The sequence below is a fragment of the Bufo bufo genome, chromosome 1 (genome assembly GCF_905171765.1).
Source record: "Bufo bufo chromosome 1, aBufBuf1.1, whole genome shotgun sequence".
Taxonomy (NCBI): domain Eukaryota; kingdom Metazoa; phylum Chordata; class Amphibia; order Anura; family Bufonidae; genus Bufo; species Bufo bufo.
In genome coordinates, this window is record NC_053389.1 from 328,647,281 (window position 1) to 328,719,369 (window position 72,089).

Consider the following 72,089-nt stretch of genomic DNA (forward strand, 5'->3'; position numbering starts at 1 on the left):
ATGCCTAAAGAGTGATGGACATACACTCACCTAAAGAATTATTAGGAACACCATACTAATACGGTGTTGGACCCCCTTTTGCCTTCAGAACTGCCTTAATTCTACGTGGCATTGATTCAACAAGGTGCTGATAGCATTCTTTAGAAATGTTGGCCCTTATTGATAGGATAGCATCTTGCAGTTGATGGAGATTTGAGGGATGCACATCCAGGGCACAAAGCTCCCGTTCCACCTCATCCCGAAGATGCTCTATTGGGTTGAGATCTGGTGACTGTGGGGGCCATTTTAGTACAGTGAACTCATTGTCATGTTCAACAAAACCAATTTGAAATGATTCGAGCTTTGTGACATGGTGCATTATCCTGCTGGAAGTAGCCATCAGAGGATGGATACATGCTCTCATTCTGTTTACGCCAAATTCGGACTCTACCATTTGAATGTCTCAACAGAAATCAAGACTTATCAGACCATGCTACATTTTTCCAGTCTTCAACAGTCCAATTTTGGTGAACTCGTGCAAATTGTAACCTCTTTTTCCTATTTGTAGTGGAGATGAGTGGTACCCGGTGGGGTCTTCTGCTGTTGTAGCCCATCTGCCTCAAGGTTGTGCGTGTTGTGGCTTCACAAATGCTTTGCTGCATACCTTGGTTGTAACAAGTGGTTATTTCAGTCAACATTGCTCTTCTATCAGCTTGAATCAGTCGGCCCATTCTCCTCTGACCTCTAGCATCCACAAGGCATTTTTGCCCACAGGACTGCCGCATACTGGATGTTTTTCCCTTTTCACACCATTCTTTGTAAACCCTAGAAATGGTTGTGCGTGAAAATCCCAGTAACTGAGCAGATTGTGAAATACTCAGACCGGGCCGCCTGGCACCAACAACCATGCCATGCTCAAAATTGCTTAAATCACCTTTCTTTCCCGTTCTGACATTCAGTTTGGAGTTCAGGAAATTGTCTTGACCAGGACCACACCCCTAAATGCATTGAAGCAACTGCCATGTGATTGGTTGACTAGATAATTGCATTAATGAGAAATAGAACAGGTGTTCCTAATAATTCTTTAGGTGAGTGTATATCATAACAGGTCAGGAAACTTTGGAACACAAAAAACTGAAGCCACAATTAGGCTGCACTTCTGTTGCATTGACATGAGGCCTAACATTGAAACCTGGTGCCGTTGTGCCTGAGCTGCCATGGCGGAGGTCCCAGCGGTCCAACAAAGGCTGCGCGTTACCTGGACTAGGTTCCACAGCTGGGGATTGTTCTACATTTAGAATAGGTAGCAAGCACACCCTCTTTGGCACCATCATGGACTGGACCCCCTTGAGTGCTATAAATATGTTCCCCTAATATTTAAGAATATTAGCTTAGGCAATTTATTGTTTGTGTAACCACTTAAGTTCTTAACCTGGTCTTTTCTCAGCAATGGAAGGGAGGGGGTCAGCTTGAACTGCGGCCTTGGACTTCTGATGCAGGACTACTAGGCGGGACCACAAGCACAGCCCAAAGACTGCCTTGCTTTCACCAAGGGGGTGTCAAGTACCTCAGACCTGAGGGTACTACAAATTATTTATTGCTATACATTGTTATTTACTGTTTGTTTCCTGGCCACCGCTACAAGCAAGGAAAGGTTTGCAGGAACAGGGTTAAACTACCCTGCTCTTCCCCTCTTGGTAGGAGTGGATTGATCCTGCTCCCTGCCAAGAGGGAGAGATCCTGTCTAGAGACAGTGGGGAGAGGAAGCAAGTTGCTGAACTTCTGCTCCTGTTACAGATTCTGCAGGGAAAAAGACCCAAATTGTCCTCAAGTAAACCCTTTGAGATTCCAGACACCACAGCGAACTGCTACATCTGCAGTTACAGACAATGCTGTAAGGCGAATGACTACAGCCAAGCCACTCAGCACCAAACAACAATTAGGCCAGTATCACCTAAGTGCTGAATTGCCACCAACGAACCTGCCTCCAAATCATTACCAGTGCCAGAGAGGTAGTGCACTTGAAGCCTTCTGGTACTTTATGTATTTAAAGTTCGTACGTGATAATTTGCATAGTGACGGTCATTATGGATGTGGCGATAATAATGTGAAATATATTAAGAAAAAGTGTTTTTTTATTGGACTTATTTTATATACTTTTCATACTATAATAATTTTTTTTAAATCATTTTATAGTCTGACAAGGTGACAATAATGGGCGATATTTTCATTGCTATTAAAATACATTGCACTATTCCTATAGTTTAATGCATTTTAATGTCAGTGCTATACTGACATTCACCAGCAGGCTGTGTCAGAGGTGCAGCCCGCAGGAAACAGAAGGCTTGGCGTCTACACTATGCTCCTGTGCTCTGTGTATGTAACAGATTAGTAGTTTCCCTCTACAAGTTATCATATACTAGGAGTAGTAGTTATGTCCTTCTCACTCCCTATAATGTCCTCTGGTCGCCCATAATAACATTCTAGAGATGCTGGGACTTATAGTTCTCTCTTATAGCCCTCTCCATGTAATGACCACTGATGCTCCATACTAACAGTCTGGACATGATGAAAGTTGTAGTTCTCTCCTCATACCTTTTCTCTATATAATGTCCACTGAACACCCATAATAACAATTTGGACATTCTGGGAGTTGTAGTCCTCTCCTTATAGCTCCTCCTTGTAATGTCCTTTGATTTCACATAACAATCTAGACATGCTGGGAGTTTTAGTTCTCTCCTCTTATACCTCCTCCTGCAATGTCCACTGAGCACCCATAATAACAGTATGGACATGCTGGGAGTTGTAGTCCTCTCTTACACCTCCTCCTGTAATGTCCTTATGATAGCTTCACATGGCAGATTTTCAATGCTTAAAAAAACAGATTTTTTTCCCTGATGTGTTTCTTAATGCAGTTTTTCGTGTGGTTTCGGTAAGGATTTTCATTCCTGAACAGTTTTCAATAGAAATTCTGGAATTCACACAAGAATAGACAGAACAATTCATGTTTTCCACTGCATGGTTTTTAAAACTGCAAGCAGAATAAAACGCGCCATGTAGTTTAACATACAGATTCCCCATTAAAATCTGCACCTAAAATAAATATGAACCTAGCCTTACATGCTTGAATCATAACCATCTGCATGGAGTTTGTATGTTCTCCCCGTGTTTGTGTGGGTTTTCTCCCACACTCCAAAGACATACTGATAGGGACCATAGATTGTGAGCCCCATTGGGGACAACTTAATGGTCATGTCTGTAAAGCGCTGCGGAATATGTAAGCGCTATATAAGTAAGTATGATAAATATATAAATGACTATCGCCAGGGAGGAAGATCTGATTTTTGACAGATGGAAAAGGTTTGCATCAAAACAGGCATTTTCTCTCACCAACTGTTGCTACAAACTCTTGACTGGGTTATCTCTTATCTCTTATATATATATAAAAATGAGTTTCTGTCTGTCTGGACATTCTTTATGTGCGACCAAACGACTGGACTGATCTTCACCAAATTTGGCACACAGGAACATCAGGTGTCCGGGAAGGTTTTAGACTGGGTCTCGGCTCTCTAGGACGTACCGTTCCTGAGATATTCCCCAAAAAATAATCCTCCCCCCCCCATATACAAGCCTGCAAGTCTTTCTCTTCAAATCCCAACTGCCATAAACACAGTTTTACTCCAGGTTTCCATAAAAACCCAGCCATTTTTCTTTACTGCTTAAAGGGGTGGGTACTGTGGAGGTCACTGCTTTTAAAGGGGCAGGCACAGTAAAGGTCACAGTTTTTAAAGGGGCAAGCACAGTGGACGTCACGTGTATTAAAGGGGCGGGCACACTGGAGGTCACTGTTATTAAATGGGCGGGCACTGTGGAGGTCACTATTATTAAAGAAGTGAGCTCTATGAAGGTCCCTGTTAAAGGGGCGGTCACTGTTAAAGGGGCGGCCACTGTGAAAGTCACTGTTAAAGGGGCGGTCACTTTGAAAGTCACTGTTAAAGGGGTGGTCACTGTAAAAAGTCACTGTTAAAGGGTCTGTCACTTTGAAAGTCACTGTTAAAGGGGTGGTCACTGTGAAAGTCACTATTAAAGGGGCAGTCACCAAAAGTCACTGTTAAAGGGGCGGTGACTGTGAAGGTCACTGTTAAAGGGGGCATCACTATGAAAGTCACTGTTAAACGGGTGGTCACTGTAAAAGTCACTATTATAGTTGCGGTTACTGTGAAAGTCACTGTTAAAGGGGCGGTCACTGTTAAAGGGGCGGCCACTGTGAAAGTCACTGTTAAAGGGGTGGCCACTGTGAAAGTCACTGTTAAAGGGTAGGTCACTGTTAAAGGGGCGGCCACTGTGAAAGTCACTGTTAAAGGGGCGGTCACTGTGAAAGTCACTGTTAAAGGGGCGGTCACTGTGAAAGTCACTGTTAAAAGGGCGGTCACTGTAAAAGTCAATGTTAAAGGGGCGGTCACTGTAAAAGTCACTGTTAAAGGGGCGGTCACTGTGAAAGTCACTTTTAACCCCTTAAGGACTCAGCCCTATTTCACCTTAAGGACTTGGCCATTTTTTGCCAATCTGACCAGTGTCACTTTAAGTGCTGATAACTTTAAAACGCTTTTACTTACCCAGGCCGTTCTGAGATAGTTTTTTCATCACATATTGTAATTCATGACACTGCTAAAATTGGGTCAAAAAAGTTAATTTTTTTGCATAAAATTTTTGGGAAAAATTAGCAAATTTCAAAGTTTCAGTTTCTCTACTTCTGTAATACATAGTAATACCCCAAAAAATTGTGATGACTTTACATTCCCCATATGTCTACTTTATGTTTGTATCATTTTGGGAATGATATTTTATTTTTTGTGGACGTTACATAGCTTAGAAGTTTAGAAGCAAATTTTTAAATTTTTCAGAAATTTTCCAAATCCCACTTTTTATGGACCAGTTCAGGTCTGAAGTCACTTTGTGAGGCTCACGTAATAGAAACCACCCAAAAATGACCTCATTTTAGAAACTACACCCCTCAAGGTATTCAAAACTGGTTTTACAAACTTTGTTAACCCTTTAGGTCTTCCACAAGACTTCATGGCAAATGGACATAAAATTTAAGAATTTTGATTTTTTGAAAAATTTTGCAATATAATCCATTTTTTCCAGGAACAAAGCAAGGGTTAACTGCCAAACAAAACTCAATATGGGTTGCCCTGATTCTGTAGTTTGCAGAAACACCGCATATGTGGTCGTAAACTACTGTTTGGCCAAACGGGAGGACATAGAAGGAGGGGAACGCCATATGGTTTTTAAAGGCAGATTTTGCAGGACAGTTTTGTTTATACCATGTCCCATTTCAAGCCCCCCGTTGCACCCCTAGAATAGAAATTTCAAAAAAGTGACTCCATCTAAGAAAGTACACCCCTCAAGGTATTCAAAACTGGGTTTACAAACTTTGTTAACCCTTTAGGTGTTCCACAAGAGTTAATGGCAGATGGAGAAACAATTTTGAAATTAAAAAATTTTTGAAAACTTTCCATTTTAACCCATTTTTTCCAGTAATAAAGTAAGGGTTAACTGTCAAACAAAACTCAATATGGGTTGCCCTGATTGTGTAGTTTGCAAAAAACACCCCATATGGGGTCCTAAACTACTGTTTGGCCAAACGGGAGGACATAGAAGGAGGGGAACGCCATATGGGTTTTGGAAGGCAGATTTTGTAGGACTCGTTTTGTTTATACCATGTCCCATTTCAAGACCCCCGTTGCACCCCTAGAATAGAAATTCCAAAAAAGTTACTCCATCTAAGAAAGTACACCCCTCAAGGTATTCAAAACTGGGTTTACAAACTTTGTTAACCCTTTAGGTGTTCCACAAGAGTTAATGGCAGAAGGAGAAACAATTTTGGAATTTCTATTTTTTGGAAAATTTTCAATTTTAACCCTTACTTTATTACTGAAAAAAATGGGTTAACAGCCAAACAAAACTCAATATGGGTTGCCCTGATTCTGTAGTTTGCAGAAACACCCCATATGTGGTCCTAAACTACTGTTTGGCTAAACGGCAGGACATAGAAGAAGGGGATCGCCATATGGTTTTTGGAAGGCAGATTTTGCTGGACTGGTTTATTTACACCATGTACCCTTTCAAGCCCCCTGATGCACCCCTAGAGTAGAAACTCCATAAAAGTGACCCCATCTAGAAAACTACGGGATAAGGTGGTTGTTGTTTTGGGACTATTTTAGGGGTAAATATGATTTTTGGTTGCTCTATATTACACTTTTTTCAGGCAAGGTAACAAAAAATTTAAATTCTAAAATTGTTTCTACATTTGCTATTTAGTTTTGTGAAACACCTAAAGGGTTAAAAAAGTTTGTAAAGTAACTTTTGAATACCTTGAGGGGTGTAGTTTCTTAGATGGGGTCACTTTTTTGGAGTTTCTAGTCTAGGCTACATCAGGGGGACTTCTAATGGGACATGGTGTAAATAAACCAGTCCATCAAAATCTGCCGTCCAGAAACCATATGGAGTTCCCTTCGTTCTATGCCCTGCCGTGTGGCTATATAGCCATTTACGACCACATATGGGGTGTTTCTGCAAACTACAGAATCAGGGCAATAAATATTTAGTTTTGTTTGGCTGTTAACCGTTGCTTTATTACCGGAAAAAAAAGGATTCAAAGGGAAATTTTGCCAAAAAATGGGTGTTTTGGCACCCTTTTTATTTTATATTTTTAACGCTGTTTATCCGAGGGGTTTGGTCAAATGTTATTTTTATAGAGCAGATTCTTACGGACGCGGCGATATCTAATATGTCTACATTTTAAAGTTTATTTAGATTTTACACTATATTATCATTTTAGGAACCAAAATAAATTATTTTAGTATCTCCATATCCTGGGAGCTACTTTTTTTTTTTTTTTTTGGGCGACTATCTCATTTTTTGCGGGATGAGATGGCGGTTTTATTGGCACTAATTGGGGGTGCATATGACATTTTGATCGCTCGCTATTACACTTTATGTGATGTTAGGTGACAAAATTTTTTTATTTTTTAAACGCTGTTAATCTGGGAGGGTTGGATTAAATGTTATTTTTATAGGGAAAATTTTTACGAACGCGGCGTTGCCCAATATGTATGTCTCTCAGACTTTGGAGACACTAAGCAGGCATCCTCAAACTGCGGCTCTCCAGATGTTGTAAAACTACAATTCCCACCATGCTTTGCTGATGGCTGTAGGTTGTCTGGGCATGCTGGGAGTTATAGTTTTACAACATCTGGAGGGCCGCAGTTTGAGGATGCCTGCACTAAAGCTAATATTTTTAGGGAAAAAAATAATTGTTTCCGTGTCTCCAAAGTCTGAGAGCCATAGTTTTTTATGTTCTCTAGGGGACTGTTGGGGATTATAAAAATTGAGTACTCCATGGAAGTGTGATACTCCCTGAAGCAATCGATAACGCAGAGGCCCGGATGATCGGGGCACGTGTCGCACTTAGTGGTGGTGTCCTTCCGTATCCCCCTCCTGCGACACACTCTGCACTTTTTTGGGGTTCTTCCCTTCTTTCCAGTATGGGGGACCACACCTGGAAAATGTTGGCCAGGGACGATCCGGGCGCCTCCAATTCCCAAAGTACTCCGGCCTGCTCTTTCCCGATCCGAAAAGATCAGGTCCTTGAGGACTGCCTCATAGAATTGGCGGAATGTCCCTGTGCTGCCAGTGCTTCGGGATAGTACAAAAGTAGACAGCAACTTTTTTGTACCATGCCCGGATTTTGCGCATGGCATTATATGGCTTGAGGACTTGATCAGAGAGATCAACTCCTCCCATATACCGATTGTAGTCGACGATACAATCGGGCTTGAGGACCGTTGCCGCGGTACCTCGCACAGAGACGGGGATGGTGCTGTTACCGTGGATTGTGGACAGTATAAGGACATCCCTCTTGTCCTTATACCTGACCAGCAACAGGTTTCCACTGGTAAGGGCACGGGTCTCACCCCTGGGGATAGGTACCTGGAGGGGGTAGGCAGGGAGGCCGCGTGGATTTTTCAGCACGGTCCCACAAGCGAACGTGGATCTGGCGGCAAGGGACCTGAACAAGGGAATGCTAGTATAAAAGTTATCCACGTACAAGTGGTAACCCTTATCCAGCAGTGGGTACATAAGGTCCCACACGAGTTTCCCGCTAACACCCAGAGTGGGGGGACATTCTGGGGGTTAAATACGGGAAACTCGCCCCTCATACACACGAAATTTGTAAGTGTACCCTGAGGTACTCTCAAAAATTTTGTACAGTCTCACGCCATACCTCGCCCGCTTAGTAGTAATGTATTGGCGGAAACTGAGTCTCCCCTTGAACGTAACGAGAGACTCATCAACCGCGACCTCCCTTCCAGGTACGTAGGCCTGCGCAAATTTGGCCCCGAAGTGATCGATGACCGGCCGTATCTTATACAGACGGTCATGGGCAGAATCATCTCGGGGGGGACATGCTGCATTATCTGAATAATGCAGACATTTCCGGATGGCCTCAAACCGGGGACGTGTCATGGCCATACTGTAGAGTGAGGTCTGGTAGAGGACGTCCCCACTCTAGTATTGCCTGACACTGGGTTTTTGCACTAGACCCATGTGCAGCACGAGGCCCCAAAATGTCCTCATCTCGGCTGCACTGACTGGCGTCCAGCCACCGGGTCTAGCCAAAAAGGAGCCCGGGTGCTGAGCAACGAACTGTTGGGCGTACAGGTTCGTCTGCTCCACCATCAGATTCACAAATGGGTTACTGAAAAAAAAAAGTCCATTTCAGTAAACCCCACTGTGGGAATCTGGATTCCTGGATTGCCAACAAAATCCGGAATCTCGGGCTCAAAATCCACTGGTTGACACCAGCTAAGTTCACCGGCAGGGGGCTCCGGTGGGCTTATTTGGTGGGCCGGGAAACCAGTACGAGCCCCAGGGCAGCTCTTACTAGGGTGGGCCACAGGGTCCATAGCATGTGGGGCCCTTGGCTCCGCCTGGCGGCGTCTCCGCCGCCTTGGGGGCTCATCGTCATCAGATGATGATGAGGAGGAGAATGCGGATGACAAGAGGAACATGGGGTCATCCTCATCCTCACTGGGGCTCTCGGAGTCGGAGGCAATCTGGGCGTATGCCTCCTCCACCGAGAACATCCGGCGGGCCATAAGTATCTGTGTGTGGTGTGTATGTGCATGTAAACCTTTATTGTATGTGAGTGTGTGTGGGGGCACGGGTGTTCGCGTACTAGAAAGTTTTAAAAAAAATGGAAAGTGAAAAGTGTTAGAAAAAGTGTTAGTGTTAGAAAAAATAAAATAAGTTCAAACTTGCTGATCAGCAGGGGGGGGGTCTAGGGTCTCAAAGCTGAAACAAAAAAAAAGTTTAGATAAAAGTGATTTTTTATTTTTTTTCCTAACTTTTTCCTTCTATCCCTTCCTAACGGTGCCTCTCCCTCACTGACCCTAACCTACCTGGAGGGCGATGGGTGCCGATGGGGGGGATCTCAGGAGCCTGGTGAGGACGGTGCTGCAGGGTGCAGGTGCTGAACAGGAAGAGGAGGGGAGAGAGGAGCGCTGGAAGTTTGAATCTCGCACCTCTCTCCCTGCACCAATCAGCACCCTGGACAGCAGGCATCAGCACCATGGCCAGCACTGCCTCTCCAAATGTTCGTACTGTGATTGGTGGTGTGTAATCACACCACCGATCACAGTCTTTTTCCGGTTCATCGGGTCACCGGAGACCCAAATGGACCGGAAACGCAGCAAACCGCAGTTCTGAATTGACCTGCGGTTTTCTGCGATCGCCGATCGCGTTGTGACAGGATGCCGGCTGAATGATTTCAGCTGGCATCCTGTTCGGATTAACCCCCGCCGCGCCGCAATCGCGATTTAAACTTAGGACGTACCGGTACGCCCTGAGTCCTTAAGGGGTTAAAGGAGCGGTCACTGTGAAAGTCACTTTTAAAGGGGCGGGCACTGTGGAGGTCTCTGTTAAAGGGGTGGTCAATGTTAAAGGGACAGGTACTGTAGAGGTCACTGGTATGGGGGAAACTGTCTATCTTTTTACGACACATGGAAACATAAAATGAAATAGATGAAATATACCCATGCGAAGCCGGGTCCTTCTGCTAGTCTCTTATATATATTAAAATGAGTTTCTGTCTGTCTAGACGTTCTTTATGCGCGACCAAACGACTTGACCGATCTTCACCAAATTTGGCACACAGGTACATCAGTTGTCCGGGAAGGTTTTAGACTGGGTCTCAGCTCTTTAGGACGTACCGTTCCGGAGATATTCCCAAAAAATGAGCCCCCCAATACAAGCCTGCAAGTCTTTCTCTTACTCTTTTATAAAAATACAAAACTACAATTTGCAGAAATAAAACAATACATATAAAAACAATACCCTCACTGGCCCGACCACATTCATACTCACATTCATACCACACTAACATACTAAACTTAATGACTAATTAACTATATGCCTATATACACCATGCAAACAAAACTAAACTTGTCATAAATGGAAAATAACAGAACATAAAAGAACATAAAGGAATATAAACAAAAAAAATATGAACAGAAAATAAAGGTAAATAAAATAAAAGGCGACCACTGTCAAGCAAAACAAACAAATAGGCGACTTTGCCACTTTTATATATATATATATATATATATATATATATATATAAAATTATTATTATTATAAAATAATTTTCCTGTCACCTTTTTATAGAAAAAAACACCAAAACTTAACCTATTCTAACACTACCACACTACCTTACCCATCACCCATCACCCAGGGCTGACCTCCGCCTCATGTCGCTATCATGTCCGCATAGTCCAAGGCCAGCCCTTCCACCACCACCCACATCTAGCCCTTCGCGCCATGTCCGCATAGTCCAGGGCTAGATGCAGGCCTCCCCACTCAAAGAACACATAAACCCCTCCCCCCTCACCCACCCAACCTAACTAATCCCAACTGTCTCTCTTCTAACAATACATAACAACCTACATGACTACATAACTATACACCCTCCCGAAGGCCCAAGTTCGGTCTTTGCAAGCCTTTTTTCAAAACCTCAACTTACTACAAAACAAAATTCTAGTGTGAAAGCAATTTTCAGCCCACCACCAGGGACAGTATGACTAGACTATGGTACGTCAAAAGCAAAGCCACTCCAGAGGAGAGAGGCCCTACTGGTACCCAGTCTCTCAAACTCAAGAGAATGCACCTTCACCAGGCCACCCAAGATGTTCCTACAAACCTCGTCCACCGGGAGAACTTTCTGCTGCGTAGAAACTAAACACCATGCATTCCATGTGTAGAACCTAACCACTATGCTAACTAAAAAAACTTGTGCACGGGTCCCTCCTTCCCAGGTCTCTGAACACTCCATAGACCCACTCCGCATAGGAGAGGCTGGCTAGCCTAGGCCAGCCAATGGAAGCTCCCACCCGTTCATACACCTCTGTATTTAAAAGGACAATGAAGCAGGAAGTGCTCCATACTTTCCAGCATGGAGCTGCACTCCTCCTGGGGACGACCCCTTTCATCAGAGTTCCTGTACTTCAGGTTGTCCCTTACACACAGCCTCCCGTGAAAGCAGCGCCAAGCCAAGTCCCAAAACTTCAAGGGGATCCTTGCAGAATTTAGCAACTGTAATCCCTTGTCTAGATCCCGGCTTGGGCAATTCTTGAGGGCCAGGGGCTTCTGAAAGTGGGACAACAAGACCCTCTCGTCAAGGGATCTCCTTGACCCCCAAACCCCACCTGCGAATCACCTTCAGAATCAGGGTGACATAAGCTGGAAGATATCCTTCAGGCGTACGCAAGTCCATCACTTGCCGTCCTGTCTCCCATTCCTGGAAGAAAGGCCGAAACCACTCCCTGCAGGAGACTATCCACGGAGGAGCCCTCTCCATCCAGAGGTTTGCCAAATTTATCTTAACAAAGGTGTTCACAAGAAACACCACGGGGTTGACCATAGATAACCCCCCCCCCCCCCCCCCTAGTCTCCTTGTGTGATAAGTCACCTCTCTCTTGATCAGGTTCAGCCTATTCCCGAATAAAAGCTGGAAGAACAGGCTATAAACCCGAGACCAGAGAGGCTCTGGCAAGATACACACACTACCCAAATAGATAAGCAAAGGGAGAAGGTAAGTCTTGATCAGATTCACCCTTTCCCTGAGGGTCAAGGACCAACCCTTCCACTGGCCAACCTTCTGAGCGGCGATCTTGAGCATGTCATCCAAATTTTGGGTGGGATAATCCCCATGGCCGAAATGGATGCCTAGGACTTTGGCTGACGACTGGGGCCCTGGAAGGGTGTCCGGGAGATCGAAAACTGGATCACCCCCTCCCAGCCAGAGACTCTCACACTTATCCCGATTGATCATGGACCCGGATGCCTCCGAGTAGCGGTCCACCTCAGACATCACATACTCCGCCTCCCCTCTCGAGGACACGAAAACAGTGACATCGTCAGCGTACGCTACTGCCCCCAGAGTGGCTTCCGGTGCTGCCGGATCCATCCCGACTCCCGCCAACGGACCACGACTGTTCCTCTTAAGAAAGGGTTCGATCGCGAACACGTATAGAAGCGGGCTCAAAGGACAACCCTGACAAACGCCAGACCCAACCTCAAAAGAACAGCCAGACCAACCGTTCACAAGCGGGAAACTCTCTGCCCCCGCATACAAGGTCTTTAACCAATCAACAAACCCCCCGGCAGGCCATACTTCAGAAGGCTCGACCAGTGGTAAGCGTGCTTCACCTGATCAAATGCCTTTGCCTGATCTAAGGATAGCATGTACACCTTCCAGTGACTTGCTCTACTCTGTTCCACTTCCTCTCGGACACTGAGCACAGCACGAAAAGTACTGCGGCCTGGAACTGAGCAATGCTGGGCCACCGAAAGGAGTTGTGGCGCAAACTTCACCAACCTGTTGAACAGTATCTTGGCCAGAATCTTTCTGTCCGTATTGAGAAGTGCTATGGGCCGCCAGTTCTCAATACGACTCGGATCTTTACCCTTTGACAGAAGGATCAGGGCTGACCTCCTTATTGACTTCGGCAGTGCCCGAGGATAGACATTCATTAAAAACCTCAGTCAAGAAGGGACTTAAGAGTCCTTAAAGGTCTTATAAAACTCGGATGTTAAGCCATCCAGGCCTGGCGACTTCTTCAGAGCTAACCCTTCCACCGCCAGGATTACTTCCTCCTTTCTGATCTCCTCCACCAAAACAACAAAAGAGAGGTGAGCTCCTAACTCAGGGGTGATTTCAGCCAGGAAAGCCAACATCCTGTCCCGATCCAGATCCCTCTTTCCCAAGAGGCCCGAGTAGAAGGATCTGACGATTTCCAGGATCCCTGATCTGGACCTGTTCAGGGATCCTGTACTATCAACCAGTCCTGTCACCAACTTACTACTCACTGACATCTTGCAGTTTTTGTAAGGGTCGGGCGAGCGGTACTTCTCGAAGTCCCTCTCAAAAACCAAAGATGTGTGCCTATCATACTGGCACCTCTTGAGTAAAGATTTCACTCTGGAGATATCCTCGCAGCTACCTCCAGTCGAGACTAGATGCTCGAGTTTCCTCCTCAGGCCCTGGTACAGGTGGTACCTGTCCAGGGACCTGAGGCTCGAGAGCTGGCGGAAGAACTTTGCCGCCAGATCTTTGAATATCTCCCACCACTCTGACTTAGTATCACAAAGATCCAGCAAAGCTACCTGACTCTGAAGGAAGTCCTCAAAGGATTGTCTCACCTCTGCTTCCTCCAGGACTCCCGAATTCAGCTTCCAGTAACCACTTCCCATTTGGGGGGATTCTGAAATATCCAAAGAAAGCATAATCAGACAGTGATCGGAGAATTCCACCTCCACAACCCTTAAGGGTGAGAAAATAGCCTCCTCCTTTAAATAAAACCTGTCTATTCTAGACCTAGTCTGACTTCCTCTATAATAAGTGAAACCCCCGTGGCCTGGGGTATGCCTAATGTGGACATCCAACAGACGAGCCTCACTAGCTATACTATTTAAAAAGATGCTATCATAAGCCAGCCGGTCTCTGGCGCATACCCTATCCTGGGACCTCGTGATTGTGTTGAAGTCCCCTCCAAAGACCACCTGCCGACTTGTAAAAAGAAAAGGCTTGATCCTCATAAAGAAACTTTTCCTGTCCCTTTTGGACTGGGGCCCATAGATGTTTATTAGGCGCAGTTCCTGTCCCTTCATGAGGACATCCAGGATCAAACACCTCCCCATTTCCAACTCAATTACTCATCGGCATTCTACCGGTGCGGTAAAAAGGACCGCCACTCCGCTATACGGCTCAGCCGCAAGAGACCAGTAGGAGGGCCCTGATCTCCACTCCCTCCTGGCTTTATGAATCGCTGCCAAATCTGGCAGTCTGGTCTCTTGCAAAAACAAAATGTCAGCTCAGCCTCAATTCGGCTGAGAAAATCAAAGGCCGCAAAACAAGCCACATTCGACTTAATGCTGGCGACATTAATGGTCGCCAGTATCAGCAGAGTGGGTACCGCCATTCAGAGTGATTGAATTAGACGGCCTTCTTCCCACTCTTTTCAACCCTCCTACCCCTCCTAGGGTTGTCTTCTAGGGCATCACGACCTCTCTTGAGGGAGACAGTGGTGTCCATCTCATTTGCCACCACTCTCTCCCTCTGCGCACCACCCCTGGCTTTCTCAGTCTCAGGGCCCGGTTTTCCCACCCCTCCTGAGGACCCCGAATTCCCACCAGAGGGGGGCGCGGGGCCTGCTGAAGGCCCTCCCTCCTTCGCCCACCTTCAACCTTCTCCTCAGAAGAGGAGGCGGAGGTCTCATTCAAGGTGAGAAACCGGTTGGAGAGCTCCAGAGGGGAGCCGGTTATGCCTTCCCTGGTTACTTTGGTCAGGCCAGGTCTTTTCTTAGTACGATATTTTCGTCAAATTTTTTTGGACTCTGTCCCACTCTCCTCAGCACATTCCAGTCTTTCAATCTCCTCATTCAGCTCCCTGTCCCCTAGGGTCTCCGATGCAGGATTACGCCTCTGCCGGGACGGACCATCTCTGTTCTTCACCAACCCCTGAACTCTGCTGTCTTTTCCAGCACCCGCCTCATCCAAAGGGACCTCCCGGCCCACTCCTGCGTGAGCTCGGGCCGCATTGACCTCAGAGAGAGGACAGTGACTGAAAGGGTGACTGAGCTCACCACACAGGTTACACCTAATCTCCCCACAAGATGTGGCTAGATGACCAGTCCCCCCACACAGCGTGCACTTCTGCACTTGGCAGCTGGCGCTTAAGTGTGAGGGGCTGCCGAACTTGTGACAGAGCTTAGGCTGCCCCCTGTAGAAAACCAAAATCCTGTCACGGCCGATAAAGGCAGATGATGGTATGTAGGAATCCGTACTCCCCAGACGCTTAAGTTTAATGCTAAACGTCCAAGCGCCCAAACAAATGCCAAACTCATCCAGGTTCTTAGATGGAACCCCCTGGATCTCTCCATATCTGCCTAGCCAGGTCATGATGTCAATTGAAACCCATCCCAAGCAGGAGCTCCGCCACCCTCTTTCTTGTAGGGCAGGCTACATCGCTACTCCACTTGAGACAGACCACATTCTGTCTGACTCCAGGGCCGGCTGTGGGTGAAGACCAGGCGGTCTCGCCCCCGCTCTGCTCTCGGAAGGCCCTCATGCCATGTCTGTTTATCCAGAATGACAGATCAACCTTCTTCCCCTCTACAGTGATGAAGCTCTCCCCCTTTTTGAGGGCCTCCAGCAGTCGCCGCTGCAAGTCACCATCTCCAGATTGTGAGAGCGAGGAAGCCAACGAGGACAGCCCCTCCCCCCTACAGCTGCAACCACACTGGCATAACTTCTGCCAGGTACTACGGACGCAGGAGGGGCACCCGAGCCGCCCCCCCCCACACTACCTACAGGAGGAGCTTCCCCAGACCCCCCTGAGGGGCCCCAGACGCTTTTACAGCAACCTGCCGCCCCCCCGTCCGCCCCCACGGGATCTGGAACAACAACCCTAACACCAACAACTTTATTACTATCACCAACAACTTTATTACTATAACCCTGGGTAATCGCCTCTGAAGCGGCCACCGCCATACCATCCTCCCCCACACACACTGCTGGACCAGTGGGGACAGTAAGGACAGTAGGGACTTCAGCCTCAACAGCCTTTGTGGCTGCTTCATCGGCTTCATTGGCTCTTTTGTCCTGATGTGGTAAATGTATTTGGGCCTTTGCTACTATCCTCCTCACCTCCCCCTCTCCTGAGGAGGACAGAGGGGATGCAGCAGAGTCCACTGCCCTCAACACTTTATATTGCATTACAGTTTTTGCCTTGATCTTTCCAGCCCTTTTGGCTGCCTTCACAACCCTCCTATTGTCTTTACCAACAGGGCTTTCCTTCCTTGACACTCCAGGTTGGCATTCTGTGGCACCACTGCTCCCAGCCAACCCCGCCGCTTCGGTCTCACACACTGTGGCACCACCGCTCTGCCCACCCCCGCCCCCAGACACGCCCCCAGACAATCCTACAAGCGTGTCTACAGACCCTCCCACCACTCTGGCCCCGCCCCCCCACCGCCGTCACACTAACACAGGCGGGAGGGACAGCGGGAGACACAGGCGCAGCAGAGCTAATAGGGGCAGAGGAGGCAGGAACCCCAACATGGCTCTTTGCAATAGGGACAGCAACAGCCTCCCCACATTGCCGCACCATGCACTTATCCAGCACTTCCTTAGCAGCAGCGGTGGTGGGCGGGGCTTCCCGGTGTTTCGGCATGCCCCCCTGCTTTCTATTGGAGCCATTAAGCTGTCACTCATCAGCACCTCCTTCTTGCCGTCCCCGCCACCACATGCAGGGACTGCGTCCTGCGTCATTTTTCTATGCTCAATCTCCCCATTCCCACGCTCCGGTCCCACTACAGAGACTGGGCTAGGGGGGCTAATGGGGGCTGTGCTCTGAACCGACTTTGCAGCCGGCCCAGAGCGCATTTGCTGGGACACATATATAAGTTTTTTCTCGCCAATAGTTTTTTTCTTCTTCCTTGTCTTCTTTCTCTTTGGATTTTCTTCTTCCTCAGGTAATTCGTCGCCAAACCACAGGCCGTCTTCGCTTATCCTGGGGGACTCCAACTGCCGGATCTGCGCTATCAGTTGCCCCCCCACTCCACTGCTCTCAGCCTCAAAGTCGTCATCTGAGCTGGTGGGGGGCAGACAGACCTGCTCCGCCGCGATCCCCTGGTAAACGAAACAGGGATGGAAACAGGTACGTCCTCTGCTTCCTCCCTTTCTTCCTCATCCGAGGTATCCTCAGCCTCCGTCTCCTCACCATTCACAGCTTTTTTATGCGGTTGCTGCTTTTCCATTTCTTTGAAACGGGCCTCATTCTATAGCTTTTCCTTAAAAGGGCCGCTATTTACAAGAATGGTCGCCCTTCTGTCTTCCAACCCTTTTATCTCCTTTTTCAGCTTCTTTATATTTGCCGAAATCTGTGGTCTGCCCCTTTTAGACGCTCTATCCGCCTTGAGTCTTTCCACCCTTAGGTCTTCATGCATTTTTCTCAAGGTCTTGCTGGTTTCCTCGTACTCCTGGAGGTACGCCCTTATTCTGGAGCTCTAGATGTGAACTGACTCCTGGGGCCGCATGTTACCCCAGCCGACCACCGCCAGGCCTGGCTTCCCTCCAGGTCCTTTCTGAGGACCCCTGAGACTTGCCATCAATCTTTACAATCGTCACAGCAGCCCTGCGGCTACTGTGGTACTCTTCACTCCTTGGAGTTGTAGGGGCAACATTAACACTGCCCCCACTAGATTTTCCTGACCCCAAGGAGGATGCCGAGGCCAGTAGCTCGCCTCCCCTACCTCCCGCCGGCCTTCCCTGGGAAGCAGGATTCTGGGCCTTGCCTGAGCTCATGGCCCAGGACGCTACCAGCTCCTTAGGGAGAGGCAGAGCCTGGCCTGAGGAAAGATCTTATTCTCCCCGCAGGTCTGGTGATGTCTTCAGGGTAAAAGATGGAAAAATCCCTGGAACTCAGCACTGGATACACGAGCACGCTCTCCACACAACCTCTCTCCGCCGCTGCTGGGACCGTTCTTGAGCTATTCCCAAAAAATTACCCACATTAGCCAATACAAGCCTGCAAGTCTTTCTCTTCAAATCCCAACTGCAGTAAACAGTTTTACTCCAGGTTTCCATAACAATCCAGCCATTTTTCTTTACTGCTTAAAGGGGCGGGCACATAGGAGGTCACTGTTATTAAAGGGGAGGTCACTGGGAAAGTCACTGTTAAAGGGGCAGTCACTGTTAAAGGGGCGGTTACTATGAAAGTCACTGTTAAAGGGGCAGTCACTGTGAAAGTCACTGTTAAATGGGCGGTCACTGTTAAAGGAGCGGCCACTGTGAAAGTCACTGTTAAAGGGGCGGTCACTGTGAAAGTCACTGTTAAAGGGGCAGTCACTGTTTAACAGTGACTTTCACAGTGACTTTCACAGTAATCGCCTCTTTAAGGGGCGGCCACTGTGAAAGTCACAGTTAAAGGGGTGGCCACTGTGACTGTCACAGTTAAAGGGGCGGTCACTGTGAAAGTCACTGTTAAAGGGGTGGTCACTGTGAAAGTCACTGTTAAAGGGGCGGGCACTGTTAAAGGGGCGGGCACTGTGGAGGTCTCTGTTAAAGGGGCGAGCACAGTGGAAGTCACTGTTAAAGGGGCAGTCACTGTTAAAGGGGCTGTTACTGTGAAAGTCACTGTTAAAGGGGCGGTTAGTGTGAAAGTCACTGTTAAAGGGGCGGTCACTGTGAAAGTCAATGTTAAAGGGGCAGTCACTGTGAAAGTCACTGTTAAAGGGGCGGCCACAGTGAAAGTCACTGTTAAAGGGGCGGTCACTGTGAAAGTCACTGTTAAAGGGGCAGTCACTGTTAAAGAGGCGATTACTGTAAAAGTCACTGTGAAAGTCAATGTTAAAGGGGCGGCCACTGTTAAAGAGGCGGTCACTGTGAAAGTCACAGTTAAAGGGGAGGTCACTGTGAAAGTCACTGTTAAAGGGGCAGTCACTGTGAAAGTCATTGTTAAAGGGGCGATCACTGTGAAAGTCACTGTTAAAGGGGTGGGCACTGTGGAGGTCTCTGTTAAAGGAGCGGGCACCGTGGAAGTCACTGTTAAAGTGGCAGGAACTGTGAAGGTCACTGTTAAAGGGATGGCCACTATGAATGTCACTGTTAAAGGGGTGGTCAATGCTAAAGGGGCAATCACTGTTAAAGGGGTGGGCACTGTGGCGGTCAATGTTAAAGGGGCGGCCACTGTGGATGTCAATGTTAAAGGAGCGGGCACTGTGGAGGTCATTGTTAAAGGGGCGGGTACTGTAGAGGTCACTGTTATGGGGGAAACTGTTGATATCTTTTTACGACACACGGAAACATAAAATGAAATAGATGAAATATACCTGTGCGAAGCCGGGTCCTTCTGCTAGTATATATATGAAAATGAGTTTCTGTCTGTCTCTGTTCTTTATGCGCGACCAAACGGCTGGACCGATCTTCACCAAATTTGGCACACAGGTACATCAAGTGTCCGGGAAGGTTTTATACCATACCGTTCCTGAGATATTACCAAAAAATGACCTGCATTAGCCAATACAAGCCTGCAAGTCTTTCTCTTTATATCCCAACTACCATACACACAGTCACATGTCCCTTATCAGCCAATAGAAGCTCGCAGGCCCTTAGTCTCCACATACACACAGTTTTACTCCAGGTTTCCATAACAACCCAGCTATTTTTCCTCACTGCTGTAGGTCAGCTTTAGGCTAGGGCTACACGACAACATGTGTCGTGTGACAATAAGTCTCACGAAACATCGGGTACAGCTACACTGCGACATGCTGCAACTGTGACGCAACAGTCAAAGAAAAATCCATCTTGGATGGATTTTTTGCGACTGTCGTGTCGCAGTCACAGCATGGATTACCATTTTAAAAATTGGTATGAGACATTGGTGTGACAAAATGTTGCGCGACACATGTCGTCGTGAAGCCCTAGCCTTAAAGGGACAGGGCGCTGTGGACGTCACTGTTAAGGGGGCAGGGGCCACTATTAAAGAGGCAGCTGCTGTGGAGGTCACTGTTAAGGTGTCAGGGGCCACTATTAAAAGAGCAGCTGCTGTGGAGGTCAGTGTTAAAAGGGCCGGGCACTGCGGAGTTCACTGTTAAGGGGGCAGGGTACTGTGAGGTTACTGTTAAGGTAGTTCGGTACTTTGGAGGTTATTGTTAAGGGAACGGGGTACTGTGGCAGTCACTGTTAAAGGGACGGTTGCTGTGGAGGTCTCTGTTAAGGCGGCAGGGAACAGTGTTAGTCACAAATAAGCGGACGGTCCCCTATGGAGGTCAGTGTTAGGGGCGGGGTGCTGTATAGGCCACTGTTAAGGGGGCGGGCACCTGAAGAGGTCAATGTCAAGGGAGTGGGGTGCTGTGAAACTGTTAAAGGGGCGGGCTGTTGTGAAGGTCAAAGTTAAGGAGATGGGCTGCTGTGGAGGTCCCATTTTAAGGTGGCGGGGCACTGTGGGGGGTTAGTGTTAAGGGGTGAGAGGCTTTGGAGTTCACTGTTAGGGGGTGGGGTACTGTAAAAGTCACTGTTATGGGGGATACTGTCGATATCTTTTAACTACACACACAAACATTAAATTAAATAGATGAAATATACCTGTGCAAAGCCGGGTCCTTCTGCTAGTATTTGTATATATTGAATGGAAGGGGCAGTTATCTTGGTAGGTTTAGTATTCTGTAGTCTATTACAGTTCCACATGATGGTAACCAAATCTATTTTATACTATTACTAACTAGGAGATTTCTTCCAACCAAATTTGTGTGTGACAAAAGTTATGTAGCCCCTTCCTCCTAATCTTCTTGTCTTACATGCACTAGCATGAGAAGGGAAAGGGGGGGTAGTAGACATGGCTGCAGCCTGATAGAACAATGCATTGCTTTTATATTGTATTTTTCATGGTTTGCAATTGTGATATCTGTTGAAACAAGAGCAAATAAAGACACATAAGGAAATTATGTTATGTTTTGTTGGTGATTTGTATTCTGGCTTTAGTTCCCCTTTAATATAATCCACAAATATCTAAATCTATTTACAATTTACATTAAACATTTAAAGCACAAAAAACAAATATGATGCAGAATAAAATGAAAACGCAAAGACTTTGAAATTCTGCTAAGCAAAATTTCATAAACTGCAAATTATATATATATATATATATATATATATATACACATATATATATATATATATATATATATATATATATATATACACACATACATACATATAAAGAAGTGCTTCCATTGTATATACCTACACAAAATCTACTGCAGTATTATTTTAATCTTTTATATTAGGGGCCTATAAGCAAACTTCTTATTAATTTATATTAAAGTGTACCTCAAGTTTAACTGTAAAATAGTCAGTGTTAAGCTAAATTTCAGCTTTTGTCTAGCGTAACTAACCCTCAACAACCGTGATGCTCCCTAGGTAAGCTACAGCTAAGCCTACAGAGAGTTATGGAAATTTCCTGAGGGAGTACTTCCCATGCAGATACTCAAAGAAAATGAAAACATGTCCCAGTGCTTTTTCTCTTTATTTCCTTTGCTTTGATTCTATCTTGTCTTATATTGCAATTAAAACTGGGAAATAAAGAAATCTTTCAGTGTTTCAGGATTTTAGCTATGCCTCCTCCTCACTGTCTTGTCGGATCAGAAGAACGGATAACAAAATAGTGATGTGGAACCAGCCTTAGCTTCACTCCTCCAGCCAGTCATCACAGGAAAAAATTTATAAATACCTGATTATTAACAAAGCATGCTAATTTGATAGAGGTTAATCACTGTGGTAAGTAAAAAATGGGTGCTGTTCTGTTACATAGTCAGAAAACTGTCCTAGAATGTAACTTCAGATGGGCACACACAGAGGTGGTCTATAATACATCAGTCCTGCTCAGGCTGACTGGATGTGAACCTAGTGCTCAGGAAGCTAGACAGGATTTTTGAGACCACATCAGCGGTTGATTGTGAAACAGCCAAGGATAGATTTTGTGCTGTTCTACAAGTGACTGGTGATGCTGCAGCCATGGTCCATGCCACCAAATGTTAATGTTTTTATTATGTTTGTGTTTTCCTGGAGAACCCTTGTGTTCTCTGAAGGATTTCAGCAAGGCTGTTTCAATTTCATGCAGAAAATGGAGTAGACAGATAAACGGTGGAGGCAACTATATTTCTTGTTTACTCTTCGATTTAGTTCTCAAGCTGGATTTAGACGGGCCAACTGAATGGCTGATTGTAGGGAAAGATGCGTTCCTTCCCAACAGCTGCTCGTTCAGTGAAGGAGACCACTGCGATCTACTTCACTGTATGAGGACAAGGGATCGCTATTGCGATCGCTCGTCTTCATACAGAATCATTGTTTCTAGGCAGCAGATCACTGTTTAGACAACACAATCTGCTGCCCAGAAGCCATGATTGGTGGTGCCTGCATGAACGTCAGGATCAACCGATGAACAAGCGTTTCAATCGTTTATCAGGTGATCGTGGCACATTTACATGGCCAGATTGTCGGGATCGGTTGTTCCTGATAATCTGCCCGATTCTCAGGCCATGTAAATGCACTTTTATTCTGAAGTGTGTTGTAAAACTTATCTGTATTCTGAAAATTAATTATTTTAAATGAATCACAAATGCAGCATCTGTGTGCCTTCTGCCTTTCTTTTGGCTCTAATTTCTTCAATGGGGAAGTCTTCCAAACAATTGAACCAAAGTAGTGCATGTTGCAATTTTCTATGCGAGGACCAATATGAATAGACCTTAAGTGTTATTTTAAGCATTTCCAAGCAGAGCTGCATAGATCACAGTCTTTAAAGGGATTTTTCAAGATTTTTGATATCCTCAGGAAAGGTCATCAATATCAGATTGACGGGGATCTAACACTCCCCTCAGCTGTTTGAGGAGGCGGCACTCTGGTGAGTGCCGTAGCCTCCTCGCCGCTTACCAATCACAGCACCGTCCATTGAATATTGGCTGTGCTTGGTATTGCAGCTTAGTCCCATTTACTTGAAAGCGACTGAACCGCACCTAGGTCACGTAACCAATGAAAATGACGTCACTGGCTTAGGAATAGGCCACAGTGCTCCAGCTGATCAGGAGTTGGACCCCCTCTAATCTGATTTTGATATTGATGACCTATGCTTTAACCCCCTTTAATAAGCATACAAGTATAAATCTAGGGTTTTACAATCCACTCACTTGTCAGAGTTATATATGGTACATGGCATTCAAAAAAAAGGTAAATTATTTTGTGCTTTTCACAGTATTGCTAGATTCTACTATCCTTAAAGGGCATCTGTCAGCAGATTTGTACCTGAAACTGGCTGACCTGTTACATGTGTGCTTGGCAGCTGAAGGCATTTGTTGGTCAACTGTGCCTGTGTCGCTGAGAAAAATTCTGTTAAATTTTTTTAAATATATGCAAATTAGCCTCTAGAAGTACAGGAGGCATTGCCGTTACTACTAGAGGCTCAGCTCTCTCTGCAACTGCCATGCCTTCTGCTCTTTGACAAGACCAGGTGTTATGATATTTACACTGCTTGGCCCTGTTTATCAAAGTGCAGAGGGCGCAGAGGTGCCGGTCAGCTGAGCCTCTAGGTGTAACAGCAACACCCTATTGCTCCTAGAGGCTCATTTGCATATACCAAACTTCATTTTTCTCAGCAATGTGGGAACTTATGAACATGGGACCAACAAAGATACCTTCAGGTGCCAGGCGCACATGAAATGGGTCATCCAGTTTCATAAACAAATCTGCTGACAGATGCCATTTAACTAATTTGTGTTAACAACATAGAGATTGCAGACTAAAACATAAAAAATGTATAAATAAACATAAAAAGGAATTGTGACTCAAAATGAGCAATATGTATTTTTTTACAAGGACTACGTTGAATTATGATGATGTGTTTCATACTATGCTCATCTGTCTTTTTGCTTAGTAGTGTTTTCGTTTTTTGCTTTACTATACTGAATTTGTGCTTTTCAACAGTATTACAGCAATAGGAACTGAAAACATTTTGATTAAGTACCCATTATGGGTATTCTGTAGGCTCACTAAGCAGTAAAAAACAGCAATAGTGCTATTATATCAGATCATATTGAACATGATGTCATCATATACAGTAGTGCAATATATGAGTGGCCTTTGGGTGGTGGCTTGCTTTGAAATCAAGGCTTTGAAGCTTCAGGCTACACTTTCCTCTATGAAATGAATTTTGGCATAGTATAATAAAAGATATCTATATTGCTACATATCTATTAAATGATTCTCAGAGCTTACTAGCAGTATGAGTAATAAACTGATTGTATCCATATTTCTCCAGGCACAATAACAATAAAGCTATGCAGAGCAGCTGTGTAATTTTACACCAATTCTCTCTCATAAACCTGCTTGATATTTAATGTTGGGGGGATACATAATGTTTTTGAAATGATTTTGTTTGACTTTTTATCTATGTAACTTAGAATTGCATAGCAAGCAAAAGTAAGAAAAGTCCTAGAATTCCTTTGTCTACCAAGTTGGCATCATATCCGGAAACCACATTCTTCCAAGGTGCTTTGAAACTTCAAAATGAATTTGCTCCAGGCTGTACTTGTTGTCTGGGATAAGTACTTCCTCCATAATAGACAGCTGTGTCAGTCTCCTTCCACACATCTTTACAAATTCAACAAATGCACTGCAAGACACTTCACACTCTCCAAGGCCAATGGCAGTCAAGTTCTTGCAACGGTCAGCTATTCGAATTAGCTCATCATCCAAAGGCTGAAGTCCATTTGCACAAACCACCAGCTCAATCAATCGAGGACAGTTCATGCCTATACGACCTAGCATTGCCTTGCTCACGGCCCTGCCAAAGTACAGATGAGTAACGGGCGTCTCCTCTCGGAAAAACGCATCAAATTCCTCTTCATACAGGAAAAAGTACATGACGATATTGACTTTTGGAGAATGCTTGATAAGGGCATCCCAGCTTTGTTTCTTTATGGTGTGAAATTGTGTTTGTCCTGGATTTTCACTGACTACATCAATGCGAAGATGTTCAAGGCGAACATGTTTTTCAGTGGAAAGGGCCAAGAGTAATTCATCGCTCAAAAGATGGTAATTCAGAGCAAGTTCTCGAAGTCCGTGACACTGATCAGCCACACACAATATGCCTAATATGAATAAAAGAAGAATTAGTGTTTTAGACCAGCATTGCTCAATACTTCTGACCAACTACCCTCCATGTAAATAAAACACCTCAAAAGTACTCCCAGGGATATGATCTTATACTGTTGTGTTGTATATGCAGGGCACAGCATGGGGACAATGTAGGTACCCTCGGGATACACATGTCAGGGGTTAAGAACATTGTAGACATTTTTACAGCTCCTAATCTAGGCATTGGTAGATCATCTAGTGCTTGATGTCTTTTTGTCTTTGTGTTCTGTTCCCTAATCCTACCACACACACACACAAGCACTGATATTTTTCTTACAGGGATTGTCTCACTTCAGCAAATGGCATTTATCATGTAGACACTTACTAATGTATTGCCTCCTTTGCTGGCTTGATTCATTTTTACATCACATTTTGCAGATGACACTAAACTGTGTAAAGTAATTAACATAGAAGAGGACAGTATACTACTACAGAGCGATCTGGATAGATTGGAGGCTTGGGCAGATAAGTGGCAGATGAGGTTTAGCACTGACAATTGTAAGGTTATGCACATGGGAAGGAATAATGCAAGTCACCCGTACATACTAAATGGTAAAATATTGGGAAACACTGACACGGAAAAGGACCTAGGAATTTTAGTTAACAGCAAACTAAGCTGTAGAAACCAGTGTCAGGCAGCTGCTGTTAAGGCCAATAATATAATGGGTTGCATCAAAAGTGGCATAAATGCCCGTAATGAGAACATAGTCCTGCTACTTTGCAAATCACTAGTCAGAACACACATGGAGTACTGTGTACAGTTCTGGGCTCCTGTGAACAAGGCAGACATAGCAGAGCTGGAGAGGGTTCAGAGTAGGGCAACTAAAGTAATAACTGGAATGGATGGACTACAGTACCCAGAAGATTATCAAAATTAGGGTTATTCATTTGAGAAAAAAAGACGACTGAGGGGAGATCTAATAACTATGCATAAATACCCACATTTTTCGCCCTATAAGACGCACCTAGGTTTTAGAGGGTGAAAATAGGAAAAAATATATTTTGAACAAAAGGTGTGTTAACATTTTTAATAAAGTAGCAGAACAATATTTTAACACTGTAAACATTAACAGTAATAACCAACAGCATTGACAACCATCATTTCTGACTTAAATGTCCACGTACACTACTCCTCTATTCATTAGGGAACCCAAAAAACTCCTCATCACTACTGTCCAAGTTAATCACGCTCTGTGCCTCAGTATCACTGGTGTCGCTGCCTTCAGATTCGTCGTACAGCATATTGTCCTCAGTGCCATCCAAGGCTTTGCTGATGCCACACTTTTTGAACGATCTGACGACGTGCCTGTCATGATATTTTCACCCACTCACAGACTTGAGTGATGGTGGGCCTATTTATCCGTCCAGTGGGAGTCAGGTCATGGTTCCCAGCTGCCATCCACTGTTCCATTCCTCCCGCATGAACACTTTCAGAGAGGCCGTTGTTCCGTTGACGTGTGATCCACTTTTTCATGTCCACATCTAGCTGTGGCCACTTTGCAGCACACCCATGAAAAGTGTGTTTACTTTTATCTGCTTTTTCCAACTGATCCTCTTGTTTCCTCTATTCAAGAATCATCTTTTCAGATGGTGGCAGCCCAAAATGTCTCTCCGCTGCCCTGTTTCCATGCTCTTTGGTGTATTTTATCACCTCCAGTTTAAAATGAATTTTATAAGAAAGCCTTTTCTGCTTTGACATCGTTCAGAAATGTACAGTATGCAGCAGGAGAACACAGTAATTTTCTGCAACAGAATTCGCTAATGGAAGAACTGTCAGCACTACAATTATGGGGCTACTGTAGCTAAGAACATCAGTGGATGACAAAACTTTTCAGAGACCTAAAAGTCCTTCTAAGGACTAATGTGTGTGACAGCAGCAATATCTTTTTTTTTGCGCAAACTGCGCTAAATAGCAAAAACTTTACAGACCCAAAAATCCTTCTAAGGACTATTTTGTGTGGCAGCAATATCTATTTTTAGCGCATCCTGCGCTAAATAGCGTACAATAGTTAGGTCGCTGCAGACAGTGACATTAGCTGCGCCACATCTCCAGTGTAAAGTGTGCGCATCTAAAAAAAAATCTGTGACATCCAGTGTACTTTTTCCATAGACGGTGTCTGCTGCGGACAGTGACATTAGCTGCTCCACATCTCCAGTGTAAAGTGTGCGCATCCCAAAAATATCTGTGACATCCAGTATACTTTTTCCGTAGACAGTGTCTGCTGTGGACAGTGACATTAGCTGCGCCATATCTTCAGTGTAAAGTGTGCGCATCCAAAAAATATCAGTGACATACAGTGTATTTTTTCAATAGACAGTGTGCGCTTCTGACAGTGACATTACCAGGGCCACATCTGCAGTGTAACGTGTGCGTTGAAAAAATTTATCTGTGACATACAGTGTACTTTTTACGTAGACGCTTTGGACAGTGACATTACCGGTGGTACCTCTCCTGTATAATGTTTCCTCATCCCAAATACCTGTGACATTCCCTGTAATTTTTTATAAGCCGCTGGTGACAGCATTGACATCTGCGGGATATCTTCTGTGTGATGTTTCTACATCCCAAATACCTTTTTAAATATTTTTGCACATACACTTGCAAATCCTACACTACTGTACGTGTGACATACTTTTAAGCATATATAAGATTTAATATGAAGAAGGCAAGCAGTAAGGTACGGGTAAGTGGCCGTGATGCTGATGGTGCACGCAGAAGCTGTGGCCATGGGCGCGTTGAAACTGTGCCTGCTGCCAGACCACAAGAAAAACAATCATCCAAGATATCTAGCTTCATGTCCCAGTTTGCAGGGTGGCACAGGACACCACTTGAAGTCAGACCAGTGCGACCAGGTGGTCGGTTGGATTGCAGCAGATAATGCTTTCAGTCGGTTAAGCACCACCCTGTCTTCCACCAAGTCCAGTTATGATACTCCTTCCTCCCACCATGGAGAGTCTAGCCAAACAAGTGATCCCACACTATTCCGAGGACCTCTTTTCATCGCCATTCCTTGATTTGGCCCTCTCGTTCGTCAAGCACGCTTGAAGAGGGACAGATCTTGTGCCCTGATTCCCAAACTCTTGAGCATAAACAGTCACAAGAAGATGACGGTGGGGAACGGCAAATACTGTTTAATGAGGTGGATGATGATGAGACACAGTTGCTAATAAGTCCACGGCAATTCGTGTCTCAAGAGGTTGATAAAGAGCATGAGACACAGTTGTCTATCACTGAGGTTGTGGTTAGGTCAACAAGTCAGGAGGATGAGCAGAGTGAGGAGGTGGTGGACGATGAAGTCACTGACCCAACCTGAGAAGGTGGAAAGCCGAGCAAGGACAGCAGTACAGAGGGGGAGGGATCTGCAGCACTGCAACAGGCAGCAAGAGGCAGTGGTGTGGCAAAAGGGAGAAGGCGTGCCACACCAAATAGGCCCGCAACTATTCCACGGAGCACCCCCTTGCGGAAATCTCCCTTGCCAAGGGGTAGGTGTTCCACCGTATGGCCCTTTTTTGAGGAAAGTGCGGACGAAAAAAGAATAGTAGTTTACAACCTGTGCCGTACCAAAAAGAACTTGGGCGTGAACACTAACAATCTCACCACCAGCCTGATCTGCCACATGGCATCCAAGCACCATAATAAGTGGGCCGAATGCCTGGGTCCACAATCTGTGTCTGCGAGTCACACCACTGCCTCCTCTTTCCCTATGTTACGTGCTGGCCAATCCCCTGTCGAAGGTTCATGCCCGGGTGCCTCCCGCTCTGCACCTGGACCTTCGTAAGCACCATCAGCGACCACATCAACTTCCGTGTCCCAGTGCAGCGTCCAAATGTCCTTACCCCAGCCCTTTGAACGCAAACGCAAATACACAGCCACCCACCCAGAGGCAATAGCACTAAATGACTAAATGCACAGCTTTCCAAATTACTGGCCCTGGAAATGTTGCCATTTAAGCTTGTGGACACTGAGGCCTTCCGCAGCCTGATGTCAGCGGCATTACACAGTCCCCAGCCGCCACTATTTTTCAAGGTGTGCCGTGCCCGCCTTACACCAACATGTGTCCCGTAACATCACACATGCCCTGACCAACGCAGTTACTGGGAAGGTCCACTTAACCACAGACACATGGACAAGTGCATTTGGCCAGGGCAGCACATTGGGTGAATGTGGTGGAGGCCGGAAGCGAGTCGTACCCTGGGATGGCACAGGTGCTACCGACGGGCCCTGCGTTAGTGGCTCCAACCTCCACTTCCACCTCTGAATTATCTGCGTGCAGCATCAGTCGGTAGCTGGAAGCTGTGTAGCACTGCAGTGAGGAAGCGGCAACAGGCCGTGCTGAAGCTGATATGCTTAGGGGACAAACAGCACACCGCCGCAGAGCTGTGGAAGGGGATAAGAGACCAGACTGAGCTGTGGCTCTAGCTACTCAACCTACAACCAAGCATGGTTGTGTCTGATAATGGCTGTAACTTGGTGACGGCTTTAGAGCTCGGCAAGCTGACACAAATCCCATGCCTAGCCCATGTCTTAAACTTAGTGGTTTAAAACCTACCCCAATTTGCCTGAGCTACTGGTGAAGGCGCACCACGTGTGTGCACATTTCCGCAAGTCATTGACAGCTTCAGCCGGTCTGTCAACGCTGCAGCAGCACTTGAAATTTCCAGCTCACCAGCTGTTGTGCGACGTCAGCACGGGCTGGAACTCAACGTTCTACATGTTGGCCAGGCTTTGTAAGCAGCAGAGGGCAGTATTGGAATACCAGCTACAACATGGTCGTCACCTTTCCAGTCAGCTTCCGCTATTCACAAGCGAGGAGTGGGCATGGATGTCTGACCTCTGTGAGGTTTTAAGAAATTTTGAGGAATCAACATAGATGGTGAGTGGCGATAACGCTATTATCAATGTAACCATCCCACTTCTGTGTCTACTCAAAGGATTGCTGCTCACAATTAAGGACGACGCTTTGCATGTGGAAGAGGTGGACATGGGGGAAGACATTACACAGGGTGATAGCCAGACCACCCTCAGTTTGTCTTCTCAGCGCAAATTGGACGATGAAGAGGAGGAGCAGGAGACGGTTGCCTCCGCTACAGAGGGTAGTACCCATGGAAGTTTAATTCCATCTGTTCTGCATGGGAGGGCAGAAGAAGATGAGGAGATTGAGAGTGATTCTCCTGATGATGACAGCAAAGTCTTGCCTGTTGGTACTCTGGCACACATGGCTGACTTCATGTAACCCGCGCGTTATACGCATTTTAGACAACACGGATTACTGGTTGTTCACCCTTCTCAACCCCCCCATCTCTCATTCCTCAGGTGGAGAGAACGAGAAAAGCGGTGCAATACCAGAAGGTCTTGAAAAATTGCTCCAAAAATTTCCATCTGACAACGCTGGCGGCAGAGTCCGTAGTTTCTTGGGCAACCGAGGAGGGGAGACAAGGGGAACACACAGCAGTTCCAACAGAGGCAGGGCAACACTCTCCAAAGCCTGGGACAGTTTCATGACACCCCGCCAGCACCCTCACCCTGATGCACGGCCTACTTTTACAAGGAGGGAAAAATTTTGGAAGATGGTGAAGGAGTACATAGCAGACCGTGTCAGCGTCCTCAATGATCCCTCAGTGCCTTACAACTACTGGGTGTCCAAGCTGGACACGTGGCAAGAACTGGCGCTCTACGCCTTGGAGGTGCTGGCCTGCCCTGCCACCAGCGTTTTGTCTGAGCATTTAGTGCTGCTGGTGGCATTATAACAGATAAGTGTATCCACCTGTTAACTGAAAATGCTGACAGTTTGACTCTTATAAAAATGAACAAGGCCTGGATTGCCCCTGACTTCTCGACTCTACCAGAGGAAAGCGGCTGAACATAAAGGCTCTTTATTTGTGTTGTTTATAATGTACTGAATGCACTGTATTCCCATGCACCCCTTCCACCTCAAAAAAGGGTATATGGTTGAATATTCCTTTTCTCATCCTCCTCCTCTTCCATCATATCAACATGCTTATTCATCACATATAATGCCCTTGCATATATGCCCTCGCATCTAATGTTGCATATAATTTTTTGTAGGGTCAGGTCACATGCATGCTCTCACATATATTTTTTTAGAGGGTCAGCTCACCAGCAGGCCCTCAACTACAATCTTTTACATGGTCAGCTCACCTGCAGGCCCACGCATATAATGTTTTACAGGGTCAGCTCACCTGCAGGCCCTGGCATATAATTTTTTAGAAGGTCAGCTCACCAGCAGGCCCTCATCTACAATCTTTTACAGGATCAGCTCACCTGCAGGCCCACGCATATAATTTTTTAGAGGATCAGCTCACCAGCAGGTCCTCACCTACAAGTCCAGTCTCACTATCAAACAATCTGGTCAACACAATCCTCACTGCTGGAGGTCGTCTAACTAGTTATCACGGAGGAGTCTCGTTCGTTATCGGAATTAACTAGACAAATCGCTCCACCAACTAAGAACGTCCATGCACCACCACCCACAGAATCGAGAAAGAGCTTTCAATATGGCAATCCTTTCTGTGTCCAGGCCGGGCGAGGTTTCCGGGGTTGAGTCAAATTAAGCTGCAGGCTCCACTCCTGGTAGTGCCCTTCCGTCAATTCCTTTAAGTTTCAGCTTTTCAACCATACTCCCCCCGAAACCCAAAGACTTTGGTTTCCTGGAAGCTGCTCGGTGAGTCATGGGAAAAACGCAGTCGGATTGCCGGTCGGCATCGTTTATGGTCGGAACTACGACGGTAACTGATCGTCTTCGGTAACTGTTTTTGATAAACATTCTTGGCAAATGCTTTTGCTTTGGTTCGTCTTGCGCCGGTCCACCTCTAGCTGTGCAATACGGATGCCCCTGGCCGTCCCTCTTAATCATGGCCCCAGTTCCAAAAACCAACAAAATAGAACCGGAGTCCTATTCCATTATTCCTAGCTGAAGTATTCAGGTGACCTGGCCTGCTTTGAACACTGTAAATTTTTTCAATGGTCAGCTAAGCAGCTGGCCCTCAACCATAATGTTTTAGAGCAGGGGTGTCAAACTCAAATTCATCGGGGGCCGCATCAGTTACTTGGCTTGGCCCTTGAAGATCTCGGACGCCACTTCCACACTCTGGCCGGGGGCTCGGTGGAGCTGATGAGGTGTTTTATCCTAATGAGAAAGATTTCATAATAAGTATTTGGAGAAGGTGCAGAGGGATAGCAGAGCAGAGAGAGGCTGGTGCTGCTACTAGGGGGTCATACCATGGGGGAGTAATAAAGCCCACCATAATGCCCCCCCCCCCCCAGTAGTAATAATTCTCCTTATAATGTGACAGTGCAAAAAATACCCCCTTGTAATGCCCCCATTTGAGCTAATGTCCTCATAGTGCCCCCATAATGTGCCAGTATAAAATGCTCCAGTAGATGCCCTCAGTGTCCCCCATAATTTGCAAGTATAAAATGAGATGACCCCATAGTACTCCTCTCCCCCCTTCCCCATAGTACCCACGTGTCCCAGTATAAAATTGTACTGTACAGAGAGCCCATATAAAATACCCCTTCTTTGTGGCCCCCAATCATGTGCCAGTATTAACAGCCCCCCCTGTGCCAGTAATAATAGCCCCCTATGCCAGTAATAGAAGCCCCCCTGTGCCAGTAATAGCAGCCCCCAGTAATAACAGCCCCCAGTAATAACAGCCCCTCTGTGTCAGTAATAACAGCCCCCAGTAATAACAGCCCCTCTGTGCCAGCAATAACAGCCCCCAGTAATAAGAGCCCCTCTGTGCCAGTAATAACAGCCCCCAGTAATAAGAGCCCCTCTGTGCCAGTAATAACAGCCCCCAGTAATAAGAGCCCCTCTGTGTCAGTAATAACAGCCCCCAGTAATAACAGCCCCCAGTAATAACAGCTCATCTGTGTCAGTAATAACAGCCCCCAGTAATAAGAGCCCCTCTGTGTCAGTTATAACAGCCCCCAGTAATAACAGCCCCTCTGTGCCAGTAATAACAGCCCCCAGTAATAAGAGCCCCTCTGTGTCAGTAATAACAGCCCCCAGTAATAACAGCCCCTCTGTGCCAGTAATAACAGCCCCCAGTAATAAGAGCCCCTCTGTGTCAGTAATAACAGCCCCTCTGTGCCAGTAATAACAGCCCCCGCCAGTAATAACAGCCCCCTTTGCCAGTAATAACAAACAGCCCCCCCTTTGCCAGTAATAACAGCCCCCCCTTTGCCAGTAATAACAGCCCCCCCTTTGCCAGTAATAACAGCCCCCCCTTTGCCAGTAATAACAGCCCCCTTTGCCAGTAATAACAGCCCCCCCCCTTTGCCAGTAATAACAGCCCCCCCTTTGCCAGTAATAACAGCCCCCCCTTTGCCAGTAATAACAAACAGCCCCCTTTGCCAGTAATAACAAACAGCCCCCCCTTTGCCAGTAATAACAAACAGCCCCCCCTTTGCCAGTAATAACAGCCCCCCCTTTGCCAGTAATAACAGCCCCCGCCAGTAAAAGTATCGTACATAATAAAAAAAAATTAAATAAAACCACATACTTACCTCCTTGGCAGCGATGCGATGCAGGCCTCTTCTGGCCTGTGTCCCACGCTGTATGGCTCAGGCAACGCGATGACGTCATCGCGCCGCCTGTGCCGGCCTCCGATAGGCTGCAGGCACTAGGCCGGCAGCCTATCAGAGGAAGGGAAAGGGACACGCCTCTCCCTCCCCTACCGCAGCACAGGCAGGCATCTGAATCGCTGTCCTGAGGACGGCGATACAGATGACTGGAGATGAGCGCTTCCACAATGGAAGCGCTCATCTCCCTGTGCTCCGCCGCCGCCGCCAGCTCGCTCGCCTGCCGCATATCGGCGGAGGCTGCGCGGGCCACATGACGAGGTCTGGCGGGCCGGATTCGGCCCGCGGGCCTTGTGTTTGACACCCGTGTTTTAGAGGGTCAGCTCAGCAGCAGGCCCTCAACCATAATTTTTTCGATGGTCAGCTCAGCAGCAGAGCCTCACCAATAATGTAAAGCACCAGTAAAGAGCCGAGCAGAGCCTCACCAGTAAAGCACCCGAGCATCCCGATGTGTTCGGCCAGATGGTATTAGCAATCACTCCTCCCAGTGCTCAATCAACACTAGTAACTGGTTCTGGGACGATTATTTTAACTTGAAACCATTGTAACTCGAGTCCATAACTCTATGGAAATTGAAGGGCTCCTCCGTTAGTGGAGGAGACCGCTGTTATGACATGCAGTGATCTCTTCCATAGTACTGGGAGGAGTGATTGCTAATACCATCGCTCGTCCCTATACTGAATCATTGTTTGCAGGTCATTAAACAGCACAATCTGCTTCTGGCAAACGGTAATTTTTAAGTATGAAGAAAGATTCCGATTGCCCGATGAACGAGCATTTGCACATTCATCCGGTAATCGGCAGCAGTATTACACAGCCAGATCATCTCTAACCAGCGTTCCTATGAACACTCGTTAGCCATCATCGGCCAGTGTAATGCAGCCCTAATAATTGTTTTTAAAGCTCCAAAATGTAATTACAAGATGAGAGAAAATTAATTTTAGTCAAATAAGCAGATATACAGAAACAGATAAAGCAAGTCACTACTTTTAACAGGATTAGAAGCTGGAGGCTGTAAATTATTTCTATGATGAGGACTGGAGATTCTTCATGGTCCCGTACAATACACAGTGTACTAGAAATATAAAATGGAGCCTCCCTTCCCTGACACCAAAGGAGCAGCCCACCTTACACAGACAGGGGGTAGTACATGACATGTAATGCCACACAATACTGAAAGAGGGGCTACTAGACAGCCAGTACAGGTGTTTTACCAGAGAAATGCCCATGTTGAATGGCTGAATCTAAGTTTGAGAGGGAGAACATTCATATTTTAAAGAATCGTTTCTCAACATAATAATGATGATGACATTTCGTTCATGGTGACCTTTTTCAAGTCTCATTAGTGTACATGTATGGGGCTGTCTCAGCACTTCCCCATACATGTATACCTACTGATGAGACTTGAAAAAGGTCACTATGACCGAAACGTCGTCATCATCATCATACTGAGAAATGATTCTTAAAATTATGAATGTTCTCCCTTTTTTTCATTCTTTTTGCAGAGACAATGGAAATTATGTTGAAATATCTTGCCAAAAATAAAAAAAGGATATAATTTTGATCCACATTTGCGTGTGCACTGAATTTATATCATATTGGTTCTAAGTTTGAGGCATTGTCTAGTTTCAACTAGAATGTACGTCTAAAACATGATGAGAGCAGGTACAATGAGAACTGCAGAAAGCTACCAGCCGAGATGGAATGAGGATAAGAAATTATATGAAAGTGATTTAAGCTACAATGACAAAAATTATGTAGGACCCAGCTTTGGTAATTAATATTCACGAGTAGTATAGGCTACTTTATCTTACCAGCAGGTGATACATGAGGACAGCTGCTCATTTTCAATAACTTCAAGGTGTCACTGTTGTTTGCAACTAAAACTTTCAACGAAGGGTCATCCACAGGAGTATCATCAATCTTTATTGAAGACAACGACTTTGAGTTGACAAAGACTACAGTGAGTGCAGATACGAAGTGAGACTGAAACAGAGAAGACATCATTTCTAACTAGAGAGCATACATATCTTATAACAAGGGGTTTATCTGCGGGTTTTACAAAACTCCTGCTGCTAACACTCTGAACTATCTGCTGTAATCTGTAAGGGACCTAGCAAATGTTCCGTTTTCACACTGTGGCCACCTACTTAATCAGTTCTTCATCCGGGTGCTCAGTAACATGCCTAATTGACTTTGTACTAGTTGGAAATATCCAAGCTTGACATCTCTTACAATGTGCTTCTTTGCAATAACCATTACACCATAGTTGCTTATCCATGAATCTGCAGTATGATGCCAAGGGCTCTCTTGGAGAAGTTGTTTGTCTAAGATTGTTAATCATTATGGGAACTAGTGGAGAATTAGATCACAGACACTCAGTCCTCAGTCATAGCAGAAGCTTATTAAAGGGGTAGTTCTTTCATTTAAAATACCGCTAAAGTGTATTAATTTCAGCAGGACATTTCTAGATTGCAAACACTGCCCCAGGATGCCACATCTCTGACTATATAGTAACAGAAGCAGTGGTTTACCTAAAACAGCCTGGGCCCCACAGCAACTTTTTCACAACCTCTTCCTCCCACGCAATCCCCACTCCTGTGGTTAGTCAAGATCACTCTGTCAGATCAGGCCCGGCAGCCACTCCATCTATATCCTACATGTATATACTGTATTTCATGTTATTGTATATAGTGTATAATACTGTTGATGGGGCCCTGGCAATAAAATATTTTAGTTCTCCTCCTGGGTGGGCCCCTTCTGAGTTTGGGCCGGCCCCATAGCAGCTGATTCCCTGCTTCCACTATAGCTACGTCCATGAGCAGCAGATAGTTGGCTGCCTTTGTGTAAAATAATGCAAGTACATACTTGCCAACATGTAGGCTTATATCTGTCCAGCCCATTTTCGGGTCAGGACAGCCTGAATTTTCTGGAACTGTCTCTGGAAATTAGGGCTAGTCCCTACAAATTTAGGACAGTTGGCAACTAAGCTAGTTGAGAAGAGGAGCAGAGCAAGTGCGTGGAGAGTAAAGGTGCCCATACACCTTCAATAGCTGTCAGCCAAACAAGCTGTCTCTCCACCCCTTACACATACATGGTTCATTCAATCTTGTATGTGTTTTCAATAAGCAGAGAGGAGAAAGCTGCTGTCAGGCACTTCTGGTAGCAGATTATTTTCCAGAACAAAAGGATTTGGAGCTCCCCATTCACAATAGATTGTTGTATGGTTCAGCCAAAAATGGTGACTTTATCTGACCATAGTCTAATGTGTATGGGGCCCTTTAGACTTATTGTATTATAAGGTTAGTGCTGTCACGGGGCACTATGGGTGGCAATGTATTTTGGCCAATGTTGCTGACTCTTTTAAGGGGGTGCTTTATTAGGGTGGTTGTGTGCTAATTTTGTAAAAAGAATGCAATATGAACCTCGAAAAATGTGCTTTGCTCACATGTTGATTATTCTTTCTCATCTTCAGATGTTAGACGTAGATGTTTCTACGCAAATGTCCTTCACAAAGCTGTTGCTGTGGTAACCATGCTCTCACTATTATTATCTTTGAATACACAGAACTGTTATCCGCACTTAAACTGAAACCAGTGTGCATCCTGTTATTTTTACCTTGGAAACATTCATGAAACTGGGCTTAGCTGTGGATATTAACCCAAGAGTTTTAATGGAACAGTTCACGAGCTGAGAGAGAATGTCACAAGCGGCTTCTGCTGATTCTGTGCAGCTATCAACCTGAAAAATACAGAAAATACTCAATAGAATACATTGTGGTTATAGTTCTCTTAACCCTTTCAGCCCTGGATGATTATTCCATTCCTGCGTTTTTGTTTTTCACTCCTTGCTTTCCCGGAGACATAGCCTTTTTATTTTTCCATTCACATACAATAGCTGTATGAGGGCTTGTTTTTGTGGGACAAGCTGTACTTTCTAATTGCACCATTTAATATTGCATACAATGTAGTGGGAAGCTGCAAAAAACTTTAAAAGAGGTGGAATTGGAAAAAAACAACAACACACATTTCTGCCACAGTTTTATGGGTTTCTTTTTACAGCGTTCCCTGTGTGTAAGACTGACCTGTTCCGTTTATTCTCTGTGTCAGTACAATTGCAAAGATACCACATTTATATAGTTTTTGTTTTGTTTTAATACTGAAAAAAAAAAAAATTGAAAAAAATGTATGGGCACTCATTTTTTGTGAGGTGATCAGTAATTTTTATTTATACCATTTTGGAATATGTATGACTTTTGATCACTTTTTATTCATTAATGCATTTTGGGATGTGGTGATGCCTGTGATCTTTATTTGTTTATTGTTTATTTAATTTTATTTTTATTATGGGGAAAGGGGGTGATTTGTATTTTTATATATATATTTTCTATTTTTTAAAAACCTTTTAAATTTTTTTTCGATCCCCTAGGGGACCTGGACATGCAATCTTCAGATTGCTTCTGCCTTACATTGCAATGAATTATCATAAGAACTACAGGTGTAACAGTATGGGTTTTCTCAGAGATACATAGGCTATTGCAGACATCGAACTGCTCCCTTGATTTCCACTCAGGGGAGCCTGTAGGCCCTGGAAGCACAGAGCGCCCAGAGAAAGCCGCCTCAGATGCAGTGGTCACAAATGACCATGGCATCTAAATGTAATCAACGTTTTCACCATTTGCACACAATTGCAGCTATGGCGACCACTGCATTTTTTAAAGCCAGAATTTTGCTGTGCAGAGCTTGAAAAATTCCCCTTTAAGTACCTACCTACCTCCAACTACTGTACATTAGTCCTCTTTCCATCTGGACAACACAACCTACCTGTACTTATTCACTGGACATACGTACATTGCATAATGAAATATTATTGAGTTCACTGTATAAAACAATATGCAGTAAACCAGAATTTTACCATTTACCTCTACTTGTATGTAGGGAATTACATACCAGTATTAAGTATATAGGATTCAATCAATCAACACAGAACATTTGACCTATTTAGATGTTAAAAGCTAAATTGGACATGTAGGCAGGTACAGCAGGTACATAGAGAAATCGCAGTATCTTGGCATACAATGAAGAGGCAGCAGTACTCATCCTAGTGTCATAGTCCCTTCAAACAGCTGATATGAGTCACAATATAACATCAATATCAGACATTTTCTTTCACTGACAAATATGGTTGAATAAATTTAGGTTTCTATTATTACATTCACAATACCTTGAAACTGACATACTGAAGATGGTTCGCATGTTTTTTAATGATTTGCTGGATAAGATCAGGGTGAGTAGACTTCAAGTATGACGTAGCCGGCTGGTTTAGTTCAAATTCAAATTTTCTCCATAGCTCAGGGATATGGAAAACTTCATTCCACCGACGACAAACAGAGGATGCACGGGCCCTGTCAACCAGTGGGAGGTACTGAAATATATGCAAGACTACATGGTGCGGCAGACTTCCCCAGTCCAGCATGCAGGACTGCATTTGAGATTTCTGAAGTTTAGGTGACAGAGTATATTTTTTTTGTTTCTTTATTCTTTTTGGTCCTTCAACAACTTGGCTGTCAATAGTAACAGTCAGTCTACCTCGTTTCATTCTGGCGAGAAGAAAAACATAATAAAAGTGAGAATTATGTAACATAATAGATTTGTAACATGCTTGTATGGCTTCACTTGACTTTTTACTCCAGTACATCAGCCATTGTTTTCTGCTGTCACCAGTAGAAAAAAGATCAAACCAATCAACAATACTCCAAGCCGTGTATATGTTCATGCATGTTTAAGACATATAGAGTTATAGCTTCTGTTTTCCTTTTCCTGTCTGTCAGTTCAAACTTCTCCATACCTCTCTGCTCATTAAATTGTAAGCTTATCTAACCTATTATACTGGTACCCACTTGTCTGACTGACCTAAATATATATATATATATATATATATATATATATATATATATAGTGCATTCGGGTAGTCCCTTTCTTAAGTTGTGCCCTTGTGCTAAAAAACCCCCTCCAATCTGCACTTAATCCTACTGAGAAAGTGAAAACAGACGATCAAGACGTGATCTTGTGGAGGCACAGATCTGGAGACGGGAACAAAAGAAATTCTGCTTCTTAAATGGAAGAGGACTTTTTCTACAGCTGGCCACCCCTCCAAACTAAGTAATCTGGGGAAGAGGATCTTGGTAAGAGAGGAAAGAATGGGTTTGCAGCATGGGCACTGGGCGCACACATTCGTGTGTATGAGCCCTAACTGAGAGGCTCAGACCTTTCTTATAGGTCTCACCCAGGTTCTCCTAATGTGCCAGTTCAAATTGATGGGGCACATTTACTAACGGACTTGCGACACTTTTAAACATAAAAGGTGTTTCAAGTTTCCTTTTATGTCCGGCCACACAACACAATTTTGACACAAGGCCAGTTTTGCCCCTTGTATGCCAGTTGGGCGTGTTGAGGGCTGTGTCGGGGCCGTGACTCCAGTTCCGGCAAATTTACTTACATTTGCATCTCGAAACAGGCGCAAATGTTAGCTATAAAATTACGATAGCCAAAGGCTGGTGCAGTTTTTACTCCAGACGCATGGACTGCCACAGATGCATCTAATTTATGACGAGGTGCATGCCTCATCTTAAATTAGGCATATCTAGCGACATCGCAGAGGGCCCCCAACTCAATCCAGGCCCTTCTACCAGGTTGCCTTACATAGATGAGGTTACAAATCTAGGTGAAATATAATATATGTGTATGTGTGCGACCTATCTACCATCCACTGCACACATTTCCTAGTACAATTGGTACTTACTTACTCATGGCTATCTGCCTATTCTCTCTATTTGAAATCAGGTCACTTGCTCACCTTCCCCACTGAGCATTAAGGGGGTCATTTATTATTAGATATATGCCAATTTTTGGCGTATATCTGTCGCAGATTGAGTTGCAATGGGGATTTTCCCTGCTCACGCCAGGTCTAAAAAGAGGGGTGTGATATGGGTAGGGTACGGAAAAGGGGGCAGGCTCATTTATCATTTTCTACGCCTTTTTTAAGCATAGAAATTATCTAAATCTACACCACCAAGGGAGCTGGTGTACATTTAGGCTGGCGGTGGATACCGCATCCTCTATATAACTTAGGCGCATCATGCACCAGTGCAAGGGGCATTAAGACCGGCATCTAAAATGCTGGTCTTAATAAATTACCCCTTAAGTATTTACTTATCTCCAACCACTGTATGCTGGTCCTTCTATCTCCAGTTGGACAACATAATGTACCTACATTTCTCCACTAGACGTCCGGTGCCTACATAATCTACCACCTCTCCACATCAGACCTACCTAGCCCCTTATTGGTCATGAGGCCATCCTAATCTCCTCACTGGACTGCAGCTACTTTTCACTAGACACTTCTCCTACCTATTCTTCCCATTGGACACCGGTTGGCAACATATGTTCTTGCATGGAAGTTCAGGTATTTTACCATCCTCCTCCACAATGGACACTAGAAAACTACCCACTCACGACAGCCTTTGACTTGTTTTAAATTAAACTCATTTCCCTAAAACAAAATCATCTTTCAGAACTTTAAGGCCAAGTCCAAGATAACAATATGTTCATCTAAAATACGCTATAAGTAAGACCATATGCACCATAAAGAAAACCCAAGAATCTCTTTTGGAGTTCGGGTTAGTCTTCTCTTCAAAACAAATGGCCAGGATGAAAAGGACTCCCCTTCTCTGCAGGCCACAGAATGTTAGCAAAAAAGTGGATTCAATGGTCACAGCCAAGGAAAGGGTGAACAAGAATTGTTTCTGAACAAAACACCTGGAGGGTAGTCCCATTTTAATTACTAGTATGGTGGTTCACACTTCTACATACATCTTTGGGAGAGGGAGTAAATTTCATGCAATGTACATGACAGATTCTCTTGAATCTATGCTGTTGTATTTATTGGGGGCATTTTTTTAAATTTATTATTGCATTGTACTGATTTTGAGATAAAAATAAATAAATATTTTTTTAAATTGGTCTTTATTACAAATATGGAGCAGTTTTTTTGTACAGGGCTGAGATGCTGTAATATAGGGATCTGAATTTTCTCTCTGCACTGTCAGCCAGCTAATCTGATGGGCTCCTTATCTCTGCTTTCTGACATTATAAGCACTCATTATAGCTCAGTTCTTATCTTACTGATGGCTTAAAAAAGTGTTTATGACCTCTTAGTAAATCAGAGATAAGGGCTATTAGATGACTGGCACAAAGTTAAAGTGAAAAGTACTGTTCACACATCTAGACAAACAGTTAACCCTTTGTGACAGACTTGCTCAATAAAGACCAATAAAAAAAAAAAGATTTTTGCCTAAAATGAGTAAAATGCAATCATAAAAAATTTGCCTCCAAAGGTGTCCATAGCCTTTAAGTACTGGGACCATTATTATAATTTTTTTTTTCATTTTCATTTTTTCCTGCCCATGTTCCAATCGCCATAACATTTTACATTTTCTATTCATACAGCCATATGAGGGCTTATTTTTTGTGGGATATGTTGTATTTTTTAATGGCACCATTTAATTTACCATGTCTGGTATTGGAAATAAAATCTTTGTGGGGTTAAACTCAAAAACCCCCACAATCCCAACAAGGTTTTTTTTTTTGGCATTCAATGTGCACTAAAAATGACGTGACATCCTTATTCTGTATATAGGTTTACTTTAAAAAAATAAATAAATAAATAAAAAAATTTCTTTGCATTGCCATTTTCTGACAGTCAACTTTATATTTCTGTTCAAAGAGCTGTATGATGACTTGCTTTTTGTGGGATGAACTGTGTTTTTGTACCATTTTTTGGGGTGCATACAACTTTTAATCACTGTTATTTCCTTTTTTAGTGGGAATAAGGTGACCAAAAAATCTGACATTTTTGGATGCAGCGATATCTGATTTTTTTTTGTTTATATATCTTTATATGTAAAATTGGGAAAGGGGCTGATTTAAACTTAAAATATTTATCTTAACTTTTTTAACAATAAATTTAACATCACTCTACCTAACCTCATAGATGTAAATCACTGTAGTACGGAACGCTATAGGGATTAGATAAAACTAATACTTTATTAAATTTGCTAAAAATGTGTGAGGAAAGGAAACCTACTTACTATATAAAAAATTCTAAGTGACCAAATCTATCCATGGATCCTAAGGCGGATCGAGGTATCACATGGAAAGCCACGATCAGCGGTACCGCTCAGGTGTGGATAAGGTCACCAAGAAATCCACTTCTGGTCCACTACTTATGGTTGCAACACCACGCCTACCGGCTGTAGTAATCTGACACAACCAAAAGTGTGTACCGTGGCACGGACGAGGTGCTCTGCTCAATCACCCAGTTTAGATGGCCCTGGACTAAATTAACAAACTAATCCATTGATAAACATCTACTCATTGGACCCGACCAGGATCAAGAACCACCTGTTCAGAGATATGAACAAGATATCTGAATGTCGGGCCTGTGAGCACGAATCAAGGGACACTAACTACCTGGGTGTGAGCAAAAGGCTTGAGTGCACCTGTTCACATACTACAGAGGGCTGGATTGACGCAGACCACTACTGTTGTGTGAACGCAAATCAAGCGCAATTCAAAAAACATGGGTTTGCCCCCACTGATCGCTCGACGTGTTTCGCCATGTTTGGCTCGTCAGGAGCATAAAATGTGGGTAGAAGGATAAACAAACAAGTGATCTGCTGACCTCCATGACAGAGGCTGCAGCTATCAGCACTGAATGGCCAGTCAGTGAAACCAGTACAAAAGTAGATATGGTCACTCATATCTACAGCAGAATGTTTCAGATTTTGGAAGTCACTTGTGGCTAACTGTGCAAAGCTATACTATTTAGGCTTGACCTGCTGCAATATAATTTTGATGTGTTCACTTTAGTACAAGGGTGCCCAACCTGCGGCCCTCCAGCTGTTGCAAAACTACAATTCCCAGCATGCCTGCACAGCCTACAGCTATTAGAGCATCCTGGGAGTTGTAGTTTTGCAACAGCTGGAGGGCCACAGTTTGAGCACCCCTGCTTTAGTATGATTCTTTTGTGTTCTCTTTGGTTTGTATGTACCGTAAATAGCACAAGGGATATATGAATGAGAATATTGAATATGCTCATAAAGGGAAACCATGTGCAAATAATTTAATTCCCAAGATGCTATTCAACTTTCAATTTAACCTAAATTTAATGTTCAATTTTGACATCATGTGAGTTTCATATCCAAATCTCCCTGCTGATTAATGTCTTAATATCTCTCGAGCTACTGTACAGTAGGTCTGTTTCTCTGATACAGAGATCCAATTCCATACAAGAGCCTTAAAAGGTTAACTACTTAGCAACACCACTAGAGGAAGTGTAGGAGCATACTCTTTGTACATTGAACCCACTAATAATACAGTCTGCAACAAGCACTTGTGCTCCTCCTACTGGTGTCTGCAGCTTCTGTCTTTTCAAGGGATTTAGGTAAAAACATAGCTGAATCCCCACAGAATTTTAAAGGGGTTGTCCAAGTTATATTTATTGATGACCTATCTTCAGGATAGGTCATCAATATCAGATCGGCGGGGGTTCGACACCCGGCACCCCGCACAGATCAGCTTCTATACAGCGATCCGTACCATTGAAATGAATGGGACTGCTTGGGTGTAATTACACCTGCTCACCACTGCAGATGCAACGGCTAGAAGTTAAACAGTGAAGGGGAGGCAGCGCTGGCACGGCACGCGCCTTCTCTTCAAACAGCTGATCGGCGGGGGTCGATCTGATAGTGATGACCTATCCTGAGGATAGGTCATCAATAAATATAACTTGGACAACTCCTTTAAACTTACATAAATAAAAGAAAACAACTACTGTAAGTGGTGTTCACTTTAAACTAGAATAATCAAGTGATGGCACTGTAGACTCAATCACACCTGTTTTCCTAGAGTAAGAAGTGTATTTCCATTTTGGGAAACAAATTTCTTACCTAAAAAATGCTTCCAAGTTATAGCTTGTACTTGATGAATGAACTGAGGTAGCCGCTGCCATGGGGCATTCACCAGCATCCGTCCACCTTGACTTCCTACCTCAGTAGAATACCACAAAAACAAGCCCATCAGAATATATCAAGAGTAGGACACTCACATTTAACAAAGACCACACATTGTATTACTACAAATATCCATGAACGATAGATAGGAGAAGACACTGACAAACAAAAATGTTAAAACAACAAGTAAAAAAAAGGAACATTTTTATTAATTAACCAACAATAAATACTCATTCTGTGTATGCGCTCTCAAAGTTACCAATAAATGCTGGATATTGTCCATGGCACAAAAGAGTTGACAATTAATGTGCATATATACACTGCATGGTCAGACATCCATATGAACTCATTTTAGAATTATGTGCGTTAATATGCATGTTACTACACTCTCCTGGGTAGGCTTTACACTAGATTTTCGAATATGGCTATAGGAATTTGTGTCCATTCTGCCACAAGAGTGTTAGGGTATGGCCACACAGTCAGGTCTCCTGTTGCAGTTTTGGAAGCCAAAGACAGGAATGAACTCGAAAAAACGAAGTAATCTATATTTTCTTTCCTTTTTTTGTCTTCCAAAACTGCATCAGGAATCCTGACCGTGTGGCCATACCCTGAGTGATATCAGTTACTGCAGTTTTGAAATATAGCCTGGTTTTCAGATTTGGTTCACTCCAAAGATATTAGGGGGTGTGCAAGTCCTTTTCAACAGACCTAATTGTGACCCAACCCAAATATTTGCCACAAAGTTGAAATCAGACAATTAATAAACCTTAAAGGCCCGCACTACACATTATATTATTGTTGGCTGCACCCTAAAGGTAAATTTAGATGCACCAATAATTGTTCAGATTATCGGCAATGACCGTTCCTGCGAACGACTGTTCCTGATCATCTGGCCTTTTAAATCCACCACCGATCATGGCTTCTGAGCAACAGATCATGCTGTCTAAACAGCGATCTACTGCTCAGAAGCCATGATTCTGTCTAAGGAGGAGGGATCGCTATAGCGATCTCCCATCTTCATACAGTGAAGAAGATCGCTGCATGTAAATGCGTGGCCTCCTTCACTAAACGAGCAGCCGACTGTCGGGAAGGAACCCTCCATTTTCAGCAGGACCAGCCAATCATCTAATGTGTATGGGGTGCTCCCAAATCTCCTTGAAAAACTGGGTGTGTTGAATTTTATCGCCAAATCCTTTTGTACTTCAAGGAGATAAGCCACTGTAAGAGGTGTCTGGCTGTGACTTTTTTCTCTCACCCCATTAAAAACACATTCACTCTTAAACTGAGCAAGAGATGGCAGTTGGTTGAACAAGTGTTTACCTAACAGCTATGGAAGGTATCTGGACACCTTCAGATCCCTGACCTATAGGCCCCTTTATACTTCAAAATATTTGAGCAGTTTATTGCTAACAATTGTTTGTATGAACGCTTGCTAGCAATAATTTGCCTGCTTAAAGGGGACACTGGTTACCAGATGAACGGTTCGTTGGTGCGGTCTTCTAAATTATCGTTTGTGGGAAGTACTGTCTAAATAATGATTCATGGTTCTTCTGGTGTGGCAGATGGACCTTTGGGCAGTATTTAGCCCTAGGGCCCCGTGGCAACTCCTCCATCTGCACTATAGTTATGCCCCTAGACTTCATGGTACATGAAGATGTTGGGGCTTTATCATATAACAGTACTTAGAAGTTGAAAATTGATGAACTAGCTTATTGGGAAGATGGTATCTTATGACATTTTAATAGTCACTCTTGGCTACTCTACTGTGAATATTCAAGTTTTTTTCATTTTAATGCACCACAATGAGTCAGAATAGGTGGCAGCATATTTTTAGTCAATAAGGTACCACATTTGGAAAAAGTTGCCACAGGGAGCCTTGAATTTAAAAGTACAACTGTCTCTCTAATGGCACCTATAGGTAACGAAAACTACAAAACAGTCCTGTCTACAGGGATGCCATCTCTGATTTAACTTCTATTCCAAGTCATATTTCAAGGCTTTCTAATGGGTTGAACATTGACTTATAGGATAGCTTTATGTACCGTAGGTGGCACTAAAGAGACCGTTTCATTATTCTGGAGAATAGCCAATTTGCCTACCATTTCCCAGGAAGCATTGCTCATAAGATGCCCTACACCACCTATAATATCCAGGGGAAAAAAAGAAAATGCACTTTTCATAAGCATGGTTTACAAAAATAGAACAGAAATTATATGAAGAAAAAGGAAAATTCAGACTTACAGACAAGTACTTACAAGTACCTACATAAATGTCAGATTACCAGTAATTTTAGACAATCAGTCCCGGATTAATAGAGTTTCCATGAGTGCATCACAAAAAAAAAATATTCTAGGGCCTACATTTGTTAAAATAGATGCCTCTATTACATAGATTAGACATTATTGCCGCTCCATGATTCATAAAAATATCTGCATTCAGATAACATTATTGCTTACTATTTGTGAATGAATTAGAAGGCTCAATACAAAATAAGACTATGATAAAAAGCAATTGCTGGTGCTTGTATAAGTAGGACTTTAAAGCTATTTTCTTCTTGAAAGCTTATATTAGGAATAGAAAAAAGCTTCTCTACATGAGTTCCGACTGTGCAAATTAAAGCCGAGTCGGGCATTGTGCATCTAGGAGCTGCAGACCTCCAAAAATCACGACCTTGACCTGATTACCACACAGTAGACACAGCACATAAAACTCCACTTGTTCGTGAGGCAGATCGTGATGCATCAATATCTGTGATTCCAATATGAAGATTGCCATCTTATTTCCTCTTTGTACTGTGTGCTTAATCAGATGGACTTATAACTAATTTATGTGCTACATAAAACTCTTTACAGCATTTTATTTTCCTACTGTGTGACAGCTGTCTATGACAGCACTATATTCTACTCTGTTACATAGATTTATGGTATAGTTAGTAAAGTATAGTACAGTAGTTGCTGTACCTATGGTAGCAATAACTGTTGCTAAAATTTGATGGTGGTACCCCTCATGGTATTCAAAATGGCATTTCAAAAGTTTGTTACCCCTTCCTTAGGTGTTTCACAGCAATGAATGCATGAGAGGTAGAGACATTTAAAAATGTAAATTTTGGGGAGAAATAAAACTCATTTTTTATCACCCTGATTCTGCAGTTTATTGGAGCCTCTTATTAGGGCCTTTTCTGAATATATTTTTCTTGCATTGTTTCAGGTTTGCAGAGGCTTGGGGCGCTAAAACATAACAAGTACCGCCAAAGGACCCCTTTTTTGAAACTACACCCTTCGAGGAATTAATTTAGGAGGTTATGTGATCATTTTGAACATTTATTTCACAGAATTGCATTTTTTCCAATAAAAATTATGGGAGAAAAATATTAGGACAAAAAGCACCCTAAAATTTGTAATGCAATTATGTCCCCATGTGTGTTCAGTATTGGGCTAAAGTTCTCTCTCGTAGAGTCATCCATGAGTGGATTGAAATATTCGAAAATGACCATCTGGATTTAGCACCATCTGATTTCTACCTTTTTGCACCGCTGAAAGAAGCTTTAAGGGGAAGAAAATTTTTATGTGATAACAATGTGAAAGCAGCAGTGCATCAGTAGTCACATGCTCAACCAAAAATCTTTTTTGTTGATGGTGTTAAAAATTTGGCGTGGCTCTGGGAAAAATGCATCACAAAGGAAAGACACTATTAGAAAAGTAATGTCATTTGTCTTGAAATTCTTAATAAATAGTTAAAACATTTTTTGAATACCCTTCGTTGTGCCAAACTTGTGCCACTGGAGACAACCACCCACAAGTTCTTAAACTGGTTCTCCTGGTGATAGCAATACCCCACATGTGGCTGTTATCTGCTGCATCTTTTCAGACACAGAAAATATCCAACATCAGACAGTGATGTAATCTATAGACAAATATTAACAGTAAAATAGGTTTACTGATGGGCTGAGGTAAAATCTTTGCTCCTGTCAATTGTAAGTTATTTTGAAATGGAAACATCTAAAGAGTAGTCAGTGGACCACACAGGTTTACAGACCGGGGTCACTGAAGAACATTAAATATTCCAACATTCCCAAATTAACTCTAGAATCAACATTAACAGGGCGATGATTGGATTTCCATGGCTAAACAGATGCCCCCAGCTAAATCTTTTGAACCATTGTTTGGTCACTTATTGTAGCATTACTTGCTGGTCATTCAAATTAGGCTTCTTTCACATCTGTGACACAGCCTTCCGACAGGCTGTTCCGATGTGGACTCCCGCAAATCAGCGGGCAAGGTTTTTTTTCTGGACAAATCGCAACACATTTGTTGGGTAGCGGCCGCATCTCTGCCTGACTTAATTATAGTTAATGGGGCTGGTGGGCATTCTGGTAACATCTGCTAATGCAGGATTCGGAGAACTCTAGCAGGCTGTTCTCTGCTAGAACAGCCTGCCGGAATGCTGTGCCACAAATGTGAAACTAGCCTTAATAGCCGGCTATGTAATGCATGAACAAAGCCATGTCAATTTGAGCAGGAACCACTGTTACAGAGCAGTTTTCCTCTGATTAGGACCCCAAATCTTAGATCTTATTCACACAACAGCGAAAAAAAACAGCTGTGCAATGGCCATTTTTTTAACGTCCATCACCTGCCTGTTTTGAAAACAATGACATGTATATGGGTATATTCACGTCAGTTTTTTAATGCACTGTGAATACAAAAATAGGGCCTGTCCTATTCTGTCAGTTTTCACGGCCCAACAGCTGTTTTTAATAGCTGTTTTTCAGAAATGCATCCATAAAAAAACAGCCATGAAAAACAGTTTAACCATATCACGGATGATTTTCTTCACTGTCATGTGAACATAGCCTTAATTGGACTGATGGAAGAATGTTTGAAAAAATAGAAAAACTTTTATTTTTACCTCTAATATGGTCCCTTAAAGGGATTATCTGAGGCTTAATATTTTTAACAGACTTCTTCAGAGTGGCTGGTCCCGCGGTGGAGTTCATACTTATTAGGTCCCAGACTCTGTATTCCAGCTGCTTCACTGCACGGTTGACTCCGTGGGTCCTTGGTCTCTGGGAATCAACATCCTGTTGAAGGACATCACATGACTGCTGCAACCAATCACTGGCCACAGTGATGACCTGTCATCCATGCAGTATGTCAATGGGTCATGCGCTGCATGGGTGACAGATCCCAGCTGCAGCAGTGATTGGCTGCAGCAGTCACATGACGTTTATTCCCAGAGATTCAGGACATGACAAGGTGGATGCAGCCAAAATCCAGCGGCGGAGGCCAGGTATGTATGAACCCCATCGTGGGTCCAGCCAGACTCTTAAAAAAGTTTAGTCTTGCATAACCCCTTTAAATAAGTGTGGTATTTATTACTTAGACATTTAGTCATTCTTTTGATGGAAGATTAATTATATATGTTTAGAGCAGAGAACTGCTGCAGAACTGCAGAGTAGATTGGCGCTATGAAATTAAAAAAGACAAATAAGATACCACAGAGTAAAGGCATCCTCTTGCTAGTAAATATTATCATGGCACACTAGACTGGGTGCCACACTTCTGTCACTACCCCAAGGCTTGGCTTATGCTTATTGTACAGAAGGATTTCCAAATACTACTCAAGGCTGTCCAAAGTCTACTACAGTATTCTACTCATTGGGACCCCACACTTACCTACTTGGGACACCTACCAGTGCTGAAAGTATTCCCACCCAGTGCACATCAAGTGCAGAAGGGACTAAACTCAGGTGTTCTGTAGCTAACACACTGTTATACATATAGTATAATACAATGCTAAATACAACCAGTTTCCATCAACAGGACAACATCACAAAATCTAATAGTTTACTATGACTTAGCAACTTTGCTTACAAATTGCTGTTACAAAAGTACAATACATAGGAAAAAGTAAAATAAAAGGGACTTCATTAACAACGCTAAACTAACGGGTCTAAAAGATGTGTAACTAGTATGGCTTGGCATTCAGTTCTTAGAGCTGTGGTATGATGTCGTAGTATGTCTAAACACCCCATGCTCTCCCACCATTAATATCTAGCTGGTATTTTATACTTTTCCCTTAGGCAAAATCATCCTTTATTCATTTTGGTCAACTACATGGCCTACAAGTAATGTTATCTGATTTCTCCTGCCATCCAGCCAATTCAGTTGGTGACTGGAGTCAGATAGATCCATTACTAACTCAGCCCCTATGGAGACTATCAGTCCAACAATCCTCTACTCTCTTTGCCCAACCTCAAAGAAAAAAAAAAAAAGTGAGATCATAAACCAGCGGGGAGTCATCAAGAAAAGCCATTCATATAGCGCCTCAATAGTTATAATATACTGTATATATATATATATATCAACGAAAAATGGCGGCACTGGCTAATAAGCAAGTCTGGGTGCACTTCCTTAAGGGAATAGGCTTCTTACCCCAATTATAGTCCAGAAAAATGAACGGCACTCCAATAGGTTATGAGAAAATAACTCCTTTAATCACCTGTGCGGGTTATTAAAGGAGTTATTTTCTCATAACCTATTGGAGTGACATTCATTTTTCTGGAATATATATATATATATATATATATATTTATAATATTATAATATTATTTCTTAACAATCTAATGCTACATAGGTGGCTCAGTGGTTAGCACTGTTGCTCACTGTCGTCCTGGCTTCAAAACTGACAAACGAAAAACAACAAAGTTTTTTGCGTTTGCATGGATTATATATCCTGTTACTCTGGTTAACCCTGACACTACAAAACCATACTTATAGGTTAATTGACTTCCCATGAAATTATATCTACTGTGTGTGTAACATAGAGAACATTAGATTTTGAGTCCCATTGGGGTCAGGGACTGGTATGGGTTATGATATTCTCTATACTGCACAGCAGAATATGTTGGAGCTATATGAGCAACAGAAAATAAATAAAATAAATAAATATATACAGAGGGAACATAGATCAAGGGTTTTTGACACTAATTGCAATTATATTTCTGTTTCATCCCAGCAAACTGACAACATTCGTGGTTTAAAATCAAGTACATCTAATCCTGACACCAAATAAAAAAAAATCTGTACTAAATTTATTCAAAGTTAAATCCAGCAAATACATTTCTAAACTGTGACACAGAGTCCAGTAATATACAACACTACAGTGTTTAAGACTTATACACTTACCGGTAAGCAAAGTTTTAACCCTCTTTCGGTAAGAGACCTAAGGCGGATTCTGGAAGATAAAATTGGGAACCAATAAATTGTAGGAAATACAGATGTCTCTATCTGTGTATTACATACACTATACTGTATGTTTCATGTACATTGAAAATTGTTGCCAGTTAATAGTAAATACCATGACCATCAGTCGGGTATAACATGCTTTGCTCTGTAAATTATCCCATCAATGAAGTTATAATTTTATTACCAAATTATGGACAGTGGTGCATGTCTATGGAGAGCTTCAGTCTTCTGAAACTGACAACTTAAATGTCTGCTACTTCTTGAACTTGACAGAGATATAAATAACATGTACAAGCCTAAGATTCATTTGTAGTTTTAACCAGGTTGTAATTTTACACCATGTTTTCCTCTGTGGAATTGTCTTACAAATCCCTTTTGCCCGCTTAACCTGAAGCCACCATGTTCCAGATACTTGTAAAGGTATCCTGTTTTAATCCATCTACCTTCTCTACGTGCGTCATACTGCATGTGACCCCCAAGTACATGACCCAGTGACTTTCTAGTTAGAATATGCAGTATATGTTCCTTATGCGAATTAAGCATGCAGTATACCTTCTGTATACACATAGAAGTTCTGATACATCTAAAGTGATATATCATGAGCAATAGAGATTTGGTCATGTAGTACTCAATACACATACTTTACTGTATTGTCTAGAATAATTGAGTTAATGAACGTGTATTCTTATAAGAAAAAATGAGTAACATGGACTCGACTAAAGCATAGAAGGTTAGGAATGTGCACATGGAGGATGTTATGTTATACTTATTAAACAAGAACATAAAAGTATACATATTTGAATTGAATGCACTCATACAGGAATGGAAGGAGGTAGAGCAAGAGAGAGAGAGTGAGGGAGTGAGCCTGTGGAATAGGAAGCTAATGCTTGAGGATTTGACGGATCAAACATTGTAGATATTGCATTTGAACAGAACAATTCAGATAAAAGACAGAATGAATAATAAAGACAGCTTACCTACAATATATTTCACCAGGCTCTATGTGTATAGCAGTATGTCTCAGCAGAACATGAGATCAGACTGTTTGTGACTTGATGACTACTCAACTCCTACTTCTGTTCTGCCCCCTCCCCTGCCTCTGTGTTTCTCTCTGAAAAGTAGGTCACTTTGTCTGATGAGGTCTTTAGGAAGGAGGAGACCTGGCAAAGCTCCAGCACAGGAGCTGCAGTCTCTGCAAGTTCAATCTATATTGAAAGCAATGCTTTATTGCCTATAGAAAACCTACTGTATTTTCAAATAACCTGTCTGATACGTACACCTATATAGAGGGGTTTCCTGCTTGGAAATCTGATTTACTAAACAGAATATTTTTATATTGTGGCTGCATACCTCCAAACTTTAGAAAATCGCAAAGAGGGGCAATATGTGCGGTGCATATCGCTGCCATTTCTTCATACTAGGTGTGTCAGGCGCAGCACTATGAAGTGCCTTTTGCGCTGTGGCATGAGAAGAATTTTGATATCTCTGACTTTTAGTCTAACCAGACTGTCTATTATTCTGTAATTCCTCTAGCGCCCTTCTATGGAAACAGTAGGTTTGAAGAGCACACCAAATGCTTCAAATAACTTCTTTATTAACTTCAACTTTTCTTCATATATAACACTGCCGCCTCCGCAGCAGATAGTCCATGTACAAAACACGTGTTGAAAAGATATCACAAAATGGCGGTATGCATAAGATGGTGGTTCAACTGTTCAATCTTGTCATTCAACATAAAATGGTGGATATATTTCTCTCTTCAGTATCTGTAATGTCACTTTAAGTTATTTAAGCACTTTGTGATCTCTCTGAGGCTACTTTCAAACTTGCGGCAGAGTGATCCGGCAAGCAGTTCCGATGTCGGAACTGCCTACCGGATCCGACAAAACGTATACCAACTGATGGCATTTGTAAGACTGATCAGGATCCTGATCAGTCTTAAAAATGCCTGATCAGTCAGAAAAATGCATTGAAATGCCGCATCCGTCTTTCCGGTGTCATCCGGCAAAACGGTTTCGGCATTTATTTTTTTCACCTTTTCTTAGGTACTTTGAATGCTGGATCCGGCACTAATACATTCCTATGGGAAAAAAATCCCGGATCCGGCATTCAGGCAAGTCTTCAGTTTTTTTGGCCGGAGATAAAACCGTAGCATGCTGCAGTTTTATCTTTTGCCTGATCAGTCAAAATGACTGAACTGAAGACATCCTGATGCATCCTGAATGGATTACTCTCCATTCAGAATGCATGGGGATAAAACTGATCAGTTCTTTTACGGCATTGAGCCCTTTTGACGGAACTCAGTACCGGAAAAGAAAAATGCTAGTGTTAAAGTACCCTGAGAGGTATATCTGAGGTCTAACTAATAGTTCTACTTGCAGTATGCAGTGACTATTTGCAGATTGGTTGAGTATGATCTGGTATGGTTGTATGCAATTTGGATTACAATATGGAATTTGAATTTGGATTGTGAATTTTGTGGTTTGCAATTGGATGCAATTTGCAATTGTATGCTTGCAATTTATATCTTCCAATTTGTATTTGGTGGAACTGTAAGTAAACACACATATAACTGGTTCAGTATACAGTTCTAATCACTATACTAAAAGTAGGAACATTATATAACTGTTTTGAATACCTATTTTGGCCTCTTGTTCCCATAAAACTGGACTCTGACTGGAACTGTGTGTCTGTTCAGCTCCTCTCTCTGGTGTGTAATGATTCCAGCTAGGGGAATTCCCCACACAGGCTGTGTGTGAGGCTGGCTGTGATTGGTGAAAACTCTTGCTGTGTGAGAAGCTGGCTGTGATTGGTCTAGACTCTTGATGTGTGAGAAGCCGGCTGTGATTGGTCTAGACTTCTGCCCAGCAACAACAGATTAACACTATGCTTTCTGTTGTTTCTGCTGTGTCACTGAGCTTACCTTACATTACAAAATGAATCTTAAAGAGGACCTTTCACCCATTATGAAAATGTGAACTAAGTATACATACATGGAGAGCGGCGCCCGGGAATCTCACTGCACTTACTATTATCCCTGGGCGCCGCTCCGTTCTCCCGTTATGCCCTTCGGTATCTTCGCTCACTAAGTTATGGTAGGCGGAGATTTCAGTCACTAAGTTATGGTAGCCGGAGTCAGCCCTTGTTCTGCTGTATCGCTGGCCAATCGCAGCGCAGAGCTCACAGCCTGGGAGGTTCTTTTCTCCCAGGCTGTGAGCTCTGCAATGCGATTGGCCAGCGCTACAGCAGAACAAGGGCAGACTCCGCCTACCATAACTTTGTGAACGAAGATACCGGAGGGCATAGCGGGAGAACGGAGCGGCGCCCGGGGATAATAGTAAGTGCACATATGTGCCATATTTACACATTTATTGTTTGTATTCATTTGTCATTTCAGGTTTTAGTCGTGCTCCGTGTCATCTTGTGTGCTCGTTTTACCACCATCCATTGTTTTCTATGTGTTTTTATTGTGATTTGTCTCGTATGGAGACGCTAATAAAATTCATATATATATAATACTATTGAGTGCGAGCCCTGTCTTTCTCTTTTTGGCGTACTACTATACGTGATGACTTTGCACGGGTACTCACTTCTGTGAGTCATTTATTATTGGTGCTTACTGTAGAATCTCTGTTGAATGAGTCTTATGACTGTTTCTTCAGCTTTCATTCTTTCTTCTACATTTAACAATTCCTTCTTTCTGATTCCCTTTGCCAAACGTTGAATTCGAGCTACTATGTTTATGACTGTCTTCCATTTTGAACATCTGGCTAGTCTTTCAAGTATGTCATCTTGACGCTCAATGTTTGCACAACTTGTACTTCTGGATCACCCATAGACAATTCTGTGTAACCTTTACTGGGTGTGATTTCCTTTTCCCAAAGGAACTCTGGACCGGTGAACCAGTTAGAATTTTTCAATTCTGTTACATTCAGGACTCTTGAAGCATGATCTGCTGGGTTATGCTTTGTGTCAATGTGATGTCAGTGTTCCGGATTAGTTATTTCCCGAATTTTCTCAACTCTGTTGGTGACAAAGATATGGAATCTTCGAGCTTCGTTGTTTATATATCCTAGGACAAGATTTCACAGGATGGAGGGCACTCAAATGGCTGGGTATATATAGGACTTCAATAATATATGAGGTATATCTCAATTATTTATTTATTGTAAAATTATGCCTTTCTACAAATGATGGATGTAGTGGCAACTTTCAATAGTAATGTGGCATACAGAAGCAGTAAAATTTCATCATGCAATTAAAAGTTATTAAACTAATATCAGGAACATTCTAGTTCCTCTTATAGAGTAAAAATATATAAATGGCAGAAAATAGTCCTTGTATGACCAATGGATGCCTACCTATGCAGATGATCAGTCTGCATATAGGTCTTATATTATGATAAAATAAGTCCGCTTATCTCCACTTGTGTCCTGGAAGTATAGTCACTTAAGAGAAAAGCTGGAACAGTCTTACCCCATATGGTTGTGCTCCGGGCAGCTGCTGTAAAGAAAGTGTCCTTCTAAGGTCATCCGATCCTCTGCGGCATGTAGCGGTGGTGCGCACGTGTCTTTCGGCGTCTTCGGCGTCTTCTTGTGTTCCGGCTTCCTGGATCGCTGCGTCACTCTCTGCTATACAGGATGTGACGTTCCTATGACCGGAAGTGTCGGTCTGCTGTTCCGGACTGCTTACCAATTTGTTAGCAAGCTGTATAATATTCACCTTTAGTTAATAAAAGGACTTTTTTAATACACAATCCAAGTACTATTCTGGGTAGAACCAAACGCGTTTCGGTGCACTCTTGCACCTTCATCAGTGGTGAATAGTACTGTTCTTTTCCTTCCTTTTATAGAGGAGGGATCATTAAGACATCCAGGATAAATCCAGGATAAATCCAAAATGTGAAATGGAATAATCATAAATAATGGGGGTGTGTTATTATCAATATTTGACATCAATATTAAAATTTATAAAAGATTTATAAAAAGTTTTTGTAAAGAAATTTTTGTAAAAAAATTTTTGTAAAAAATTCCCATATATATTCCTAGAAATGAATCGACATTCATATAACACAATAAAAATAATTTAATTTAATAAGAAGCATAATAGCATAAAATCATAAAATCGACAGAGAGTGTTGTTGTTCCTCTTTTTCTTAATCTGGATCTATTTGTGTTCATCTTGATTATATTAAATGTAGATAAATACGTATATGAGTGTAGATAAGGGGGGAAGGACCCGACTGGGAGAGGCCGTCGAGATGCTGATAAACAGCCCAAACTCGACAGACTGTCCCAGAGGGGCACATCCCCCTATAAAAATCCAAATAATTCTAACTCTGCATTTAGGCCAGCAGGGGTAATTGTCTCAAATTCGAAGATCTTACGTGATTCTGCTCTGGACATACTTGATATGTGATTGCCCCCTCTCCAAGGTTTATATACTTTTTCAAATGCTATGTATATTAGTCCCGAGGGATCCTTATTATGATGTGTTTTAAAATGCTGAGACAATGTATGATTTTCATAACCTTTTTTAATGTTACCAATATGTTCTGCTATCCTCTTTTTGAACAATCTTTTCGTCCGGCCCACATATTGTTTGTGGCACGGACATTCCAAGATGTAGATGACATCTGAGGAATTGCATGACAGATTGTCTTTGATTGTGTAACTGAAGGAATTTTGTCTCGATTGGACCTGTATGGTTTTTTTCGGGAAATGTGTTAATTTACAATTATTACAGACTCCACATCTATAGAATCCCTTTAGATTAAGCCAATTGGATTTGATATTTTTGCCTGGATTTTTTATAGTAGGGGCAATCAATATGCCCAGATTGGGTGCCTTGGTATACGAGATTAATGGATTGTTTGGAAGCAATGGACCTATAATTTTGTCCCTTTGTAAATGGTGCCAGTGTTTCCGTATTAGGGTATTGATTTTCTTATATTGTCCATGAAACGGAAGTATTAGTCTTATTTTTTCCCCTGATTCCTCTTGTTTCTTTTTATTCTTATTTTCAAAAAAGGATTTTCTTTCCATATTTTTAACTTCAGTTAAGGCCAAATCTATGGTTTCTTCTGGGTATTGTTTTATTAGGAATTGTTGTTTTAATGTAATAGCTTCTTTTTCAAAATCTACGTTCAGAGTACAGTTTCTTTTAAGTCTTCTGAACTGACTCATGGGAATATTGAGTAGCCAGCGGGGAAGATGACAACTGGTATAAAGTATGTATCCATTTTTCATGACTGGTTTATTATATGTATTACATACTAATCTATTCCCTTCTATCTTTATTTTCAAATCGAGAAATTCTATGCCAGAGTTGCTAATTTGGGTAATGAATTTCAAATTTCTATCATTAATATTAATTTGGGTTAAAGGCTATTAAAGAATTACAAGCTACAGAGAACATCACAATCAGACCAGCGGATAAGGGCGGAGCAATAGTCATATTAGACACAAATCTATATAAGTTGGAATGTCAGAGACAATTATCAGACTCCACTACATATAGAAAATTGAAATCTGACCCAACAAATTCCTTTTACAATGACCTAATGAAATATTGCAATAAAGGCTATACCAACGGAATATTATTAGAACAGGAATACAAGTTTATTACCAATACTCCAAAACGTCTCCCAGTTTTCTACTGCCTACCAAAAATTCACAAAGACCCCATATCACCACCAGGTAGGCCTATAATATCCGGTATAGGTTCCATAACATCAAATCTTTCACAGTATTTAGATAAACTTCTCCAACCGGCAGTAAAAAAGGTTCCCTCATTCATAAAGGATACAACGGAAATAATTAAAACTTTAGAACAACTGGAAGTCCAAGATCATTGGTATTTGGGAACAATGGACGTTAGTTCTCTTTATACCATTATAGATCATGAGCAAGGCCTAGCAGCCCTGAAACAACAATTAAAGATAGCCAATATATTGAACTTAGAACAGATTGAATATGTAATGGAAGGTGTAAAATATATTTTAACACATAATTATTTTTATTACAATTCTGACTTTTACATTCAAGAAAGAGGCACAGCCATGGGCACCAGGTTCGCCCCCAGTTATGCGAATTTGTTTATGGCACATTGGGAGTATGAAACCATCACGCCCCATCTGGGGGCGGGCCTGGTGCTCTGGCGTCGATACATCGACGACATCATTTTTATTTGGCAGGATACCAAAATACTTTTAGACGAATTTTTAACCCAAATTAATATTAATGATAGAAATTTGAAATTCATTACCCAAATTAGCAACTCTGGCATAGAATTTCTCGATTTGAAAATAAAGATAGAAGGGAATAGATTAGTATGTAATACATATAATAAACCAGTCATGAAAAATGGATACATACTTTATACCAGTTGTCATCTTCCCCGCTGGCTACTCAATATTCCCATGAGTCAGTTCAGAAGACTTAAAAGAAACTGTACTCTGAACGTAGATTTTGAAAAAGAAGCTATTACATTAAAACAACAATTCCTAATAAAACAATACCCAGAAGAAACCATAGATTTGGCCTTAACTGAAGTTAAAAATATGGAAAGAAAATCCTTTTTTGAAAATAAGAATAAAAAGAAACAAGAGGAATCAGGGGAAAAAATAAGACTAATACTTCCGTTTCATGGACAATATAAGAAAATCAATACCCTAATACGGAAACACTGGCACCATTTACAAAGGGACAAAATTATAGGTCCATTGCTTCCAAACAATCCATTAATCTCGTATACCAAGGCACCCAATCTGGGCATATTGATTGCCCCTACTATAAAAAATCCAGGCAAAAATATCAAATCCAATTGGCTTAATCTAAAGGGATTCTATAGATGTGGAGTCTGTAATAATTGTAAATTAACACATTTCCCGAAAAAAACCATACAGGTCCAATCGAGACAAAATTCCTTCAGTTACACAATCAAAGACAATCTGTCATGCAATTCCTCAGATGTCATCTACATCTTGGAATGTCCGTGCCACAAACAATATGTGGGCCGGACGAAAAGATTGTTCAAAAAGAGGATAGCAGAACATATTGGTAACATTAAAAAAGGTTATGAAAATCATACATTGTCTCAGCATTTTAAAACACATCATAATAAGGATCCCTCGGGACTAATATACATAGCATTTGAAAAAGTATATAAACCTTGGAGAGGGGGCAATCACATATCAAGTATGTCCAGAGCAGAATCACGTAAGATCTTCGAATTTGAGACAATTACCCCTGCTGGCCTAAATGCAGAGTTAGAATTATTTGGATTTTTATAGGGGGATGTGCCCCTCTGGGACAGTCTGTCGAGTTTGGGCTGTTTATCAGCATCTCGACGGCCTCTCCCAGTCGGGTCCTTCCCCCCTTATCTACACTCATATACGTATTTATCTACATTTAATATAATCAAGATGAACACAAATAGATCCAGATTAAGAAAAAGAGGAACAACAACACTCTCTGTCGATTTTATGATTTTATGCTATTATGCTTCTTATTAAATTAAATTATTTTTATTGTGTTATATGAATGTCGATTCATTTCTAGGAATATATATGGGAATTTTTTACAAAAATTTTTTTACAAAAATTTCTTTACAAAAACTTTTTATAAATCTTTTATAAATTTTAATATTGATGTCAAATATTGATAATAACACACCCCCATTATTTATGATAGTCATATATCCTATCTAATGTTTTATGTTATCTATAGCCTCTAAGTTATCTATACAGAATGATATCTGTTGTATTATATGTCATTTTTTATCCGAATTCCATTTCACATTTTGGATTTATCCTGGATGTCTTAATGATCCCTCCTCTATAAAAGGAAGGAAAAGAACAGTACTATTCACCACTGATGAAGGTGCAAGAGTGCACCGAAACGCGTTTGGTTCTACCCAGAATAGTACTTGGATTGTGTATTAAAAAAGTCCTTTTATTAACTAAAGGTGAATATTATACAGCTTGCTAACAAATTGGTAAGCAGTCCGGAACAGCAGACCGACACTTCCGGTCATAGGAACGTCACATCCTGTATAGCAGAGAGTGACGCAGCGATCCAGGAAGCCGGAACACAAGAAGACGCCGAAGACGCCGAAAGACACGTGCGCACCACCGCTACATGCCGCAGAGGATCGGATGACCTTAGAAGGACACTTTCTTTACAGCAGCTGCCCGGAGCACAACCATATGGGGTAAGACTGTTCCAGCTTTTCTCTTAAGTGACTATACTTCCAGGACACAAGTGGAGATAAGCGGACTTATTTTATCATAATATAAGACCTATATGCAGACTGATCATCTGCATAGGTAGGCATCCATTGGTCATACAAGGACTATTTTCTGCCATTTATATATTTTTACTCTATAAGAGGAACTAGAATGTTCCTGATATTAGTTTAATAACTTTTAATTGCATGATGAAATTTTACTGCTTCTGTATGCCACATTACTATTGAAAGTTGCCACTACATCCACCATATCCTAGGACAAGTTGTGAGTCTGTCCAAAAATATTCTTCATCTATTTTCAATTCCAATTCCTTCTCTCAGAAACTTTCTTATTGATGCTGAAACTACGGCTGCTGTCAGTTCAAGTCTTGTTATTGTCTGAATACTGGTAGGTGCAACTCTGGCCTTCCCCATAACCAGGGAACAGTGTATCTTTTCTTCTCCTACTGCTCTGATGTAAGAGCACTGACCATAACCATAAATACTGGCATCTGAAAAATGATGAAGTTCTATTTTCTTGTACTTTCCGAAATCATGAGGTACAAAACATCTGGCTATCCGAACTTCTCTCAAGTTTTGCAAGTCTCTTATCCAATTCTCCCACCTTGGCCTCAAATTTTCAGGTATGGGCTCATCCCATCCAAACTTCTGTCTGCATAATTCTTGCAGTATTTCTTTTGCTCTGAGTATTACTTGGGCCAAGAATCCCAATGGATCAAATATAGAAGCCACTGCAGAAATAATGGTTCATCTAGTTGCAACTTTCTCTTCAATAGATACTTCAAAGAAGAACTTGTCGTTCTCTACATTCCCTCCCAATCCAAGTACCTTCTGAACTGGAAGATGATCATAATTGAGATCTACATTCTTCATTGTTGCTGCACGTTCAGAGTCACTGATGGATTCTAGTACCTCTCTGTTGTTTGAGATGAATTTGTAAAGACACAAGTTTCCTCTTGCGCATCACTCTTGGCTTTCTTTCACTAGTTTGATTGCAGATTCTGTGGACTCTAGACTTATGAGACCATCATCTACACTACAGACCAAAAGTTTGGACACACCTTCTCATTCAAAGACTTTTCTATATTTTCATGACTATTAAAATTGTAGATTCACACTGAAGGCATCAAAACTATGAATTAACACATGTGGAATTATATACATAACAAACAAGTGTGAAACAACTGAAAATATGTCATATTCTAGGTTCTTCAAAGTAGCCACCTTTTGCTTTGATTACTGCTTTGCACACTCTTGGCATTCTCTTGATGAGCTTCAAGAGGTAGTCCCCTGAAATGGTTTTCACTTCACAGGTGTGCCCTGTCGGGTTTAATAAGTGTTATTTCTTGCCTTATAAATGGGGTTGGGACCATTAGTTGCGTTGAGGAGAAGTCAGGTGGATACACAGCTGATAGTCCTACTGACTAGACTGTTAGCTGCTTTTTTCTTGCCATAATACAAATTCTAAGTAAAGAAAAACGAGTGGCCATCATTACTTTAACAAATGAAGGTCAGTCAGTCAGCCGAAAAATTGGGAAAACTTTGAAAGTAAGGGCTATTTGACCATGAAGGAGAGTGATGGGGTGCTGCGCCAGATGACCTGGCCTCCACAGTCACCGGACCTGAACCCAATCGAGATGGTTTGGGGTGAGCTGGACCACAGAGTGAAGGCAAAAGGGCCAACAAGTGCTAAGCATCTCTGGGAACTCCTTCAAGACTGTTGGAAGACCATTTCAGGGGACTACCTCTTGAAGCTCATCAAGAGAATGCCAAGAGTGTGCAAAGCAGTAATCAAAGCAAAAGGTGGCTACTTTGAAGAACCTAGAATATGACATATTTTCAGTTGTTTCACACTTGTTTGTTATGTATATAATTCCACATGTGTTAATTCATAGTTTTGATGCCTTCATAGTCATGAAAATAAAGAAAACTCTTTGAATGAGAAGGTGTGTCCAAACTTTTGATCTGTACTGTACATAAATGTTTTATTTCAGAAAATTTGCTGCTGATGTGCAATCCTTTTCATTCTGATTAGCCAGGTACTTCATACCATAATTGGCGCAACCTGGAGATGATGCTGCTCCAAACAAGTGTACTTTTATTCTGTATTCTGTTGACTCTGTATCTGTATCTCAATCCTCCCACCATAGAAACCTCAGGAAGTCTCTATCTTCATTTTTGACATGAAACTGGTGGAACATCTTTTCAACGTCGCACATGACCGCCACGGGATACTTTCTGAATCTATAGATTACTCCAGGCAGAGCGTTTGTAAGATATGGTCCTTTTAGTAGATGATCATTCAATGCAGCACCATTGTACTTTGCTGAGCAATCAAATACTACTCTAATCTTATCTGGTTTCTTTGAGTGGTAAACACCTTGATGTGGGATGTACCACACTTCTACTTCTTTAGGTTGGTTATTAACTTTCTCTGCATGTCCTTCTTCAAGTCCTAACCTCAGTATCTGAGGAAAGGGATTTAGAGGTCATTATTTCAGAAGACTTAAAGGTAGGCAGACAATGTCATAGAGCAGCAGGAAATGCTAGCAGAATGCTTGGGTGTATAGGGAGAGGCATTACCAGTAGAAAGAGGGAGGTACTCATGCCGCTCTACAGAGCACTAGTGAGACCTCATTTGGAGTATTGTGCGCAGTACTGGAGACCATATCTCCAGAAGGATATTGATACTTTGGAGAGAGTTCAGAGAAGAGCTACTAAACTAGTACATGGATTGCAGGATAAAACTTACCAGGAAAGATTAAAGGACCTTAACATGTATAGCTTGGAAGAAAGACGAGACAGAGGGGATATAATAGAAACTTTTAAATTCATAAAGGGAATCAAGAAGGTAAAAGAGGAGAGAATATTTAAAAGAAGAAAAACTGCTACAAGAGGACATAGTTTTAAATTAGAGGGGCAAAGGTTTAAAAGTAATATCAGGAAGTATTACTTTACTGAGAGAGTAGTGGATGCATGGAATAGCCTTCCTGCAGAAGTGGTAGCTGCAAATACAGTGAAGGAGTTTAAGCATGCATGGGATAGGCATAAGGCCATCCTTCATATAAGATAGGGCCAAGGGCTATTAATAGTATTCAGTATATTGGGCAGACTAGATGGGCCAAATGGTTCTTATCTGCCGACACATTATATGTTTCTATGTTTCTAAGGATGCCTTCCATGAATTTCAAATAATCCTGCTTGAATTTGGGATCCCTTCCCATCTTTTTCTTCAAACATTTCAATCTTGCTAGGGTAAGATTTCTGTTATTTGGCAGACGAGGTCGTTCTTTAAAAGGTAAGGGCATTTCAAGATGACCTTGTTGATTCTGCTGAATATTTTCTTCTAGAGTGTGTACGAACTTTATGTCTTCTTGGTATACACTCTTTTCTTTAAAACTTATATCTGCAAAGTCGGATTCAAGGATCTTGATTACTTTTGCTGGACCTACAGTTGGTAACTCTTGGACAGATATTCGATGACACAATCCTGTCACCTGTCTTGAGTTTGCGATCTGCTGTTTTCCTCCAACAACACCCAATCCTAGATCAGTTTGAACAGCATAGGGTTCCCTCTTTTCTCCTGTGATTACCTTTCGTGGTACTAAGGCTTCGGGACAATCGTAGCCTATCAACAGTCCAACACCAAACTCCTTCAGCGGGGACATTTCATGAGATATGACATATAGGTGCTCCCATTCATTGGCTGTTTCACAGATAGGTATGCAATCTCGATCTAGAGGTATATTGTCTTTTGTATAAGCTGGAGGTAGATCTAATGTGCAGTTTGAATGAAGTCCTCTAACTCTCAGTTTTTTGACCCTTTGACTGTTCACTAATTTGTCTCTCCACGTCATTGTGGTGAGTTTGAGTGTCACTGGTTCTGTAGCCACTTGTAATTTCTTGCAGATTTCTTGATCAATGAAGGTGACATCACTCTGGGTATCCAGTAGTGCATAGGCGTATACCTTCTTGTTCCTCCTTTTAGGATTTGAAATGCACACTGGTGCAACCATTGATGTGCCATTGCTTTCTTCCAGAGGCGGCTCTAGACTTTGTGAGACCTTAGGCAAAACTCGAATATGAGGCCCCCACGAACACATGATATGCAAGCGATAATATAGATCAACTACAAATAAAAACACTTGGTATAGTATCCTTAGTCTGTCTATTAAATGTGCAATACATTTGTCAGCATTGTTTCAAGGGAAAATAAATACTCTTTTGGTCTTATATTCACTGGTCGGGCACCACTGTCTGTGGGCGGCAGCCAGACATGGACTGAGGTGAGGGCCCTTGCCCCTTCCTCTTCTCCCCTGCGTGGCTGCGCAGTGCTCTGGGGCGGGGCTGGCAACGTTCAGAAGACGTGCCTGTGCGGCAGCACGCTCCAAGCCCCAGCAGCCACTGCTCTCTTAAAGAGGCAGAGAAGGGCGCTCAGAGTGGCCGTGGGTCCTGCTGCGGCTCTTCCATTAGTCTACTTAGGCCACCCGCCGGTCGCGGAAGCCAATAATTGTACTTGCGGCAGCCATTGCGAGGCCCAGTGGCGTTGCTAGGGCTGGTGTCACCTGGTGCAGTAGAAAATGGTGTCACCCCCACAAGCCCCCCCCTGAAGCAATAATTTTTTAGCCATATAACAAAAAATATGTTGAAAGAAATCAAAGTTAAAGCAGTGCCAGATGCACTAAATTCCGGCAAGCTGTTCTCAACTTCTATGTCTCCTTGAAAAAACCCTTCTGGCGATGATGGAAGAGTATGTGGCACAGGAGGAAGAGGAGGAGGAAGAGGGATCATTTCCACGGTTATCAGGCCAGTCATTCACAAGTGGCTCAGAGGCCTGGTATACAACTGTCCAGCCGGGGCACAGTTCTGGAGGATGAGGAGGAGGAGGAACCGTGTTCACAGCAGCTCATGGGAATCACTGGAGCGTGGTTGGGGGATACAGAGGACACAGACGATACACGATACGATATTTCAAGTTGCCCACATTATAACCAGTGCTGACTACTGTGTGGCCACCCTGCTGGATCCCCGCTACAAAGACAACGTGCCATGCTTAATTCCATCACTGGAGCATGATCGGAACATGTGCGAGTACAAGAGCACGCTGACAGCGGGGTCTCAGTGAAAGCACAAGGCGAAGACAGAGGAGGAGCAGGAAGAAGTTGCCAACGCAGCTGGGGCACCGCCAGCACCTCAGAAGGGAGAGTTAGCATGGCCAAAATGTGGAAAAGCTTTGTCAGCACGCCACAACAACCAGTACCACCAGCTGATACAGAACGTCTTAGCAGGAGGCAGCATTTCAGCAACATGTTGGAAAAGTACGTGTGCACACGCCTACACGTACTGACTGAAGGGTCTGCCCCATTCAACTTCTGGGTCTCCAAATTGGGCACATGGCCTGAGCTTGCCCTTTACGCCTTGGAGGTGCTGGCCTGCCCTGTGGCCAGTGTATTGTCTGAACGTGTGTTTAGCACAGCAGGCGGGGTGATCACAGACAAGCGCAGACGCCTGTCCACAGCCAATGTGGACAAGCTCATGTTCATTAAAATGAACCAGGCATGGATCCCACAGGACTTGTCCATACCATGTGCTGAATAGATACTTATCTCGGCCTCACCCAGCCATTGATATACTCCAGCGCACTTTCTCTTTGCATTCTCTTTTCTATTTCCAAATGTTTTGGGGTCTTCTCAAATTTATAAAAAAAATAGAAATAAAGGAAAAATAATTGTTGGCTATCTCCTCCTCCACCACCGATTCTACTTACACCGCCACGTCCTCCTCCTCCTCCTCAACCTCCTCCTCCACTTTGATTTCCGCCTCCTAGTTCAAGATTATTATTATTTATTTTTTTTCTATTCTATGTTATTTTATGTTATTTCCCTATCCACATTTCTTTGCAGGGCAATTGTCCTGCTCTTACCCCCATTTTGCTTCCTTTTGCAGCCCTCTAGCCCTTACTATGACTATATTACAGGCATTTTAGTCCCCAAAGTTAGGGTTCCTATTGACTTCAATGGGGTTTGTGGTCAAGTTCGGGTCCCGAACCCAAACTTTGAGCCCGGCGAACCCGAACTTCCAAGTGTTCGCTCATCCCTAAAGCCGACGATACAAAAAGGAAGAAAAACACTTGGTCAGTAAGGCACAAAACAGGCTGTTCACTAAGGCTTTAAAAAAAAAATATTATTGCATATATTGCAATTATACTTCATTTGAAATGCCGTATTCATGGCATAGTCATACTTTTTGTGGACTCAAAATTTGTCCCCTGTTTTAGTTTTCCTTCTAAAAATGAGGTGTTTTCTAAAGTTAAATATAGTATCAGAAAAAGTTAAATCATGAAAATTATCTGTTGTTGAGTGCCAGTACAACTGAGAATAATAACAGCATTTGATTAGAGATGAGCATGCCACTTGAGATTCAAACAAGCCTAGAAAAATTCTCCCTTTTAACCCATTCCCGACTGCCTTAGCATATATACTTTAAAGATGGTGCCCTCTTGAGAATGCAGTGGGAGCCACAGCCACCAGGTGCCTGCTGTTTAAAACAGCAGGCATCCGGGGATAATGCATGCGATTGACGATAGAAAATAACTGAAAAGAGGGACAGTCTCCTGAACAGTGCCAGCACCTTGTGCAAGCCAGTGCAGCTTTTTAAAAGGCCATGTAAGGAGCATGTGTTTTTCCCCCAGGTTCAGGGAGGTCAGTATGTTACGGCCATTGTCACTGACCTCCTTGGCCAGTTGGGGAAATGTTTGCTGTATGATGTACAGTACTTTAGCAACTACTCACCTGTGTAGCTACTCTCACCCAGGCCGATCAGCTCCAACACTGCATGGTAACACATGACTTTACATAGGTGATAGGAAGGAGGGTGAGTAGGAGCAATGGTGTACCCTGCTGCTGTTGGGGATGGGAGCACTTCCATGGAAGAGGAGGCGGATAAGTGCTTTCTATGGGAGCCAGCTTGATGATATCGTGGGGGGAGGTCAAAGGGACCTGGCCATGTTGCTGAGGTGCTGCCTCTCCACTGCCACAAAAAACATTGACCCAGTGGGCCATGAAAGACATGTACTGTTGCTGCCCTTAAAAGCTGCTCCAGGTGTCCTCCATGGAGTGCAGTTTGCCACACAGTGAGAATCGTAAAGAGTGGCTGCGTTCTCCACCACTTGAGAGTACAAGGCACTAATACAATGGCAGCGGACAAGCTAATTGCTGGTGGAGAAAAGTTTTTTCATGGCCAAACTTTCCATATCAGATGTCTCACAATGGAGCCGAGGACAAGGAGGAGAAGGAGATGACAAAGATACCGTATTGCTTGGAGATGTGGATTGGGTTCCACAAAGAGGACCAGGAGAAGGAGGACAGACAGATTGGAAATGCTGGCCAGTTGTATTTTCCCAAAGGATCTGGCGTTGCCTCCTCATGTGCTGCCATAAACCTCTGGTACCTATAATTGTGTTTGAACGGCCATGGCTTATTTTAATCCTGCACATCTAGCACATAGCTGTGGATTTTTGTGCCCGCCTTGTGGAGAAAAAACGCCATATGGTAGTTGCTCGCACAGGCAACAGGCAGTCAAGCTGGGCTTAGCGCTGACAGGTTTTGGGCCTAACCCACCCACAGTGTAAGCAGCATCACCAGTTCCCTAGGCAAACATGGCCCTGGCTGTTTTTTGCGAGGTACGTGACCTCTGCTCTTGCTGCTGCCACCACATTTTTCCACTGATGTTGCCTCCTCCTCAGCACCCCGATCCGGCTCCTAGGTCCTGTCCAGCACACAATCACCACCAACATCAATGCCATGGCTAAGGTTACCACTATTACCATCACCATCAACACAGCTATGCGTGTATTCTCCTGTCTCCTCCTGAACCTCCTCCTCAGGCAGCCCAAATGATAACTTCTCTTACACAAGTCATTATTAGGGAGACTCTCTTGACTGTCTGCCGTAGGGCGTGTTGGGATTTTCTTGCCACTTTATTAAAGATGCCCTCAATCAGGGCTAATTATGTTTGCTCTACTACTCCAAATTAGTAGTAATCCTAGAATTTTACATGCATGGAAGAAATAACACTGACACCAGGCAAGGGTCAAAGCATTTCTCTATTATAGGAAATCAAGCAGTTTATAAGTACATCAGAGGGGGCATTCCCCCTGAGGCTCGTGGTATTGTTCCATTGGCTAGAATACAAAAGTAAGAAAAGAGATAACACTTGGCATTTGAGCATTGTGCATTGTTTTACTAACTTTGGTATGCAAACTATGTAAACATCTAGTTGCAAGCGCCATCTTGTAATGGCTTCACATCAGCATCAGTACAGCATATGTCATATGGGACACATCAGGGAGGAGGGTCCTCTTGGATAAGGTGAAGTCTTTGTGCTTGTGTCCCAGCTTGAGTGAATAAGGCGGTGCCTGAGAGCTGGAGGATATGGGGGCCATCTTAGCTGATCAATAATGATATCCACTTCTCCATCAACTTACAAAGGGCTTAATAAAGGACTTAATAAGATCAGTAAAAAGGAGCTTAAATTAGCAAAAAAAAAATGAATAGCAGGTAGCAAAAGAGAGCAAGACAAATCCCTAAAAATTATTTAAATATATAAATGCTAAAAAACCTAGGTCTGAGCAGGTAGGTCCACTAAATAATCGGAAAGGGGGGGGGGGTAGTCACTGAAGATAAGGAAAAGGCAGAGTTACTAAATGTTTTTTTTAGCTCTGTATATACAAAAGAAGAGAAAGGAGCTGATATCTGTGGTGCTGGGGCTGTTAGTACATTCAATAATATACTCACTTGGCTAACTGTAGATATGATCCAAGACAAGTTAAATAGGGTAAATGTGAACAAGGCTCCAGGTCCAGATGGATTACACCCAAGAGTTTTTAAAGAGCTCAGTTCAGTCATTGCTGTGCCCTTGTTTATAATTTTTAAAGATTCTCTAGGTACTGGTACAGTGGCAAGTGATTGGCGCAAGGCAAACGTGGTGCCCATATTAAAAAAAGGATCAAGGTACTTCGCAGGTAATTATAGACCAGTTAGTTTAACTTCTGTTGTGGGGAAAATGTTTGAAGGACTCTTAAGGGACTATATACAGGAGTATGTGACTGTAAATAATATTTTAAGTGATAACCAACATGGGTTTACCAAGGACAGAAGTTGTCAGACTAACCTAATTTGTTTTTATGAGGAGGTGAGTAGTACCCTGGACAGAGGGGTGGCTGTGGATGTAGTGTTTCTGGGTTTTGCAAAGGCTTTTGATACTGTCACTCATAGACGCTTAATAAGTAAAGTAAGGTCTATTTCCTTGGAAAGTATAGTTTGTAATTGGATTGAAAACTGGCTGAAGGACCGTGTCCAGAGAGTTGTGGTCAATGATTCCTATTCAGAATGGTCCCAGGTTATAAGTGGTGTACCCCAAGGTTCAGTGCTGGACCCTCTATTATTTAATTTATTTATTAATGATATCGAGGACGAGATTAATAGCACCATTTCTATTTTTGCAGATAATACTAAGCTATGTAGAACTGTACAGTCTATGGAAGATGTCCATATACTACAAGCTGACTTGAACACTCTGAGTGATTGGGCATCAACTTGGCAAATGAGGTTCAATGTGGTCAAATGTAAAGTTATTCATCTTGGTAGTAATAATCTCTGTGCTTCATATGTCCTAGGTGATGTAGCACTGGGAGAGTCACTTATCAAGAAGGATTTGGGTGTCCTTGTGGATGGTAGATTAAATTATAGCATGCAATGTCAATCAGCTGCTTCTAAGGCCACCAGGATATTGTCATGCTTTAAACGAGGCATGGACTCGCAGGTCAGGGATGTAATATTAACACTTTACAAAGCCTTGGTGCGGTCTCATCTGAAATATACAGTTCAGTTCTGGGCAGCAGTCCATAGAAAGGACGCACAACAGCTGGAAAAAGTACAGAGGAGAGCAACTAAACTGATAAGGGACATGGAGGGTCTTTGTTATGAAGAAAGATTAAAATAATTTAATTGATTTAGTCTTGAGAAGAGACGTCTAAGGGGGACATGATTAACCTATACAAATATATAAATGGGCCATACAAAAAATACGGTGAAAAACTGTTCCATGTAAAATGCGCCCAAAAGACAAGGGGGCACTGCCTCCAACTGGAGAAGAAAAAGTTCAGTCTCTGGAAGTGTCAAAGCTTCTTTACTGTAAGAACTGTGAATCTGTGGAATAGACTTCCTCAGGACGTGATCACAGCGGGAACAGTGGAAATTATTAAAAAGGGTTTAGATGAATTCTTAAAAGTAAACAACATTAATGCTTATGAAAACGTGTAGAAATCTGAGTCTCACTTCCTTCTGGGATTCGAATCCCCACCTATCCCTATCCCTTGTTTAAACTTGATGGACTTATGTCTTTTTTAAAACATATTAACTATGTAACTATGTAACTTCTTAGGAAAAAGGAAGGCACCCCTTCACTGAAAGCCTTTTCTTGGGCTGCAAGGAGGAGGAGCAAGAGGAATGCTGTGACCCTTGGCTCCACGGCACGGCATCAGAATCCAGAGTCACCCTCATGTCATCCTTCTGTGAGAGGAGGAATGAGCCATCCAATCCACAGTCTCATTCTTTTTCTCTGATAA

General features: G+C 42.9%; 1 protein-coding gene across 4 annotated transcripts; it reads right to left on the minus strand.

Annotated features, from left to right (window-relative positions):
• Window positions 1–21,335: 21,335 nt before the first annotated feature.
• On the minus strand, window positions 21,336–53,298 carry LOC121009214 (F-box/LRR-repeat protein 21-like). 4 transcript variants are annotated; one of them, XM_040442180.1, is made up of 7 exons: window positions 53,191–53,298; window positions 52,154–52,202; window positions 44,904–44,999; window positions 39,119–39,494; window positions 37,514–37,636; window positions 35,710–35,881; window positions 21,336–25,244 (listed from the first exon to the last, which is right to left on the minus strand). In XM_040442180.1, exons 3-7 carry the CDS (start codon window positions 44,963–44,965, stop codon window positions 24,601–24,603), a joined length of 1,377 nt encoding a protein of 458 aa, XP_040298114.1. In that variant the 5' UTR covers window positions 44,966–44,999; window positions 52,154–52,202; window positions 53,191–53,298; the 3' UTR covers window positions 21,336–24,600. The 4 variants fall into 4 exon arrangements, with proteins under 4 accessions (XP_040298114.1, XP_040298121.1, XP_040298127.1 ...); XM_040442187.1 differs by having other exon boundaries at window positions 53,195–53,281; XM_040442193.1 differs by lacking the exon at window positions 44,904–44,999.
• Window positions 53,299–72,089: the final 18,791 nt, after the last annotated feature.

Bases quoted from the DNA above. Each gene is read 5' to 3' on its own strand.
- LOC121009214 (XM_040442180.1), bottom strand. From the start codon at position 44,965: ATGGCAGCGGCTACCTCAGTTCATTCATCAAGTACAAGCTATAACTTG. The intron at 35,882-37,513 runs GTAAAAATAACA...TCTCTGTTTCAG, and splicing joins GTTTCATGAATGTTTCCAAG to TCTCACTTCGTATCTGCACT. The intron at 25,245-35,709 runs GTAAGATAAAGT...TATTCATATTAG, and splicing joins TCCTCATGTATCACCTGCTG to GCATATTGTGTGTGGCTGAT.